Source organism: Syzygium oleosum, unplaced genomic scaffold (assembly GCF_021117445.2).
Source record: "Syzygium oleosum isolate NSW1041296 unplaced genomic scaffold, Sole_v2.1 Sole_v2.40, whole genome shotgun sequence".
Classification (NCBI taxonomy): Eukaryota; Viridiplantae; Streptophyta; class Magnoliopsida; order Myrtales; family Myrtaceae; genus Syzygium; species Syzygium oleosum.
Genome location: NW_026607524.1, coordinates 2543917 through 2615030, shown reverse-complemented (window position 1 = coordinate 2615030; position 71114 = coordinate 2543917). Strand labels below are relative to the sequence as shown.

Here is a 71114-nt window from a genome sequence, read left to right as displayed (position 1 = left end):
CTCCATCTTCAATCTTCTTCAGCTACTCTCTCTCTCTCTCTTCTTGTTCAAGGCAACAGTCAATGGCTCTCTCGGCGACGTCATTCCATTTCTAGATCCCGAAGCTCCTCTCTTCCTCACTCGAGTCCGGGTCTTTCGGGTCGCTCTGGTCACCCCCGATCCCGAATCACGTCCTCGCTCGGGTTGGGATCTCTTCGGCGGCGGCGGCCACTTCTTAACTCGCGGAAGCGTTGGAGCCCCACCGCGTCCTCGAGGAGGTTTCCACCGAGTCGGGCGGTCGTCGGCTCAGTCCGAGTCGACTCAGTCGTCGTCGTCGTCCTCGAAAGGCGACATCGTTGAGTCTCGCGGGGGCGGCGGCGGCGAGTGCAGCCAGCAGACGATCGGAGGCCGAGGGACGGAAGAAGCGGAGAGGGGGCGGCCAGATTCAAGGGCGAGAGAGAGGCGAGGAGCGGGGGTGCTGCTGCTTCGTCTGCAGAGAGGGGGAAAGAGAAAGAGAGTAGTTTGGGTTGAAAGTGGGTTTTTTTCTTAATCCGCTGAAAGCCCATATTTTTTGGCCTTTTTCTTTCTTTAGAACCCATTTTGACCCATATTATAAGTTTAAGCTGACCATTTATATAACCCATTTTCGCAAGTACGAGTTAAAATATGGATTTGTTACCCATTTTGACAGCCCTACCTCTTGGCAGCAGCCATATTGTCTCTAAAAAGGCACAATAGCACATAATTTTATATTAGCACAACATATTAAAAAAGTATTCCGCAGCAATTCCTTGAATTATTTGATATTAACGTTCATACATTACAGAATCGAAAGAAGCTTAATACACTTCAATCATCTCCCACAATACAGAGAACGACACAAATGGTCCATAAACTTTATTCCAACGTGTAATGCCATCCATAGACTTTCAATTTGTTCGATGTGGTCCATGAACTATTCGTAAATGTTCAATTTAATCCCTAAATTATATGAAAATAGTGCAAACAAAAGGATTACATAGAACATTCACCAATAGTTCAATGACCACATTGAATAAATTAATAGTTTAGGGATGAAATTGAAGAAATTTTCTACCAAATGATGTAGGAAAAAAGAACAAAAATTGTTCTCTACCGGTATGAAAGTCTGACGAATCAAACTCTTGACACTTTCAATTGTTCTCTTGACACTTTCAGGATGCTTCAGCGTTTGCAGTGGGAACCAAGTGGCTCATTTCACCAGTCACTGGAACTAAACTTGGTGCTTCTGCACGTACTCGCATGAACCACTCTCTGGGTAGTGTTGATCATACTTTGCCTCCAAACCTGGGAAAAGCTGTTTCATATCGACCATCAGTGGTCCATTTTGTGGCAGTCAGTATATTACAGAGCCTAAATCCCGTCACGCATGCACGCAGCCCAAGAAAGAAAAAATGATGAACCAAATTAATAGACAAGAAATCTTACTGGATTGCTACGAATGGAACATGTGATCCATGTTGTTCAATCATGTTGATATCCAAAGTAAAGGCAGCCTGAAGTACAAGTTAAGATTTGGTTTGATTAAGTATTACAGATACTTCTTTTTCATGTCATCTTGTTGAAGTAGAATGTAGAGGAGTTATCATTATCACGCAGCAAGTATCGTGACAAAGTCACACCATTCATGCAATATACCTAGTGGTTATAAACCAACAATTTCCTTAATGATTTATAAAGCCTGAGCCAATTGTTTAGCAGTGATGGGGAGGCAAACTCAGTTCACATCCAGGCAAAACATGACCACGCTCCAATTGCAGTTTCCAAGCATGAAGTAGAGAGTGGCATGTAAGCTAAAAATATGTTAATCACAGTAAAACTTACTCACTAGGGGCAACTTGAATCAAGTATCCACACTTTGAAATACTTATTTAACATACAAACAATTGGAAAGCGGCAAAGCATGCGTTTTCAGGAGGGTAATTTTTCAGACTTCATTTGTTCTGATCTAAGGACGAGATGAATTACGGTCTTTCACTACCACATATAAACTGCAAGAGCAAAGTCAAGAGAGACACAAAACCCTCCTTATATCACACAAGGCATTCTAGGCAATTGCTTACTTCTGCGTCCAGCTTCTTCCAGTGGCCTCGTGCATGGTTCTGTCATTCTTGTACATGTGCGCCATTTCTGGTACCAGAGGGTCATCTGGATTTGGGCCCTTCAAGAGCGAACAGATCGAGAGCAGTACCTGGAAATCAGAAGTATAAACCTTTGTCCACCTAGCTGTAGAGGTCACAGTACCAGATAGCGATCACAACAAAGCAACATTAACACTTCATAACATATAGAACCAAACAATTTATGACATTGTAGGACGCAGAGCAGCATTTAGGATAGTTACAAAAACATTCGGTACAAGTTTTCTCCAAAGGACTTCCTTGAAAAGAATCATCTACCAATTGCTGGAGACTAGTTTTAAAGTCTTCGACAAAACTTTTGAGGTCTTTAGGGAAAGCCTTGAACAAAGTAGCATGAAACTGGTGTTTGGCCATCATGTAAGGATGCAGTTTCCAGGAACTAAGTTGCAGTTTGATAAAATTGTTTTTCAATGTATATATGGGGTAAGACATACATTCAAAGTACAAGATAACCAAGGCCAGAAATGCATCATCTCAAATGAGCTTTGATGTTTACCACTGGAAACAAAAATGTACAGCTTGTTTTCGAGTCATCGGCAAACAACATCAGTACTTGGATGCCTCAAAAAATGTCCCGAAATTTTGACCCAATGTGCAATGTAGTCCTCAAAAATTCTGGGATCACATTGAACAAATTAAAAGTTCAAGGACTATATTGTAAATTGGACCAAGGTTTATGGACTATTTGTGTCATTTTTGGCTTTTTTTTTTTGGAAATGGTCCTCATATAGAAGAAAACGTACCTTTCTTCACGATTAAGTAATACAAATTCATTTATTTATGTTTTATTGATGTCCACCTTCTTAGCACCACCAGATAATTTTCAACCCATTGATTTTTAGATGTATATAGGTGTTGCCGGTTCTAACATGAAGGGGTTCAACTAAATTAAATAACTAATTAAAATTAATGGTGTCGGCATATAATAATCTAAAGAAGAAAAGGCAAAAAATTGTTCACATGCGAGGGAGGTATTAACTGTGAGCTGATTTATTTGTCTGTCAAGTAAAATGTCAACGAGACAATTGATCGTGCCTCAAAATCATGAAATGTCATTACGTACACTAGAAATATTTTTTAACTATTCCACATGTTAGTATAAGTAGACAAGATGTTAGCAAACCATTGATGGAGCACATAGGGATTGATTCTGCTATCAATTAAATCAGGTGGTTCGTCCCTTGAAAAACTAATAGGGATATAAAGCCATGCTTCTTACAAACAATCTAAGATTATATCAGGAAAAGAAAGTACACAAAAAAAAAATGGAAGCGCAGTAATGGAAAATTTAATGTATTCTCTTATTTTTAGAGCATCTAAAAAGAGAAAATCACTCTTTCAAAAACGAAAATTAGGTCGGTATGAAATCACAAACGACACCGTAGATCACTTTTTTTTTTCTTTATTCAAAACCCTATCAATAGATCTTCAATTATAGCATACCTAGGTCACATTCCTTCGATGGGATTCCTTAATCTCTCTCTTGCTTTTTTGGTCTGAAGAATGGCATTCCTTAATCAATAAGTCAAAACCACCCACCCACACCGCGTAGCCTCATCTTGAACTTTAAACTCCTACAATTACAGTATTAAACAAATCTTGCAGCCCGAAGACAAAGTTATAAGAGAAATCAACGGACACGGTAAGAACAATCAAGCCATTCACACCTTCTTCGATCCGGTTTCCTTCATGTGGTCAATTTCAAAACATATGCTCAACCTATTACATTACATTAATATCCACAAAAGATTGGAATGTCCTCGAGATTTTCCCTATTTCCTGTTTCAACTCATAAAAATCATCTGCCAAATGAAAACTCGTCCACCCAAAATTTCCCCCAACTAGAACCAAAAAGAAATATATATACATCCCCTAATATATTTTATTTTTAGATTAATACCACGAAAAATCCAAAACTAGTATACCTGTGATAAATTTACCCAAAACTAATTTTTTGACCACAAAAAAAACCAAACTGGTACACCTGTGATAAATTTACCCAAAACTAATTTTTTAACCACCAAAAACCCCAAACCGGTACATTTGTGACAAATTTACCTCATGTTAAATTGGATTAATACTATAAAAAAATAAAAAACTAATAAATCTGTCAGAAACAGCGGGGTAAAACCCTAAACTTGTATACCCGTTAACTGTCACGTGTCATCCAACTCAGCGATTTGACGGTAAAATTTAACGAAAATTAATTAAAGGTGAATTTGTTGCGAGTGTACAAATTTAAGATTTTTTTATGGTTAAAAAGTTAGCTTGGGATAAATTTGTTATAAATATATAAATTTGGGGTTTTCGCGGTATTAACCGTTTATTATTTTGGCTTGACATACAAACAACTGCTTCGTCGAAAGAAGATAAGGTTGCGTCGAGTAGAACCACGCCGACCTATCCTGACCATCCATCACGCGTTTAAGGCCCCCCGCGTTGGCACATTGGATGTGAGACTTTGCGTGTGCCAAATCTCCCTATAAATACACCCCTCCCTCTCAAACAATCTCACAATACAACACATACCAATACACTTCACCTGTAGTCCTTACCCTGATTCATTGTCAATTCTAGCATCCCCAAAAAAAAAACAACCACCAACCATGGCCGAAGGACACCGCCACCACCACTCCCACCACCAGAAGGATCCCGCCGTCCCGGAGACTGAGGTCGATTACATAAAGGAGGAGAAGCACCACAAGCACCTCCAGCAACTCGGAGAGCTCGGTGCCGTCACTGCCGGCGCTTTTGCCTTGGTAATAATTATCATCTTCTTCTCAATTCTTGCAATTTTTTCCCCATTTTATATATAGATAAAATTCGCGTCTTCACCTTATATACCTGAACCATTAGCTTGATCACAAGCATTTGATGCGAAGGATCTCGATTAGACTCGCATATTTCAACCGGATATGATGATGGCATGCCATGCGAGAATGGATCATCCTTATAAATGAACAATAGTTTGAGTTCAATCAATTTCCTTCACCGATAATCCATAACAGTGTCTACATGATCAAATACTTCTGCTCAAAGTGAATAAATTAATTTTTTTTGTTGAACTTATACCATGCTCAGAGCCTGTAGAAAAAAAGTATACATAGCAGAGAACTTTTTTTTTCCTCTTTACCTTAACTCATTTTGTTTCATTCACACAATTCCTAATTAATGATGTGCAAATTGCAGTATGAGAAGCATGAGGCCAAGAAGCACCCAGAGCAGGCCCACAGGCACAGGATAGAGGAGGAAATAGCCGCTGCTGCCGCTGTCGGGGCCGGCGGCTTCGCCTTCCATGAGCACCACCAGAAGAAGGAGGCCAAGAAAGAATATGAAGAGTCTCATGGCAAGAAGCACCACCATCACTTCTAAACCATGGAGGATCTCCGCGTCTCTCTCTTTTTGCTATGTGTCTTATTTATGTAATTTTATTTCTCTAACCAAGTACGCTTCAAGCTCAGAGACCGCGCTCAATAGTCACTGTACTTTGCAGAGGGTGGTTCTTGAATCTTGAATCTGCTGCTGTGAATGCTTCCTGAGAGAGTGAGCCTGTGTGTTTGGGCTTTGTCTTGTACCGGTTGTATCTTGGGTGTCTAATAAAATTATCTTCTGATGATCTGATTTCCTGCATCTACCTTTCAACATATTGTTTTAGGTACAACGACCATATTGAATATCGTTAAGCAAGACCAATCAGCTCAGAGTTCCGCTAGAATGGATCCGCACACAGTTAGTTAATGTTAATTCACTAGAAAGGGGTTGGGTGAAATTTAGAGAATCACCTGATCGCAATGTTATATACAATTATAATCCAAAAGTTATGTTAAAAAGCTGTGAATGATTGAGTCTCTAACGCGAGGACACGTACAAATTAGCAAATTTTTCTAATAATAGTCCATCACGATATCTTCATTATGACCCCACTATGCGCATTGACATTTTCCACTAATTTGGTGGGATCATGTGGGCGCGCCTTTGTCAAAAAATGTGGGCGCATGTCATTATCATCATCCATTATTGTGAGATTTGCTAAATCAAACACCAGGTCGTGCGAGACATGATCTCATACTGTTTACATCCGAAATGACTAGACCTTCGACATGGACAAGCACATGAACAACACTGATGCAGCCCATATTAAGGTCAGCACGTATTCAAGCTTGACGACACTCTCATCAATAAGCCTTATATCGAGAGACCTCCTCGACAATTAAAGAATCTCATCGATAAGTGAAAAATCTCATCTTTGATGTTGTCATAAAGAATTTGTTATTACTCATACATTGGAAGCTTGCAACAAGACTCCTTGAGACGGCCACAAGCATTGGAAATATTTTACTTTTGATAACTTCTAGTTTCTATGAGCTTTAATAATTCCTAGTTTCTAGATTTGACTCTAGTCTTTTGCTTTTCTTTTATTTTGCTATAAAATGCCATCAAGTTTATGTAAAATCAGACTAAATTTGATAAATTAAACTTGTTTGAACCTCAAAGAGTTCATTCCCCTTAAAAACCTAGAAGAGTTTTCACTCCATCCTTGAAAAGTCAAGCTTTTAAAGTCTACATCCTTGAAGAGTTGTAGCCATCAATTTAGAAGAATTGATGCCATTTCAACTTCATTGGAGGCCTAGAAGAGCAACCACTAAAGTTCCTATCTTTTTTTTTTTGCATCCAGATCATTCACGATCGTCCACTTCCTTCCAAAATCGACAGCTCTACAGTACTTATATGAGAAAACTCAAAACACAAAAGTTGTAGATCCGGAAGTCTTCATTCTTTTGGCTTTGGAATTGGGTCATTCCAATCTGTATCGACAAAGTTATAACCATTTTCCCAAACTAACGCACAACTGAAATTTCTGCTCGTTTTTGTGACAGAATTTCTGTGTGTGCAAGTCACTCTCCCAATCATATTGTTTCAGTAGTCGACCTTGGGCTGCATCAAACATGCAGACATAAATAATCACGTGATTAATGTATGAGGATTATCATGCACCTGATACCTTGCCGTCGATCATAGGGATTAATATTGATATTTACAATTAGTATTGACACACATCAGTGGCGCATATCGTCAGAAATTGACAATCAATTGTTGATATACGATGGCAAATGGCTAATAACTATCGATATGGGTACCGGTTAGTGAGGGACAGCAAGCCATCAAAACACTTTCGAAGCACAAAGAACATAGGAATGTGGTTACAAAGTCAAGATCACAAGGTATGGAGCAATTGAGGATCGAAGAGCAATCGGCATGTATATTTCGTATATTTTGGATGACAATTACATAGAAGCGGGGTTATGAAGCAATTATCATATAGAGGCAAGATCATGGAACCACAAAATCACGAGGCAGTTACCGATGAGCAGTTACCACTTGGAGCAAGGCCATGGAATGGTTATGGTTTGGAGCAAGATCATGGAACCACCAAGCAAGAGTGGCGTACGCTTTGAAGGAACAAGGCTAAGAGACGTGGGCACAAAACTTTTGAAAGTGGAGGAAAATGGAGGTAATTGTTGAAAACTGATCAAGAATAGTGCAACCACTGAAAACTTTTAGGAAGTGGTTATCGCACAACTATTATAATTACCATTAGTCATCTACTAGGAGGCCCCCGCACTAATCAAACAAATTTACTATCTTTTCAGTACCTTTATCTTCCTGCAAAGTTTATTTCCTTGTTATAGCTTTTAGGTTCGCGTCGTTGATTAAATTTCGATGTGCATCTTTATCCTAAATGCTATGTTGTCGATTAAATTCTGGCATGGCATCCTTTTGTTATTAGGCTGTGTCGTCGATTAAATTATGGCATGATTTGTTTACATCCGGTTACTTCATCAAGTCTTTATCTTTCAGACCTTGTTGTCATTTAAACTACGGCACTGTTTGTGTTTGCACAATCTTGTTCTTATTTAAGTTGTTGGTTCCTTTTGCTTGTGATATCTCCTATCCGAAGTTGGCACAAAACCCTGAATTTCCTTAAATAAAAATCGTAAGACGATTTTTGGTGAATGATATTTCGTCTCGGGATAAATTCTGGCAAAAAATCTTTTCGACATGCTTGGTGGGACCAGTGTAGCTGATTTGAGAAGATACTATGGCACGTAAAATGAATCAAGTTAATTTTGATAATGTTGGTGATAGCAGTTCACCACCACTGCTTGACAATGAAAGGGTATGATGTTCTTAATCATCAAATGCACATGTGGTGGCAAATCAAGCACAAGGTGGGATGTCAACATTCCAAGGCAACTCATCGACAAGCAAATGAGACAATTGGAGCCTAGCTTAGTCATGATGGCTACCATGAAGAGGATTTTTGACAAGCATCATAATAATTCGACTAACTATATGGTGAAGTACATTGTTGATGTAATTAAGCCGCCGATCGTCAATACTCTCCATGAGTTTGCAAGTGGCCAAGGAACTTCGAGTAATTCTATTCAAATGCAAGTTAACCCGGCTAATCCTACACCTTCCAGGCATCTTCCTCCATCCACTGCTACTCAAATTACATTTCATGGTGTAGGGTAGGTTATTCCTCCCCCACCACTACTTAGGATTTTGCAAAGGGCTGAGACCCTCATTATGACCCAGACCTGTGGGACAATGTTTACCAATGGAAATAATTTGCTAAATCATACTCAAGTTAATTTAGGTGGAAACAATAGTGGCAATGTGACAAATCATAGCACGCAACAAAGCATGCCATTACAAAATATGGAGAATGTGCGACCAGTCGGCGTAATGCTACAACCCAATGTAGCACCTATGTTGTAAAGGCCCAATGCTGTCATCAATAACTAAGGTAGACCACCAACCTCGCCTAAAAGGCAGGACGTTCCACAATTATCACAACCAATCCTACAACCATCGCCACAGCAATTACCACAATCAACACCAAAACCATTACCATAGCCATTTCCACAACAGTTACCACAATACTTAGCACAATTGCTGCCGCAACATGTTCCTTGAGCATAACCCGCTGTGGTGCCTGTTGCGATGGTTTGTGAACAAAATCAGCAAAATACTCAACTAAGACTTGAACATATGATGCAACAATATGAGAATTATATGAGATATGTTAGACCTGTGTATACAAAACCATACTCGGACTGGATGGATATAATACCCTATCCAAGAGGTTTCTAGATACTTGAATTCAACCTTTTTTTTTTTTTGGTGAAGATGATCAATCAACATTGGAACACATTAGCTGATTTCCTGCTATGTGTAGCATTGCAACACATGGCAATTGTTGGAAATTAAGATTGTTTCCATTATCGTTGTCTAAAACCGCTCTTACTTGGTATATAGCACTACCGGCTAACTCTGCTCACTCTTGGGAACAAATGGAAGCATGGTTAGTTCTAGAGGTCTATTCTCGATGTAACTATCACAGATCTGGTGATTATGAAACAACAAAATAATGAGTCGGTAGATCACTTCATATCCCAAATTAAGAAAGCAAGAAGTAGATGTCTTTTGCCGCTATAAGAAAAGTCTTTCACCCAAGTAGCCCTTGGCAATCTGAAGTTCTCTATTAGGGAAAGCATGGAAGGGTAGCCATATAACGACCTTTTCCAATTGGCAACCAGGGCAGTCAGGTACGAGAACCTCTTGAAAGAGAAAGAAAGAAAGCCTAGTAAATATGATGTGGCCTTTGTGGAAAGGTATGAGCCTAAAGATAACCTAGATCAAGGAGAGTACGCTGAGATAGCTGTTTTGTCAAGCACTGAGATCAGCCAGAATTAAAGAAAAGATGAAAGAGAACATCAATGTGAAGGAAAAAGACACTCAGTATTACTTGTTTGACGTAGGCAAAATGGACGAGATCTTTGACATGCTTCTAGCTGATGGCCAAATTAAACTAACAGAAGGACAAATCATGCCGAGTAGAGAAGAATTGGCAAACAAGAAATATTGCAAATGGCACCACTCATGGAGCCATAATACTATCGATTGCGTTATCTTTAAAAAGAACTTTCATGAGGCAATTCGACGAGGCAAGATTAAGTTCGCCGATGAGAAAAATAAAGCTCCAATGGAGATAGATGCTAACCCATTCCCTCTCATGACTAGGATGGTATCGATGAAGTTCAAAGGTAGAAAAGCACAACAACCAAACCTTTTGTGCCCGATGTAAATGAGAAATAGGTCAAAACTACCATTCACCACCCAAAGGAAAGGCGCCACAAATGAGAGCCCCTTTGTAGAACACGAGGAATTGTTGTCAATGGAATTATACCAACAATCCTAATACAGTGGGTCAAACAAGTCTTCCTCGGGTATTTTGATCGAATTACCTACCCTAGTGGACAACTCATGAAGTAGAAGTCATTCATGCAGAGGTATGAAGAAGGAGACCCTACTATTGATACATTAGGAGAACCAAGTGGCAAATTTGATTACTATGTCAGTTATGGGTCACCACCCTCATATCCTCAAAATGTTACCCCTACTGGATAGGGAGAGTAGATTGATGGGCTACCTCCTGAAGGCACCGATTTATCTACACCCACCCACCGACAGACATTGAAGACACTTTATGATCCATCAAAGAGCCAATGGTTTGAATTTGGAGAGGCACAAGCACCAAGGGGCGGCATGTGCATGACTCAGAAAAGAAAAATGCAAAGGAAGAAAAACATGTTCAAGCTACAACAAGAAGTTGATTAGGTCCATATTAGTCAGGTTCGCGCAACCCTCATGGCAACTTACAAACCAAAGAAATTAAGGTCTAGGAATTTAGTTTGGAAGAGGAAGCTGAGGAGTTAGCTCAAACCAATGTAGAGCCAAAAGAATCAGGGTCTCGGAAGGAAGAGGAGTCTGAGTCAAGAAGACCTGCAGTTCTATCAAGAGCAATATCACCAGCAAGTTCATGTATGGTTCAAGTTAGGTTACCTTTTGAGTTCATAACATCACCAATAAGAGTGATAGAGAAGCAAGATTCGATAAATGATAAGGAGGAAAAAGCTAAATCCCAATTCGCCGATGAAGAGGTAATGGAGTTCGAAAAACTTACTGCTCACAACTCTGGACACCTCAAAGCTCTTAATATATCGGCCAGGTTTTGGTCGATGGAGGGTCTTCCTTGAATCTCATCCCTTATAAGTTCTTCAAGAAACTTGGGAAGAGAGATGATGAGATCAATCCTTCAAATGTTCAGCTCGCGGACTTCATAGGAGAAATATGTGAAGTCAAAGGTGTTGAGGAAACTAACTTTGAAGTGGCTGATATTCAATGGGAGGAACTTCAGAATGCACAAGAAACAAATCATTCAGAAGCAACATCTGCAGATTTCCCTCTTGAAGGAGATGGAAATGTTGTTAGTCAGATTCCATATGAAGCTCAACGAAAAGGGAAAGAGAAGCAAGTAGAATCTGCTGACATTCAGATTACAAACACTCGTTCTGGACGTAATGTCTCGTCATCTATGTCAGATCATGAAGCTATTACAGATCTCAGGTGGAGGCAAGCAGCAGTACAAAATGAAGTTAGGGCACTCAGAAGTGACCTTAAAGAAGGAATCCAAGAACTGAATGACTTGATGGAAGCCAGAATAAACAATCCGAAAGTTCAAGTCAAAAGCAAATTGCAGCAATTAACAATGCAAATATTGAAGGAAAGATTAATCAGCTCTCATCAAGTGTTGAACAAAGATTGAATCAACTTTCTTGCTTCAGTATTGTACAAGTGTCTTTCTCACTTGCACCTTCTAGACCTTCAGCACCATCAGCCCCTCCAGAAAACTAGATCAACTAATCGAACTCCCTCCAATAGACTAGTTTGACTATTTTTTGCGTTGTCTGGATTACATTCAATTCTTATTTTTGATGTGTTGAGACTTGGTTTGAATATTTTTGGTATGCACTTTGACAATTAGTTTGATGTTGAACTATGATTCGTCTCTAGATGTTGAACTCTTATATTGAATTTTTATTGATTATGTTATTACCGTCTGCTACTAACCCTTTGTGCTGATGTCAAAAAGGGGGAGAAAAATGAGATATAGAATCTGGATGCTACACAGATGGGCTATGAGATATAGAATCTGAATGCTACACAGATGGGCTGTTATGTCAGAACTTAACATTGTTTTATGTGCTTTGAATGTCATATCCTCTGAATATTTTTAAAGCATATGGATAGTTTTATCATCATAAAAAAAGGGGAGAACATTGAGGAAAATCCCTCATTAGTTTTGAAGAATGACAAAATAATCCTTTTCTAACAATCCTGTTCTGACCTCAATTACACTTAAGTTATTTGATGCAGGTAATTATTGAGTCATCAGACTTAGTCGATGAAAAGACTTTGTTATCAGACTCAAAATTCCCCGTCAGATTCGATAAGTGTTATTTTTGGCAAGTTTATGCAGGTCAATCAAATTCATTCAATAATCGATATCTCAAGATATTCTATTTAACAATCATAAGATTATTCCTTAAACACGAAGAACTACACTTATGGAAACTAAGATTTGATTGTATGGGCGATTAAATCACTCAGAGATAATGGTTCTTTTTCTAATGGCTATGCATCTTCTTTTGAGAAGTTTCTCCAACGGATTGATTTGGAGACAAAATCCTCTGAAGACTGTCCAACGGATAGGATGGAAATGGAGGAGTATAAAAGGATTGCAAACGTCGTACAAAGTAAAAAGAACCAAAATCAAGAATTTCAAAGTCTGAATAGAGTTTCGATCTTACACACTTGTAATTACTGTATTCCACGTTATTACTCTGGAGAGAAAATTACTTGAGTGTAAAGTATACGTGATAGTGTAATCTATCATCTGAGAAGCACTGCTCTTGTAATCTCTTGGTGATTTAATAGTGAAACACAGCCAATAGGCTGCCAGCGTGGAGAGTGGACATAGGCTTGAAAAAGCCGAACTACTGTAAAGATCTGTGTGCAGTATTCTCTATCCTTAAACTCTCATTTATTATTGTTGACGTTATACTGCATACATATTTGTGAAACGAGTTCATCAAAACATCTTCATAGTCATCAGACGTAACTATCTGACGATAACTTACATATAAGTTCGTCAAATGCATCCATCTGATATTGTCCGCACGAGTTGTTGATCTTGACCATATTCATTCCGCACGTTTAATTTATCAAATTTGGTAAAATCACCTATTCACCCCCTCTAGGTGATAACACTAGCCGTAACAAAAGGTATGTTCATTGCAGACTTAATTGTTGGGTCAAAGACGTTCTTTTTTTGTTGTTGAAGCTCATGGATCATATAGTTTGCTATTAGAAAGAGATTGGATTTAGGTAATCAGTGTGTACTAAATTGGCAAATTATCAAAACGTTTAGAATGATACAATTGAAGAGTTTAAGACTAAATTGGCAAATCGTCAAAAGATTTAAGACAAAATTGACAAAATTGAAAGGTTTAAGACTGGATTGGTTACCGTATAATAGCTTTAGGACTTTTTGGCTGAATTTGCCAATCAACTGGAATGGGAGATCAAGCACATGAAGATAGACCAAGAGGGACGTTGGTTTGGCCCTTTTTATTTTGACCTAATTGTTCGACCACCGCCACCTCCATCACCATCTCGTCCTGTTCTTACTAGTTTTCCCCCGGGTCATCTCTTCTTTACGCTGGAGCCGGAACCAATCCCACTTGGAGATGAAGCTAGTTCATAGATTGATAGTCCTATGATCTGTTTTGTCTTTTGATGTATATGGTTCAAATTTTCCTCGCTATCCCATAAATGATGTTGTGCTGCAGTTGTCATGTAGATTTGGATTTCTAAGTTGAATGAACGCTGTGTCGAATTTCCTCGACATGCTTGTCCTAAGTAGGATAATCAAATTATACGTTAGATCGCCCTTCAACGAATATAGATCGCTCAACTTGTTTATAAGGCAAGCGTTAAGTTTCATTACGAAGAGAGGAACCAAGCCTAGTAAGTGATGCGACAATTAATGTGCTCCTTGTCGGAAATAATTACTGTTGTGACTTACTAAAAGTTGGCTCCGGTTGGAATCACTTTGATAGATTTAGGGATAATATCATGAAAAACCTCAAATTAATATACCTGGGACAAATTTACTCCAAACTAATTTTTTTACTATCAAAAATCCAAAATTGATACATTTGTGATAAATTTATCCAAAATTAATTTTTTGACCAAAAAAAATCTCAAATTGGTACACTTATGACAAATTTACCTTCCGTTAAATTGGATTAATATCATGAAAAACCACAAACTAGTAAACCTGTGACAAACGGAAGGGTAAAATCCCAAACTGATAAACCCGTCAACTGCCACGTGTCATCCAACTCAGCAATTTGATGGTAAAATTTAATGGTAACTAACGGGGGTAAATTTGTTACTGGTGTACTAGATTGAGATTTTTTGTGGTCAAAAAATTAATTTGAAGTAAATTTATCACATGTATACCAGTTTGTGGTTTTTCAACTATTGGAGTTGGCCATGCCTGAAGTCGTTACGGGACTTTTCGTGAATTGATAGCGCACTTAGACCAAAATGCCAGCCACTAGAAGTCAAAGATCGTTTCGCCGACATTGTCGAAATATTGAAGTCGGATGCATTTTTGTGAAAGCCGGCCATGTCTAGCCTTTTGAATGTAATTACTTTATTTTTATTAAACTATGGTACTTGACCAAAAATAACTATTATATTTTACGGTTAGAAGAACAATAGTTCTAGTCGGGATATATTTATATCGGTATTTACAAAGTGCGCCCATCAAAATTTCGTCTTTAACTCCCTGTTGTACATTTTCTGCCTATATAATAACCTCATAAATTGACCACATGTATAATCATGAATTTTAAATCTTCATTTCGTGAAATGGACAAAAAAAATATTTAATGATACCCTTTATTTAAAAGGATTAATACTGCAAAAAGCCCATAACTAGTACACCCATAAAAAATTTTAAATTGGTACACCTGTGACAAATTTACCCTCCTTTAGTCTCTATTAAATTTTACTGTCGAGTTGACCAATGTACCAGTTTAGGGTTTTATCCTCTATTTGTTATAGGTACACCAGTTTGTGATTTTTTGTGGTATTAATCTAATTTAACGGAAACTAACAGATAGTAAATTTATCACAAATATACCAGTTTGGGATTTTTGATAGTCAAAAAATTAGTTTTGAGTAAATTTGTCACAGATGTACCAGTTTAAAGATTTTATTGGTCAAAAATTAGTTAAAGATAAATTTATCACTGGTGTACCAACTTGGGATTTTTCGTTATTTAACTCTATTTAAAATATTGGTCAATTATGCACGCATGCACATGTACCTGTACAAATATCATACCCCTGTGTCCCTCTCTCCCCATCTCTCTCTCTCTCTCTCAACCTACACAACAAATGTCATGAAGTCAAAGAGATTGTGTATGATCAAGACCACCGGTCCAAAACTTCTTCATCAACCCCTCTCTCTCAGCTCTCTATCATTTTTGGTTAATTACATTTTTGAAGAAATGGCCATGTAGGAGAGATGGACGTGAAACCGCTTTCCACAATCACTCGCTCCCGTTTGAGAAATTTCGCTGCGCTGGAAGCTTCTCTCTCAAGTCTCTCTCAGTTTCTGAACATCACACTTGAGACGCAACCCTCTCCATAGCCTAAAAACTGACCTAAAATGAACCCATTTGATTTGCAGTCGGGTGGCAACGGAGATGCCGGTGTGAAGACTAAATGCTGGAAGCCCACTGGGAAGTCCGCCCTTCCTGCAAGTTGCTAGGACTTGAAGGTTGCCAACTGCAGTGGCAAGAAGAAGTTCCAAGGTGTGAACTAGAACCTGTTAGCGAGATGGACGGCAAGGGTCCGAGATTCGGAGCAATGTGTATGGCAGTGGTTGGGCATGTATGAAACGGCCAAGGACTTCGCAAGGGCGTACGACAAAGCAGCGCGAGAGCTACACGAAACGGACGCGATCACCACATTGGGATCCTACTGCTAGCAGGGTCCATTTCAGCCTTCTTTGCAAGTGGAATTAGCGTCTCATGATACTTACGAGTGATTAATTGAGTGACCATATCATTCAATTCGATTTAATCTTGAATTAGTATTTCTTTGTTCGGTGACTAAGGAGAAACTTTTTTACCTCTAGAGAAAGAATCTTAGTAATGGAATTTTATTGTTATATGTAATCAAGCTATCTGTATTTTCCCCTAGAAATTCAATTCTTGAGTGTTTCTTTTGAAGCGCAGTTCTAACATCTTTAATTTTCTTGAGTCAGTTTCTTTCTCATCGTGGTGATATATGAAATTTTCCTGTTTTGTTCATTTTATATATGTATGCCGATTATTATTTCAAATTTTAATTTTCAAAAAAACATCTCCCAATCTTCTCAGGACTTCACCGCCAATCTTTATTTTATATATGTAATATGTTTGTCTAGGTATGCATATGAATATTGTATTGTCTATCAAGACATACATTCTGATTGCATCTGAGTGTATGAATTCTTTCAATTCCTTAATTGTGACTGTACTAATCCACAGGGCTAGATGTAAAGCATACTGCAGTTTTCTTTAGAGAGCAGCTCTTGTTGCAGCTTCTGACTTCGTTGAAACATGTTGTGAAGACAAAAAAGCATCGGCAATCTTTGCCAAGTTTAATCCTATAAAGGAGATGTTCTACTATCAATGGAATGAATCATCCTCAATTGGGCATTGTCATGTCACGGCTTGTGCACACAATCTTATCCTCCATCATTGTGCGAAATAAAAATCCTAAAGACACTTTTGGTATTGAGGGGAATGATTAGTGATCGATGTATTATGATAAGTGATTGCCAGTTGATGAAACTAAGATAAGAGAAGAAGTGTGATTAACAGCATATTATATGAGCCATGTGGTCTGAATAAAAAACATATCTGCTCACAGAAAAGCATCAGAAAGATGAGATTGACTCTGATTCACTTTCTCTGGATCCAGACTCTGGGATTGCTTCCGGAAAATTGAACTTCTTGTCAACAAAAAAGATGTTAGCAATTTGCCGGACTATGCTTTGGACCATAACTTGCATGATTTACGTTATCATTCGGAAGATACTTTGTCAAAAAGCACTATGTACACTCCCAGAAAACTACGACCTCAGAAGCTAAATTGCTATAACAGCTAAGCTTGACATTGTCAAGTCTAAACTGAATTCAAAGGGAATAGTCACTGGTAATAATTTTGCAAGATTGGCATACAATGCACAAGACAATGGAAAAGGATGTCACGTGTGGGAGCAGATTGGACAGATTTTGACTGTTGAGCAAATGCTGCTCCTTTCTTGAGGTAGCCCGCTTAAAAGCCTCATCCCTCCCTTATCAATACGACAAAATATCCACCAGCTTCTTCTGATCTGTTGTTTGGTTTTGACAATTGTAATTTCCACAAAGAGAGGTCTATGCAGAGCTTACGAAGTGTAAGACAATCTTTAGGATCTTTAGGACCAGGCGACTTTTCATGATGATCAAACAAGGACATGCCAGATACTTGAAATTTAGCAGACAAATAAGCTGCGCAGGCGAAAGCTGGAAAGCTACAAGAAGTTAACTCTGGCGCCTTTGGATATGCTATGCTAGATATGTTGTGTAAAAACTACATAAACTAACCAGCTGAACATCTCTGTATAACAGCATATGGAGTCACATTTGGAAAAGCATCTGGGCTGTTGATTTGGAGAGTTCAGTAGAAACATCTTGATGAAACAGAAACTAAAAACCAGCTTATGCATTCACTGTTGAGGTGAAAGTGCAAAATGTCTTGGCAAAAGTCAAATGTTACTAGGATCATTTAAAATTTGTGCCCGGACAGGATTACAATAGTCAAATGTTGCCAATCTACAGTAATCAACTTTACCCATTCAAAGATATTTCCACAGTGAAAACTCACACATGAAAATTAAAGACAGAGAACCGGACTTCAATAGAAGCGGTCACCAATAATTGAATTTCTGAGGGAAAATAGAGATAGTTTGATGGCATACAATAGAATTCCATCACTAATATCCTTTTCTAGAGATCAAAATTTTGCCTGTTGGTCACCAAACAAAAACAATACTAATTCAAGATCAAGTCTAATTCGCCTTGTGAAGAAGGCTAAAGTGGAACTTGCTAGCACTAGGATCCCAATATATCCCGACCTCATTGCCAGCCGCCAACGCCCTCCGTTTCACGAACTCCTTGATCCAACCCCCCTTGAGGACGTAGGACCCAGACAACGCCCAGAACACAAACACCAGTCGATGCTCAGAGCATGTGTCCACGTCCCTCACGATGACGTCGGCCCCCTTGCCACTTTCGACTTGCCTCACTGTCTCCTCGCTCATCCATTGGAGCAAGTGGCTCGCCACAAAGTCCCGCCCAATCAAGAGCCTCGACAGGTGGCCAAGATCGCTCTGTGTAAGCTTCTTCTTGATCTTATAAGGGTCGTAGAGCAGCACCAATTCTGTGGAAACGCCATTGCGTCTTTCTTCCTCTGTATCACATCCTGAGGCCTCTTTCTTTTCCTTCTGCGTTCTATTGTACTTCGCCTTCTTCTCCACAATTAACGTTTCAGAGTCCGTAGGTGAGGCCACGGATTTTTGCTTCGGTTGAGCGGGATCGATTTGTCGACGAGGGCCGCCGACTTCCTTCGTGTTCTGATCAGGCGTGAGGGGGAAGAATTCGCGAGCCACCACCACTCCTGCTGCAGATGATCGCCGTTCTTCTCCTGATCGTGCAGATCACAAACACACGACCAAGAGTCCGTCAACGGCAGCGAGTGGACCTCGCCTCTCCAGTGGTCGCCGACAGGCTTCTTCTCGTCGTCATGCAGATGCGAAGAGTCCATCAACAGCGGAGAGTGGACGTCGCCGATGGGATTCGATTCGGTGCTGAAGAAATCGACGAGCTTCATGGGTTTTTGGTGGAAGAAACAGAGAAGTGCTTCGAAAGAACAACAGAGGGCAACACGGTTCAGAGAAATTTTGGGAGAGCTAAAGAGAGAAAGACAACAACGTTGGAGAGAATAGAAAGACAGAGACAGAGTAGGAGTTTAGAGAGGGAAATATATAGTTTACCGTTGGAAATGGGATGGGGAGTGTGCGCTTGAAAGTGAGGAATTCTTTCCCAATTTGAACCGGGTTAAGATTAGTGTATGTGGGGACATAAAAAAGGAAATAATTTCAATATTCAAGATTTATTTCCTACGGAAACTATAATATCACAAACTCTTTAATTATATAATAATGAGTTGGAGATAATTCCCGGTTAGATTTCTATGCTAAGAACGAGCTTCTTCTTTTTGTTAAATTATTTTCATTACGTAATAGGACCAACTTTTTTTTTGTCGGATAATAGGACGAACTTTAAAAGGCTGGAACAAAAAAAATTTCTTTTTATTTCTTTAACAAAAGAAAGTTTTCTAAATGTATATGATAATGAGTTTATCACAAACTAGGGTATTTGCCTTGGAAAAAATAACACGGAAATAAAGAAAAGACATGGCGTTGGTATGGGATATTGTACACTCGTTTTTCCTTTGTCTTCTTTTTGTTTTTTATCATTTTGTTCACATTTTTAGAGGGGGACAATTTCCTGTTTTGGTTATATTATATATTCCCTATAATGCTTTTTGTTGAATATGTTATACGGACAATACCATCAACAATCCTAAACTATATTTACTGTGACATCAATAATCAAAAAAAAATTTGGTATCTTAAAAAATCCTAAACTATACCCTCTCTAGTAGTAATATCACAAACTTGTTTGTGTCACTAGAAATCCTAAATTTATACTAGTGTGACAAAAATAAGTTTGGATTTTTGTGATAAATTGAGGGTGCTTTTTTTAGACTTGTACAAGTTTGGGGGTTTTAGTGGCATTAAAAAAAGTTTGGGATATTGTTGTCACAGTGGGTGCAATTTAGGATTTAAGTGGAAATTTCCCTATATTCTATATTCTCCTCCAACTTCTTGTTATTTCTCCAATTATAAACTATATTCTTTTTCTTTCTTTTTTTCAAATTACAACATTTCTCTTTCCAATTTTCGTTCCCCTTTTAAAAATGAGAGATTCTTTTTTGCACTGTGGAAGAATGCTCTCTTTTAGGGAAACCATTATGGATGGAATACCGTGTATTTCTTTTTAGATATACTTTTACTAAGCAAACGATTTCATTTGTTCAAAGTCATTACAAATCTATAGAAAAGAGTCAAACCTCACACCCCCGCCCGCCCAAAAAAAAAAAGTGAGTCAAACCATAGCACTATAAGGCTTCGTTTGCTTCGCGAAAAATGAATGATTGAGAAAATATTTTCCTAAAAATAATCGCTTGTATTCCTTAAAATAATTAATCAATGAAAAACATTTTCATTATTAACAACAATTCATGTCTAGATATTTTCGTTAAGGATGAGATTTTTTGTTTATTTGTCTTTGTAAGGAATAGAAATAATCATTTTTAGAAAAATATTTTCCAAATCATTCATTTTGCGCAAAACAAGTGGAGCCTAAACTCAAGCCAACATTCAGCAAATCACAACAGTAACAATTTCAGACAAGTAGGACATTAATTGCTAAAAGTTATTAATTTATATATATTAATAAAAGCGATAGTCTTTTCTTTAGCATATTTTAATTAATTTATTCCTAGATTGCAACACGTCTGACGCGTTTAAAATTTATATTTTTTTTTTGTCGATTTATCTGGTGAGTTTTTTCTCATGATTTTTTCTCTCTTAAATAATTACATTTCTTGAAAATAAAGATCGAATTTTCCGTCCATAAGAATTTGCCAAATTTATATGTGAGGACAAATAGGTTCACGGGCTTTTTGAACCCTATAGGGACAAATTGTATCGTGGCCTTTGAAACTATTGCACAGAGTAACTTGGTCGCCGTAGCTATGCGTTGAAACTTTTATAACTAGATCCAAACTTTCGTGGCCTTTGAACCTATATGTCGTGACCTCTCCGAGCATGCTAAAATTTAGGTGTCAACATTACCTAAAGTTTATCATAAATCAGTATGGTATATTCAGAATTTGTTTCCATAGCGGACCGCGGATTTTTTGCTATCATGCGACTTTCGCAAGGTCTAGACATTGATTGGGTTTTGCAAGCATATATGATCAAAAGACTCGGCTCTTCATCCCTCGGATAAATTGGACCCCGAATTAGACTCACTTAACCTTGCCATTCAACGCACCCGATAAACTATATAGAAATGTAGATAATAGATTAAACATTTCCGGAATACTATCCTTCCAAAAAAAAATTTTGTATGGGTTGATATTGAAAAAAAGGAAATACCACGAGTTCCATTCTTTTTTATATGTTAAATGCTTTTAGAGTCAATACGAGAGTTTATTCTACTGACAATAATAATCGCAGATATTATGTATTTCAAAAAGTTTTAAGCTATTAAAGAAGAAAGTGGGAATGTTGTGTATACCAAACCATGATGAATCTATTAAGTGATCTCCTATTAATTGGATCCACGAACGTAAGATGTGACGATGTTTTGGCTAATTTAATATGTCTTTATTAAGGCCTTCGGCTTCACTGCATACGCTGTGGAGAGATCTTTTCGTTGTCGCCGGAAAATATTTCTGGCGATTTTGCAGTTAGATCATCAAAAAAATTTAACTTACATGCATGGTTTGTGTAATGAAATCGTTTTATCAGCACTCTGCCAATAAGCTGACGTGTCAATGCTACGTAAGTGAAATACGGCACGTCATGCTAATATGCCATGCCACTTCCGCAGTGCATGAAGCGAGAGCGAGAACCTGTTGGCACCAACGCATGAGAAAGCTGGGCCTCCGCCTCACCCATATTTGGGCCAGAGCCCTCACACATATATACGCAAACTGACTGTTATCATCACCGTTTGAGTTATGTTTAGGTAATACTTATAAGTTGTCGCAGTGTGAGTGAGATTTAATTTGAATTTTAGTAGGCACGAGAGATTTTATGAATTGTTTTAATTTATGATGTGGCTCACTGTTTAGGAATTGATGCACCATCATCATTACTCTTGATAATTACAAGCTTGGCTATATGGAATTTTCTGTTGCAAGTTCGGGATTAAGAGTAATTTAGGGTTTGTTTTACATGATAGATAGATGAGAAGATGTCCCTTTGTTGCTCTCTTCTTCTGATTTTGTTGCGTTGAAGTCCGATTTGTGTTCCCTGCTCAGTTGAGCTTATACATATACGTTCCATCACTAGCTATCGTGGCATTGGTCATGTGATATCCAAAAATCTTAGGGAGATGGACTCACGTAGTAAATAATTATCAAAGTAAAATGGATGGATAAGGCTTAGAGGGGCTAACGTGACATATCGATCGCTCTATATATCGATCTCGGTTCAATTACTTTGAAAGTATTGTGTGGGAAATAGACGATGCTCTTTATTAGCTACATCCTTTGATTATCGCCTCCTCTATTAAATAGATGGTAAGAGTCAATTGAACCGATCGAATTTGTTCCGCGCTTGCCGTGACTCCAGAAGAGACAACATATTTTGGGTCCTCGAAGGGACTTTACTTGAGTGTCATATCAACTCCATAAACAAGTACACATGAGACTTGATGTAAAGTCGTCACTCGAAAGTTCTCATTGTCTACACATGTCGTTCAGGGACACTCCTCCTATCTGATGTGTGATTAGGTCGATTAGAAACTCTACTCCATCCTAGAAATCTACCGACAAGAGTAAATCCTTTGAACCCTCCATCCCGCCTCGTAGGATTGGCTTGGGGTCTAACCTCTCTCGAACAACACTTGTATTGAAGTAGATCTTGCTATGATACCATTTGTTAATAAGCCGACTCGTACCATGTGAATCAATTACCGAGAAAAAGTACTTAGGTGGTGCATATAGTGACCCTCTCGGGTGGGTCTTTAGTTAAGTTTCGATCACCCTTCCCAGCTATCAAATGTTGGACTTAAAAGTCTTTACAGAATTATCAGATTTTTGAATTAGCTGAAAATATGGGAAGCATAATATTTTTTATTTTTTTCCCAAAAAACATTATTTAAATAGTCTGTATCTAGGTTCAATCAAAATACGTACACAAGTGCCACGTAAAATAGTATATTTTGTTAACAAAAATTGGTTATATTTTATATATACTAGTGTGTGCAAGCATTGCATGAATGCAAACAAAAAAACTTGAATTGAAAAGATTTTATAAAATTGTCTTATTGCATCATTTTTAAAATAGTAATCGGTGAAAAGAAATTAGCCACACAATAGTGTATCTATATATATGGAAGAGAAAAATATTTCAAGATTTGAACTTTTCTAGTAAGGTAGTAAGATAGAAAAGAATAAAATTTAAAATTTACAACGCGTGCGGGGTAAAATAGAATTACTCATTTTTGCATTTGTCCATTGATATAATACAAATATAATAATAACTACTTGCGGATATTTTGAGGAAGAAAAAAAGAATTGCGATCCTTGGGTCCTTAATTTGTGTAATAGTGATTATAATAATTAAATAAAGAAATAAATTTCAAAGAAAATAAAAATATATTAAATTTGAGAGAGAGAGAGAGAGAGAGAGAGAGAGAGAGAGATTTTCAAGTGAAACTTTCACCAGAAGAGATCATATCTGTTTCGAATTCAACTGAACTTATTTTTCATGTTTTCAAATTGAAAGTAGTTGAAATTAAAGACCACAATTTAAGAAAAGCATGGCATGTCATATGAAACTTTACAGGATATTTTTCGATGAAGAATCAATTTAATGTACATCCTGTTGAAGCTAGATTGGGAACCACGAGCTTGTTCTGCAACTTCATTGGGAAATTGAACCACATCAAACGGGTTTGGGCGTTTCGGTTTTGTGCCCGAACGACTATTCAAATATTACTATTGAAGGGTTGTTGGATTGTATTGAACAGGTGGCAGTCTATGGAAGAAAAGTGGCAATGGGTGTTACAAATGATAACCATACCATTCCAGAAGCTAATGCATGTCTAACTTTTAATTAGCAGTGGAACCGTTGTATGCCCAATAAAATAACAATCAGGAATGTCTTGTCATGGTCGCCCCGTCGGACAATTTGGTGTATTTGCCGGGTCGATTACTCAAACCCGTCCATCAATATTGTGTGTACCCGTCAGCCTAATAATGACGGTTGATTGGTTGGTCAAAATCACTCTTGTCACATTCATTCATCGAGTCTCCGGACTAATTTATGTAAATATAGAACTGCACATATATAGGCTGCGCATGTATGAAGATCCTTCTCATTGACAGACCAAGAATTAACCTACTGAAAAGAATTTTCATTCATGCATGCTTATAGAGATGGAAGTAGATCGGATTAAATCGGTTTCCAACCCACCGTGATTCGATCTATATACAAAAATATAGAAAAATATTGGCAACTTTATCTTTCTTTTTCGCATACCAACATGATTTTGATGTGGACTGGGGATAAACTTTAGATGGTCAGATTTAGCTTTGGAACGTGCCCTTCTTCCCTCCCTACATGCTTAATACCGCCGGTTCACCATTTATATCGATACCTATCCCTCTATATGAAAATGGGTAGCAGCATATGTTTCATTTCTTAATTTCGTCCTTGTTTTGAAAAAAAAATATGAGAAAAGGGGAAGAAACACTTTGGGTGTGTCTGAAAGCACTTCAGGGAAAAGCTTTTGGGAAAATGCAAAAAACCTTAGAATATAATTAGGCTTACTATGCACATGGTTTCCCACGACCTAATAATTTAGACTTGCAGAGTCATGCTTCTACATCTTGCATACCCCAAGGCTAGATTTATTTTGCACGTGTGGCTCCCTGCTCTTCAATTTCACACGTCTTCTTCCATGCGGTTTCAGCCCGATTTATTGAATGCTCAACTTTGAATTTAGCTTGATTCTTCAAGACCCTTTTCACTCATTTATTTGTTTCCCATCATATTATGCACGATGCGCTTCAATGATATTCTTTCACCCAACCTCAACGGGTTGCACGCTCTTTTGTTCGACCTCATTAAGGAGAGTGTTCAGATATATAAAATACTTCACATCATATCGTATTAACCTATTGAATTTGACTTTATAATATGATATCAAAGTTAGGTTTCATCCTAGATTTATTTGCGCATGATTCCTCAGTCGGCAATATCACGTCTCGTTCTCAATCTACTGTCTTGAATTATTTGAAAATAAAAAGGTATCCACTATCTATCTATGAGGTTATAATGAAGCTTATACATTTACTTTCCTTTCATTTATCAGTATAAACTTTTCGTATTCGACGATAACGCGGTCGATACTGTAGCTTTTTAAGCCAACAACCCGAAAGTTTTCTTCTTTTATTTTTCAAATTGCAAGGGTGAGTTGTGCAATAATTCCTGTTCAATAAGTGTGACAAGACACCCAGGATGACCTACCTGCATGTCCCTAACATCTGATTGAACGGCATGGCAAGACAAACTACTTTTGAAAGAGGACAGAGTTCGTGATGCGTTTGCTCTTTATCACAAGGACTCCAATTGATCTTAAAATAACCACTAAAGTACAAACGAAAAAGTCAGGTAGTTAAAGGAAAAAAAACATTTGTTAAAGTACAATTGAAGGGTCCCCCTTGTTATCCGAAACGCATATTTAAAAGGGTTTTGAATATTCTGTTCCAACGAGGCGTGATAAATCAGCTCAGGAAATTGCAACTCAACTTGCAATTTTAAGGAATATATGTGGTCAGCATAGCAAACACTATAATTTTATTAGTGTCGATCTCAAGAAGATGCTCTAGAATTCCGGGATGTTGCGCCATCTCCTTGTCAGCACTAGCTTATCAAAGTACAGTAGCCAAAAGAAAAAGGTTCCAAAAGTGGTCTCGGAGTGCCTCGATCTAAGTACGAAACTACATAAAATAGTGGGTCGAACACGTTATGCATTCGCGACGAAAAGGTGCAAAAAGATCCGGCACAATTCACGCCATTTCAAGGAATTCGATGATCTGATTAGTTGTTGAGCACTATTGATCAATGTTCGCCTAAATATATATATAGACTCGGGCTCCGTTTATTTCGCGAAAAAGATAAATAACTTGGAAAATATTTTATAAGAAATAGTCGCTCATATCACTCGAAATAATTAGTCGATGAAAAATGTTTTCATTGTTGATGACAATTTATGTCTAAATATTTTCATGTATAATGAGAATATATTTTGTTCGTTTATTTTTGTGAGTAATACATGGGGAAAATTGTCCAAAAAGTCATAAACTTAATACACTTTTGCCAATCTCTTTATTTTATTTTTCTTTCCCTTCTTCCTCTAGTCGGTAGCTAGGCCTCTGCGACTGGCCTGAGGCGAGGGCCAATGAGGTTGACCTCGCCGGTCCTCGCCTCTAGTCGGTCATCGGCCATTGCCAAGTTCTGCGATCGGCTAGAGGAAGAAGAAAAGGAAACAATAAAAGAAAATAAAAAATCTAAAAAATGTTAAAATATTATTAAAAATTCTCCACGTCAGTGCCAACCGCTCCACGTCAGTGCCAACGGCATTACGTCGGACGGTTGATATCCAGATCAGCGATTTCCTACCAAAATTGACCAGATGACTCAATTGGCAAAACGTGAAGATGTCTGAAACTCAATTGACACAATGAAAAAGTTTATAATTAAATTGGTAAAAATACAATAGGTATAGGACTTTTTAGATAATTTTCCCACAATGCAAGCAATCATTTTTAGAAAAAATATTTTCGAAATCCTTCATGTTTTGTTTAAATGTTAGGAGGTCGAACCCACCATGCACAAATCTGGATCCTCTAAAATCCTAAACGAAACATCTCTTTCTCCTCCCACATCACCTGCCACACAACTACAACCACCGTTGCATCGAGCCTCCCTTGTCACTTGCTCTCGGTGGCCATCACACGTCGCACTTGTTATCGTTGCCCTATGGACGAACTGAGTCTCAACTTTTCTTTTGAAAGCTCACGGGTACAGGCATGGAGACTTGGCATCCCAGAGGTCTATGAAACATTCTGGAAGTCTCCTATACATGTTATGTTTAGACCTTTGGCCTGTACAGGTGGCCCTGACCCAAAATAGTTGGCACACAGTTGGTGCAATTTGAATTGTAACCTCCACTCTTTGAGTGGGAAATCCTCTAATGCCTCAACCTACTTCACCAACTCTAGGTTAAAATAGAAAGTGTTGAGGCATGGTAGGTTCGACCTTGTGACCTCTTGTAGGTAAGAGAATGCCTCATCTACTGGAGTAGCCGTTGTTGTTAACTCGGTCTTAACTCAATCTCTCTCTCTCTCTCTCTCTCTCTCTCTCTCTCTCTCTCTCTCTCTCTCTCTCTCTCTCTCTCTCTCTCTCTCTCTCTCTCTCTCTACACGCTTAGCCACCACCATTGCTCGCTCTGTCGTCGCTTGTAGCCCTTCCACCTCCTTGTTAGCTTGCTATCTCTCCATATGAGCCTCTCTGACAAATGGAAAGTGTAGAATCGTCTTAAATATATTGTATTTGTGTCAATTTAGTTCTAAACTTTTTGATGTAATGCTAATTCAGTACTACATATTTTGACGCAGAGCCAATTTAGTCCTTTCAATTAATTTTGGCTGGATATTGCTAACTTGGACGCTGACCGGCTTACGTAACATAGCTGGCGCCAACGTGGACAACTTTTAATAATATTTTAATATTTTTTTGATTGATTGATTTTTCATTTTTTTTCATTTTCTTTCATTTTCCTTTTTTTTCCTTCCTTTCCTTCTTCTCTAGCCGGCCGTGCAACGCTGCCACGTAAGCCGGCCGACATCCACGTTAGCAATATCTGATCAAAATTAGCCGGAAGGACTGAATTAGTACTACGTCAAAAAGTTTATGACTAAATTGACACAAATGCAATAGGTTTAAGACTTTTGTGACACTTTTCCCCTCTGGCAAACAACCCGTAGATTCGTGCAGTGGCGACCACCGCACAAATCACTGATGTAGTGGAGGTTTACTAGGGTGACCTTCAATTTGGATTGCCTTAGGTCACAGCCTCTGGACCTAAAGCGGAGTGGGTCGGGTCAGGGTGGAGTGGTGGCGAGGTCAAGCAGCTAATATGTCAACTTTCCAAGAATGTAAATTCAGATCGCAATCCTTCTCTCAAAATCAACCCAATATTAATTTATGAACACCTTCTTCTGAATTTGAACAAAAGATACATTTTCCTTGATTTATGACGGTAATATCAAACCAATACCATTGTATATATCTTTTTTTACCCTTTTTTTTTTGGATGTAGAGAGCAATAGTAGATTTGCCACTCATTATATACCTGACTTGATCAAACCGATTTGTTACAAGATCTCAGAAGATGTGGACTTCGTACTCTTTTTCTAGGCTATAATGTAGAACACTGAATCGATAGCTTTAGAAAGATAAGAAACACATCTCTTCTCTTCATATAAACTTTCAAAATAAGTACAAATTACAAATTATAAATGATTCCAATAACAAAGAATAAGAGAACATACATACTAGGGCACATGCATCCACGAGGGTTTTGCTGCGTACCTCGCATTTATCTGTACACCTCGCCCTTCGTTTAAATGTTAATTCCTTTCTTAACTCGTGCCTCCCACTGGCATCGAGACGATGGTCTCGTGAGCACTTTAAACATTAATATTTTGTGGGACACGAAATGAGGCACGAAGAAGTGCGAGTTGATACCTTATTCTGCCAGAAACCTACTTGTAAATCTCCAATGATGATCACAATGATGCTTCCCAAGTACTCCTTAACCTTAAAGCATGCGCACTAATCTGATTTCCCTTTGGCTTTGGGGATGATATCGTACCTGTCAACTTATGTTGCTTATCCATTCATGGGGCGCCGCTCAATCGCCACCTTTCCTCTGTAAGTAATAATCCATGCAATTGATTCTTCCACGACAGACCCTCCATTCATCTCCCGCCACGTGCTGATTTCACTTAGTGATGAACACATCAGCAGAAGTTCCCTGTCAATCTCTCTCCCGCCGCCCCCTCCTTCTATCCTGCACCATTCACGGCGGTCGTTGCCAGAACAAATGGCGGCCACCCTATAGCGACGCCATCTCTCTCTCTCTCTCTCTCTCTCTCTCTCTCTCTCTCTCTCTCTCTCTCTCTCTCTCTCTCTCTCTCTCTCTCTCTCTCTCTCTCGTGCCCATGCGGCGTGTTCTGCCACTGCTTTTGTGAAAGACACTGAACGGCGTTGAGGGTCCTCAGTAGTTCAGATCCCAAAGTCGGATTTATATTTCTCTGCTCATTCGTGACTTAACGCAAGCAGAGATGCAGGTGGTGGATGTCATTGTTGTTGTAAGTGACGATGGTAGATATGGTGGCTTCGACAGGTTAAAACGGCAGCGGCTGGTTAAGGGGAGAGAGAGAGAGAGAGAGAGAGAGAGAGAGAGAGAGAGAGAGAGAGGTGGATGTGTTAGGGTTTGGTGGAAATCGAGTGTTACTTTCTGATGTGGCTCAAGTGAGACACAATTGCCATGTGCCAATCATATAATGGAAGGCCAAAAAATTGATTAAGTCTAGGCCTACCCAAATTTCTCCTCTCTCTCTCTCTCTCTCTCTCTCTCTCTCTCTCTCTCTCTCTCTCTCTCTCTCTCTCTCTCTCTCTCTATAATGCCAAAGATTATAAAATTATCATAGAAAATTGATTTACAAAGTGATACGATAGATTTAAATAACAGTGAGAAAGATAACAACTTATACATAAAATTGATTTCTAATTAGAAAGTAATTCTGAATATGTAAATCATGTTAAACCACTTAATAAAAGGTTGCCACGTTATATATGCAGTAATTTTACAACCGATTTTTTGTATAGAGCTAGCATTAATATTTTAGATAAGAGAAATGCACGAAGTCTCAAATGATCACGCATTCATTCAATTTAACTCAGCTACTTTGTCTATGGGTCGCCTATGCCCGAAAACATAAAACCTTTAATTAGCCATGATTTTGTACATTAACGTGTCATTTAATATATCAATCTTATTAAACATTCAGTATTCATCGACATTACATGAGATGCAAACATGACATCAATTATCAGCAAGTTGAGTATTCAAATTGAACTTTACCGGGCTATTGAAATGAATTGTTTAATTAAACCAGTAGCTCAATCTACAATGCCACGGTAATGGTATCGTACATCATGTGATATAAATGTTACACAAAATCAATTTTCCTAGGCGATTGAAATGAATGGTTTAATTAAACAGGCAGCTTCATCTTCTGTGTGCGTGCAATACGTGTTTCTTCGGTTACCTCATCTCAAAATCCTTGGGCTATCACTACACCACCTCTCTATAAATAAGGGTTCTTGGAATAGCATCAGCATAGTTGTCTAAACAAAGAAGAGCTCAAGATGGCATATAAGCCTACATACTTTTCCTTACTTCTCCTGATTTCTTATGTATTTCCTACTTCCAACAAGTGCTTCTGCTTTGCAAGTGAGGAAAACCCTAGTTCACTCGTGCTAGGTCTGAGAAGTTCCCGAACCGAGCTTCCATCACGGAAAGCTTCACCTTATTCGAGAAGAAAGACCCTGGAAATGCAAGACATGGTGGAGCCTCTAAGAGAAGCTCGAGATGGTTACCTCATATCTCTCAACATAGGAACACCCTCCCAAGTCATTCAAGTATATTTAGATACCGGTAGTGATCTCACATGGGTTCCATGCGGGAACTTGTCTTTTGATTGCATGGATTGTGATGATTATAGGAACGACAAACTGAATGCCGCTTTCTCTCCATCTTATTCCTCATCAACACTTAGAGACACTTGCTCTAGCCGGTTTTGCACAGATGTTCATAGCTCAGATAACCCATATGACCCGTGCATCATTGCTGGATGCTCATTATCGACTATCCTCAAGGGCACATGCGCTTGGCCATGCCCCTCCTTTGCCTACACTTACGGTGCGGGCGGGATCGTCGCCGGGATATTGACTAGGGATACTATCAGGGTTCATAGTGCTAACCCTAATGTTGTAAGGGAAATTTCAAATTTTGCGTTTGGGTGTGTCGGGTCCACCTACCATGAACCGATAGGGCTTGCGGGGTTTGGGAGGGGATCTCTTTCTCTTCCTTCTCAATTAGGGTTCCTCCAAAAGGGCTTTTCCCATTGCTTCTTGGCGTTCAAGTATGCAAACAACCCCAACATCTCAAGCCCTCTAGTCATAGGAGATGTGGCCATAGCCCCAAAGGGAGACTTGCAGTTCACCCCAATGATGAATAGTCCAATTTACCCCAATTACTACTACATCGGTCTCGAGGGCATCACGGTGGGGAACACAAGCGTGACCACCGCGCCTAATAATCTGCGAGAGTTCGACTCTCAAGGGAACGGGGGTCTATTGATAGACTCGGGAACCACGTACACCCACTTGCCAGAACCGTTCTATTCACAGCTTCTCTCCATCCTAGAGTTAGCAATAAGTTACCCGAGGGCCAACGAAGTGGAGGCACGAAGCGGATTCGATCTTTGCTACAAGGTTCCATGTCCCAACAACACTAACCCAATGAATGATGACCTCCCTCCAATCACACTCCATTTCTTGAACAATGTGACCTTGTTGCTTCCTCATGGGAATAGCTTCTATGCAATGAGAGCTCCAATCAACTCAAGTGTGGTCAAGTGCTTGTTGTTCCAGAGAATGGATGATGGTGATGGACCAGCTGGGGTTTTTGGGAGCTTCCAACAACAAAATGTGGAGGTTGTGTATGACTTGGAGAATGGAAGGTTGGGTTTTCAGCCAATGGATTGTGCATTGGCTGCTTCTTCACAAGGACTACTTCACAAAGGCTAAAATTCACTCACTCTCTCTCTCCCTCTCCCTCTCTGCCTTTCCGCTTGGTTAGTTAATGGCAGTTCTTGCTGTTGGCTAGGTGTGGGGCTCTTTCTCTTGCATGATTACGAGGATCAAGAATTGAATAATATGTTGTAACATGTCTTTTTTTCGATTTCGTTCTGTTGAACTTTGTTTGTGTGTGAGTTGTGTGGCTTTAATGAAATAAACAAGAAGAATGAGCTGGATATATTCTTGTTGCTTGTGTGCCCAAGAATATATTGAGGTGGAATGGAAGGTACTCTTATGTTTTTATTCGTATTGCTTTTAATCTTGGTGCACTTTTCATATGGGTACCCACATCTAGCAAGGAAGAAAAAGTATTAGCAAAGTAACCTAAAACAGCCACAATAAAGTACCTTTTCCTTGCAAGTTTTAGTAGTCTGAGTCTGATATCTGCACTTGATCCTAGTTTGATTGCAAATTTTTAATTTGTCTCCATTTGGATCACCTAATTTATAGAAATTATGATTTTCGTACCTATCATTGTGCTTTGTTCTGCAACTAAATTAACATTCACCCGCGGTCTCGAATAACAAAAAAACTATAAACTAACAATCAAAATATATTAATACAGCTCGATATAATCATAGTAGTACTACTATCAGAAATTTCAAATTTGTGCTCTTTTAGAATCATAATGTCGCGAGGCAACAGTTTGAAAAGATACGTAGAAATATTTTATAAATGTACTTAGAATGATGGATCTACCGTCTCGTCAAAGTATAGCTTCAATCACATTCAATACACTAATTAGATATTGTTAGTAAGAATCGAGGATAATAATTTCAAGGCAGTAGTTTATGTGAGTATATACATTCCAAGTTAATCCTAGATAGTAATTTAAAATATATATTAAAATGACATATCGGAACTGTCAAGGATTAAGTCATAGGTTAATACCACAAAAAATCCCAAACTGGTACACCTGTGATAAATTTATCCTAAATTAATTTTTTTATCACAAAAAACCCCAAATTAGTACACCTGTGGCAAATTTACCGTCAGTAAAATTGGATTAATTTCACGAAAGATCACAAATTAATAAACTTGTTACAAACGGAGGGACAAAACCCCAAACCGATATACCCGTCAACTGTTACATGTCATCCAACTCAACAAATTGACAGTAAAATTTAAACGAAACTATCATAAGGTAAATTTGTTACAGGTGTACCAGTTTAAGGTTTTTCATGGTATTAACCCTTAAGTCATTACTTACTTATATTTTCTACATGAAAAAAATTTGGATTCAAGTTTTATATTATAAGAAAGTGCACTCTACATTAAACTATGGTTGTCAAAATACATAATTACGTTATGAATTATTCAGATTAATGGTCGTTTATTAAAACATCTCCAGATGTGATCCTCGTTAAATTACATAAAATGTGTATTGATAGTCTAAACTAACCTCGATAAGTTCACGTAAACATGTCGCCACTAATAATCTATTAATCACTAAAGATTACAATCCAATTACCACTCCAAGAAATCGAAGGTCTAAAACAAAAGAACTGATAAGTTGCTAAAACTTGCTAACGTTGCAAGTCATTGAAACACATGGAAGAAATATAAGTAGATGCTCAACTTGACTAGTTAGACCAATTTTTCATCTTCATCTTCATCCTATAAAGAAATATATGTAAGCTGCAGTAACAGTTAGTTTTGAAGCTCTTAAAAGAATTTCATAGAATGTGGTTATAATATGAAAAAAAGAGAGTAGAATTAAGCACTTAAAATAGGATCGTTGAAGCCCAAAACTTACTTAACAACACCACACTAATCTAATGGAAGGATATAAATAACAAGATCTCTCGCTTTCGAGCATCAGTTATATGTACTTGACCTCGAACTAGTAATTTTCTTGCATTATGAAGCGAACTATTTACCTCAGTCATTGAAGGCAAGGCTTAGCGATTCTTCATGATGTCATTCTTTCACTCCTCGAATAGAACCGAAACTTGTTTGGAATCAATGCTTTCGATCTGACTCTGTATTGATTCAATCGTGCCTTGAAGCTCCTCAATCTTTTCGTTCGCTACCTACATGGATTTTGAGGCCTGATCTGCCCGTCTAGTCTCCTCTTGAACTTTCTTTTCTGCAAATTCACATATCTTTCTACCGGAAGTAGCTTTCCAGATTTTTGGACCCCCACCGCTGCCATGAATACATCTTGATTTCTCTCCGGCCCAAGAACTTTCTCAAGCATCTCATCATCATCCATTGCAATATCTCCACTTCCTTGAGCTTTCTCTAGATCATTTAAGTTGATGCCAATAAACATGTCGTCGCCTCTTTTTGAACTATTATCCCACGTCACTTGATAACGAATCCTCAATTCTCTCTATATTCATGTAGTCTTCCTTCACCTATTAGCTTAAACTTTTGAGTTGGGCATTTTAAGATAGTATCAGACCTATTATAGATTGAGGAAGCGCCCATTGAGTTTATAACAAGGTGGTGGTTGTAGTAACATTACGTCCTGCCAAGTGCTATTACGCCACTTCCTTTTGCAAAACCGACACCACCATAACAAGGTGGTGGTTGTAGTAACATTACGTCCTTCTGAGTGCTATTACGCCATTTCCTTTTGCAAAACTGACACCACCATTAGACTCACCACCCTCAAAAGAACAAGACCTTGAAATTTCATCACCATCCGTGCCCCATGCCGTTACGCTCCGCCACATCTCGGATTCACCAACCTTGACACCTTTCGATGCTATTCCAACACTTTCGGTATCCTTTCGTGAATGTGTGTCCACCCTCAGAGTGGTGTAAAAATATTATCTCACATCGCTTAACAATGGGTCATAAATGCTCTTTATATTCATGTGGCTTCCCTCCACTTATTAGCTTAAGTTTTTGGGTTGGACTTTTGAACAGTCTCCTTCATCAAATTCATCTTCACCTAAATTATGGGAAAATTTTCCAAAAAGTTTGAAACCTATTGCACTTTTGCCAATTGAGTCATGAACATTCTCAAGTTTTGAAACTGATTCCATCATGTCAATTTTGCCCAAAAATCGCTGACGTGGACACTGGTTGTCCTATGTGACACGACCAGCATTGACATATAATTTTAATTTTTCTTTTCATTTTTTTATTTTATTTTCTTTCCTTCCCCTCTTTTTCCAAACCCAACCGACCATCGCTGGCCACAAGCAATGGCCTCCATGCCCTCGACTGGCCACAAGCAATGGCCTCCATGCCCTCGACTGGCCACAAGCAATGGCCTCCATGCCCTTGCCCGCCTGCCACAGTCGAGGGTGTCAGGCCCTCCCCCAAATCTAGCAAGGGCATCGCAGCCCTCATCGACCAAGGTTTGGAAAAAGAAGGGAGCGAAACAAATAAGAAAAAAGAAAATAAAAGAAAAGGAAGGGAAAAAAGAAAAAAAAATAATTAAAAATAAAAATAAAATATTATAAAAAAATATCCATGTCAATGCTAACCGTGTCACGTAGGATATCCAGTGTTCATGTCAAAGAATTTTGGCCAAATGGAATCAGTCGGAAAAATGTAAAAAGGTTTAGGACTCCATTGGCAAAATTAAAAGATTTAAGACTGAATTAGGAAAAGTGCAATAGATTTATGACTTTTTGATTAATTTTCCCTATGAACTATTCACATCATAAACATCCCCTTCATGATTGAACCATCGAGTATAATTCTGATCTATCTCAAACTCAAATGAACCTCCTCCCACATTATCACTGAGTTTTTCGAAACTGCATTATTGCATTTGATACAAGGCACAATATCCTACTCCCAATAGTGTTAGAAAATGTAATCTCCAGGAGGAGTCCTACGAATATTGACCCAAATTTTTTCCATTTATCACCCAGAAAAGAAAATCTAGTAATTTAGTTAGTACAAAAGATCTTCAAATATGTTGATGTTAACAATTTCTCAAACACCACCACAACAATTTGAATAAAACCTAATCGTGTCTGCTCACACTACAATTCCAGAAGGAAACAATTGACAAAGAAAGAGTTTTTGCAATGGCAAATAACATTTTGCAGCTTAACAAAATGACAGAGTAACAAAACTAACTCAAATTGATCACAAACGCCCACTAATTCCCATTATTGGACCTATTTCAATGGCCAAAATTTAAAAAAAAAATCCTATTTTTCTCATTCATAGAGAGAGAGAGAGAGAGAGAGAGAGAGAGAGAGAGAGAGAGAGAGAGAGAGAGAGAGAGGTGTCTTTGCATATCAGGAGTAGGCTAAAGTGAGATTACTATTTTGCATGATTTAGAGATGGAAACAGCGACACGTTTTGAGAGAAAGAAAGAAGAGTTGCAAATCTTAAAGGAAGTCTTTTGTGTACTCAAGTAGGAACACTGCACTCTTGCTTGCCCTTTCGCAGGCGGTAGTAGGCAAGGTATCGAGAACGAAAAAAAAAATGCAAAGTATAGTTGAATGGTAACATTTCTCTTTGCCAAGGAGAAGATGTGGGTTCGATTCCTGCTATCTGCCCAAGTTAAAGTAATGTAGTTAATGATCTACCCGTTACCACTATATCACTCTATTAAATAATCACACTGAAAATATTTCCTTGTTTTTTCATACATAACTTCCCATCCCACGTGTCTCGACACTAGTGGATAATTAAGAAAAATTTTAATTTTATTTAAGGCTGGTCACAAACATACACTTTTTGTTAATGTTGATATCTTCCTGATTGTTCATGTGATAGGACAAGGCAATATCCGAATTTATACTTGTGATTCACCATATAGGAAACAAAACATGAGAAAATCTAAAGATGCTTATCTTATATGGTTTGAAAAGTCATGTTTTATTTCACCCCTGATCGGATGTCACGTTTTATCTTTTATGGTCCGGAAGTCATATTTTATTCTATCTTTTGGTTGGTGAATTATAAATATAGACATCGCTCATAATTAAGTTTGTGCATGCGAGTATATCCGTAACCTATCACTCACTAGTCAAAAGCAGGAGAAAATTTCTCCGTCAAAAGGAGGAGGAAGATATAGCCGAGTTCAAAGGACCAATTACCCAAATTATGCAATAGGGTAATCCCGAGCTGATATTAAAAGCTTTGTGGGTAATTACTTAAAAGTGAAACTCTAGCAATTTCCTTGTGACATTATTGGCATATTTGGTGTTATTGTCTAGTACATGTAGATAACTGTATAGGGAAAATTGTTAAAAAAGTTTTAAACCTATTGCACTTTTGCCAATTCAATTATAAACATTTTAATTCCGTTAATTGAGTCTTAAACCTTTTCATATTTTGTCAATTAAGTCTATCCATCCAATTTTAACAGGAAATAGTTGACATGGACCGGCACCGACGTGGACAATTTTTAATATTTTATCGATTTTTTTAATTTTTTTTCTTTTCCTTTTCTTTTATCAAGTTCGGCAAAGATCGCCAGACAACCCTCTCTGGTCACAAGCAAGGGCGAGGGTTGTGACTAGGAGTGTGCAAAAAACCCAGGACCGTCCAGGACCGCCCGGGACCGGACCGGAACCGGTGGTTCCCAAGGGGACCGGTCCGGTTCCCGATTCCAATTTTTTGGAACCGGTGGGTATCGGTCTGGTTCCCGATTCTCAATGTGGAACCGCCCACCCGAACTGGACCGGTAATATAATAATAATATATTTATTTTTTAAAATTTTAATTAAAAAAATCTGACCAAAAAAAATAAAAAAACGTAACTAGACACTCATAACTCTCTGCTCTCTTATCTCTGGACACTCATTTGATGGGTACCCACTTGATTTATGGATGATGTGGTTAATAGAACCGATCATAGTATAGGAATTGTATGGAAAATTATGTTCTTTTCTTTTTGTTCTGTTGATCCGATGTTGGTCCACATATTTTTTTTTTATTTGTCCAGGAAAACTTGGTGGGACCGGTTCCATGGACCCGCCCGAGAACCGGACAGGACCGGCTGTCCGGTTCCCGGGCGGGTCCATGGAACCGATGGGCGATCCTCGGTCCCAAAATTGAGGACCAACACTGTGCGGGTTGGTCCTAGGGTTAGGGGGTGGACCGGCCCAACCCGGACCATGCTCACCCCTAGTTGTGACCCTCGCCCAGACCTTGTAAGAGTCGCGAAGCCCTTGTCCACGGTTGGCTAGGGCTTTTCGGCCCTTGCCAGATTTGGGCAAGGGCCATGACACTCGCCGGACTTGGAAGAAGAAGAAGAAGAAAAAGAAAAGGAAAGAAAGAAAAAATAGAAATTATTAAAAATTATCCACGTCAGAGCCAGCTGGGCCATGCCATGTAGGACAGTTAGCGTCTATGTCAGCAATTTCCGGTTAAATTGGCCGGATGGACTCAATTGACAAAACGTGAAAGGCTTTAGGACTCAATTGATAAAATTGAAAATGTTTATGACAAAATTGACAAAAGTGTAATAAATTTAGGACTTTTTGGACAATTTTCCCTAAATCTATATGAAACATTGAATTTGATGAATTCAGTATCGAACTGTCAAATTTAATGGCACAAATAAATTTAGAGTCCATGCCCCTACTCTACTTAAATAACTTCTCGATTTCCATAATTGAAGCTCTTGTGAGTTTGTGTCTTTGTAGAATTACGAAGTAACCACATGTTTTACAAAGGTCTGGACCGTCGATATAAACGAAAAACGTATTTTCCTTCGGTATACACTGAGCATGGAAAAAAACTTATTTTTACATGCAGGGCTCAAACAATACATACACATATTATCATCTTTAGTGGCTAAGCACATTTCATAGGCCAGCACGAAAAAAAAAAAAAAAGCACACACATATCTGTGTAAAAAATGTAAATCTCTTTATAAAATAAAGCAAACCCGAAAAAAAAATTATTTAATCTCAAATTTTCGCTTCGAATTTCACATGGTACCTACACTAGATATTAAAAAAAAACGATAATTGTGTATTACTAAACAATGGACGAAATAGTAATGTGAACAAATTCTTTTATTTATCAAATATATCTCTCCCATGTAGATTCTAAATTTAAATAAATTTCTTGAAATAACTCAAATTGCATTTTTCCTTTCCTTCATAACTATTATTTCCACAATTTGCACAGGCATAGCTTGTGCTGTTTTTGCTGTTATTAATGAAGAAGAGAAAAGGGAAAAGAAAGAGTAATTTGACTGCTTTAAGGAATTTAATTGAAATAATTACAATTGGAGGAAGATATCTAAGTTTAGAATCTACGAGAGATTTAAACAATCGTTTGATTTTTTTGTGGGTCTTTTTAAACTGTCATTCGTCCATTGTCTAGAAATATATGGTACCAATCAGGGATGATAAAATGCTAGGTATCCACGCCAATGAATTCATATACTAAGTAATATAGTAGACTGTAATTCAGCCCGATAATTGGGTTATATTTAACTTTCAACTACAAAAATTGAGATTTGACCTATATTATTATTATACAAAGTAAGGGTGAATTCCCTAAAAAACCCTGAACTTTAGGTCAAGTCCCAAATTTGCTCCGTACTTTTTTTATCTAAAAAAAACCCCAAACTTTAGATCTAGTTCCAAATTTGGCCCAAACTTTTTTTTTGTTTCAGAAAAAGTCCCAAACTTTAAGTTTAGTCCCAAATCAGCCCCGGATTTTGTTTTGTGTAAAAAAATCAGCAAATTTCAATTTATTTTCAAAAATATACCTCCGCGATCCAGTTCCAACTTGACGTAGCACTTCCATGTCGATAAAAGATCCACATCAACAAAGTAATGTGGCGATAGGTTCAAACTGATATCGCATTTCCACTTTGATAACAAATTCAACCCAATAAAAATTGTTGAAATTCTCCAAAATAAAACCATTCTAGAATATTAAAGTTAGGGACGATAGAAAATCCATCCAAAAAAACTTTTTTAAATTTAAAAAAAAAAGAAACCTAATTTTTAGGTTCAGTCCAAATTTGCTACGAACTTTTCTTTGTCTAAAAAAAAGCCCCATTACCTTATTGATGTGGATTTGTTATTGACGTGGAAGCGCCACGTCAAGTTAGGACTTGATCACGGGGGTATATTTTTGAAAATAAATTGAATTTTGGTGATTTTTTTACACAAAACAAAATTCGAGGCAGAATTGGGACTGGACTTAAAGTTTTGAGTTTTCTCTGAGATTAAAAAAAATTCGAGACAGATTTGGAACTAGATCTAAAGTTTAGGGTGTTTTCTTAAACAAAAAAAAAGTTCAGGGCTGATCTGAGACTTGACATAAAGTTTGTGGTTTTAAGGGAATTAGGCCTAAAAGTAAAGAGTACATGCTATTTTTTTTTTTGGAAAAATACCACAAAAACCCCAAACTGGTACATTTGTGATAAATTTACCCTAAATCATACCCAAAACTGGTATACTTGTAACAAATTTACCCTCTATTAGTTTCTATTAAATTTTACCGTCAAATTTATAAGTTGGATGATACATGATAGTTAATGGGTGTATCAGTTTAGGATTTTACCCACCTGTTTGTTATAGGTTTTGCCAGTTTATGATTTTCCGTGATATTAATCCAATTTAACGGATGGTATATTTGTCACAAGTGTATTAGTTTTGGGGTTTTTGATTGTCAAAAAATTAGTTTAAGGTAAATTTGTTACAGGTGTATCAATTTAGGGATTTTTCGTAATTTGTCACTAGTGTACCAGTTTTGAGTTTTTCGTGGTATTAACCCTTTTTTTTTTGTCAAAAGAGTGCTTGCTACTTTAAAAGGTTCTTATCCATTCTCTTTTCACATTATATCATCATTGGTTACTTATTTTAGAGACATTAAATTCGTTAATAATAAGTAAGTCAATAGTTCTATTAGATGCTCCCATATTTCAAAACTAAAATTTAAATGATTTCTATCCTAAAATAGCATTCCTGAAAAATTCCGAATCTTGAAATATGTTTACCCTTCGGTGTATATTTGTATGATTTTTTGTATGATGTATTTTTATCAATAATTTAGATTATTCAAGTGATTTTCAGAATACGACGATTTCGCCTAATATTTGATATTTGATATGTCAATGTTTTTGCATACACGTATCGCCTGTACACATGTCTTAGTATATACTAATCTAATTGGAATAGTTAATTAAAATCTAGCATTATTACTAAAAAACATATGGTCGGCCAGCATAAAATTTAAAAAATTAAAAATTAAAAACTACAAAAATCGAATCTTATTGATTATTATTATTATTATTATTACAGACACATTACCTGCACGGACGGTGTTCACTGTTTCAAAGCGCTCGCGAAAAGTCAACGGGCGACCATGTCGTCGTCCTCCACGTACCTGTCATCGAGGCCCTCCGCAGCTCACCGGCGGACCCAGCCCCCGAACGCCGGCGGAGCCGCCGCCGCCCTCCACCGCGACGCCGCCGCGGATCCCGCTCCGAACCCACTTCCCCTTTTCCGGTTCGTCTCCTTCGGGCTCATCGTTTTCCTCGGAATCCTCCAGTTCTTGCCGGCGACACACGTTCGACACCCCGCCGATCCTCACAGAAATTGGTTTCCCATCGAAAACTTCCTGAACGAATCCCACTCCTTTTCCCCAGTAAAGCTCCTTTCTTTTTCTCTTTGAATATATGTATGCTTGTTTTTTAGTTGGAATGGACATAGCAATGTTGTTTTTTACTTGCTCTGTTATGATGTCGAGCCATAAGCTGGTTCCATTCAAACAGTGTCTGGCAAGTTTATGACCTGTTCATGACTCTTCAGTGGTTGAATATGGTGTGTTGTTTTCTGGGATTTCTAGTGAATAGTTGGGTTGGATGCTTCCTTTTCCTTTTGTTAAACTTGAGTTTGATGGGTCATTGCATTTTCCTTTAGAGTCTGATTACTGTCCATGAAGTGCTCGTTCTAATGTTCCAAATGTTAAAAAATGAGTTTTAGGTGGCCCAAACGACAAGATCATGACTCTGGAGTTGCCAGTAATAAGTTATCCACAATGTCTCTTCAGAATCCAGGATATATGATCACGCCGAACGTGCTAGACAGATAATGATATAGCATAATGTGTTAATGGCGACAAGTAGAGTAACGACCACACTCGCCTATACATGATAATAGTTATTGATGTTCAAGGTTGTATTTTTAGGGTAAATTGGAGTGTTGACACATGAATTTGGATGGCTGATGCTTAAGTCGTCTGTGCTCTAGTTTTTGGATAGCAGACAAATACAGGTGTATTCCATGGTTATTGCTTGAGATTACTCCTGTTTAAAGATGGTAGTGTCTGTTGTATCCTGTTTTACTCGTCATTCAAACAAATCAAATAAATATCTTGAAACTGCTCCTTTATACACTGACAAGTTCAAAAGCAGTTTCATCATCGATGCAGTATTTGCTTTTGTTTTCATCTGGTATTATATGTATATGAGTCAGAGACAATGGCCTGATTAGCAGGATGGATTTTTGTAGTTCTGATGATTGTTTTTTCAAAGTCTTATTCCATTTGAACTGTTCAAACAAGGCTAACTGATCAGCTTGTGTAGTTGGGCAAGTTTGGGGCTTCTGGTGGAGAAAACACCAAAGTGATCACATCAAACTATGAAGAGGATGGAATGGTGCATGTTGTTTCTTGGATGGAGTGTCTGGACCTTCGGCTGCTTGCAGTCCTCGCCAATTCAACTTTGACTAGCTCAAGGTATGATGTCCTTGTAACTTGGCATCTTATTGGACATTTATGTATACCATCTTTTGTCTTACCTGAAGCAGGCACTGGGGTCTTTGTTCTTTCAGTGCCCGCCTAAATCATCTGAAAATGCTACTTTTACATATCTTGACTAATATATACTTCTCACCACACTACCATGCTTTTAGTTGTTCAAACATATTTAGAATCACAACTAGATATCTACTATCTGGTTTGAATAGTGTGATGCTACTTTGTTGCCCAATGAGACCAGAGGTCAATGACTTCCATGAAACTTCATCGACATGATTCTTTGTAGCTACTCAGCAGATGTATTCCATTTTGGGTTCTGGAATGAAACCATACCGCATGCATATGATTTGTGACATCTAATCCCACTTTACGTCTGTTAAGTCAAGGAAGATTCTAGATATAACAAATTGTCTATGGCAAGTATAACGCCAGAAAGCAATCATATAGCATTTCATTCTTCCTTGTGATTTGCGACTTTGAATGCTGTATTTCGCCCTAAAAGCAACCAACAAATTCTTTTTTGGGCTGATTTTTGTTGAGCTGCTGTTCATTGAACTTCATCAAATGCTTTTAAATTCTACTGTTTTGGGAAACTAAATTTGGTCAGCATTTAAAAGACTTTCTCCTAGTTAAGCATACTGCAGATTTTCTTGCATAGGCAGTAAATTTCTTTGCAACTGCTAGTAGCTCACACCCCTGGATGGATTCTTGATATTCATACTGATTTTATTGGCTACAGAAATCCAGATTTGATGTATTTTCATTTCTTTATTCCCGGTGGAAGTGAAGACAAGCTATCATTTTATAAGTTAAAGGTGTTGTTCCCAAATTCACATCTAGAAATTCACGGGTAAGTCTTTCCTGATAGTTCATTTTCACATTTCAGCTTTTGGCAGCCTATATGCGAACGTTTCTTTCCGTTATTGTAGGCAGGAGAATATCAAGGAACTAATTACAAATGCCATGTTCCCTTTGGAGCCAAATTACGAGGAATTAGCACCATTTGCAATACCAATAATTCTTCAGTCACTAACGAAGTTCATATATTTCTCATCGGACCTCGTAGTGAAGGTTGGCATGTTTGACCTCTGCTCGTTTCGCTGGCTACTTATTTTCCTCACTTTTGATTGTAAAGTTTGGAGCTGTACACTCTATTTGTATTACTGCTTATTTTGTGGACCTACTTTTGAGTATATAACATGAGCTGTTGTGATTATTCACTTGAGGTGTGCGTATCATTAGAGATTTTTCATTTCAGGGAAGAGCTGAGGAACTGATTTCTCTTGACTTGCAAAGTTACGGTATTGCTGCAGCAGAGGACTGCTCGAAGAGATTGACTGACTATGTGAAACCAGAAGTCTTGGATGCCATTCAGAGATCAGCTTCAAGGCCCTGGGTATCTGACACACCATACGAAAAGAATGCTTGCATTCCCAATCTAAGTGTGCTCTTAATTGGCACAAGAAATTTGAGAAAAGACTTTCTTCAGGCAGTTTCATGGTGGACTACAGTACTAAATTGGAACAAAAGGTTGGCTTCACTTCACTCTTTTATTGACATGTCTACTGTGTTTAATTTCTGATGATTTAATAATGTATTTTCTTTTTACATCCTTCTCATAGTCACCTAATTTGAGCATCTCTCCTCCCTCTTAAAAATCTATAATCAGAACTCTTTTTCCCCTTACCTAGTATTCATTTGGGACAATTTCAATGAACCGCTTATTAATTATCAGACTACTGGGTTCCTACTTGACTTGTCACTGATGTCCATGAATTGTGCACAAATGTTCTTTGAATGGTTGTTATATGACATTGCTACTTCAAGAAAATTTCAGTAAGTAGGAATATCGGTGGTCCTAAGTTAGATCAAAGTTCAAAACGTTTAAGCTCAGTGTCACACCATACATTATGTGTACACGTAACGAGATTGGCTCGACCAAATTGATCAACTATGAGCACTGCCGGCTTGACCAGAGCTTGGTTTTTCTCTATACATTAGCATATCTCCTTTTATCCAATCAAGTTACATTTTGCAGTAGTACTGTTCTACACGTCCATGTGTTGTGATCTCACGTGCATTTTGTTGATTTGCAGCGCTGGCGAGGGCAACCCTGCCTTATTTTTAACACTCTACCACAATTACTCTAAGCTTTCCTCTTCTTGGTTGTCAGTCGACTATAAAGCGTTACCTGAAAGCATATTAAAGAAGATGGTCATCCCTTATGATGGTCCCAAGAAACTTTGCTCGGCACTTGGAGCTGGATCCACTCTGCAGTTCGAAAGAGGCGAATTATGGAAACAGTACCTTCCTCCGATGTCGTCTCAAATGCTAGGACCGTAGATTTTTCCCAAAGATATGTAGTTCAGGCCTATTGTTGAAAGTTGGGTTTCCGTGCAAAATTTTTTAAGTACCATTGACATGCCGCTATGTGTATGCTTAGTTTGGCTGATGTAATTTAGAACTTAAGAAGATAATGTTTGTTTTCCAACCCAGGTGATTATAGATGATTAAAAGGGTTGCGGTTCCTTCGAGTTTGCACTTCGTTACTCTTTTAATCACTAACTAGAAGTCCAAATAAGAGGTACTGGGGTTTCTCTGAGTGATTAATCAGGCTTTCTGTAGCTTCGTCTCTCTTTGTAAGATGGCAAGGATAATGTCAATGCTATGGGGATCAAAAGGCCTGATATGAAAATCAGGCGACATGAGCCAGAAGCCTGACATGGAATTGAATTTTCAAACTCTATTTAATTTGAACAAGAAAACATAATTTGTGCGATTGCACAATGAGTAAAAGTTTAGGCTTGTACAATGCCATTGCCTCTGAAAGACAATGATATCCAATATTAAAGACCGTGATAATGTTAAAGGTAATAATAAGATGCGTGACTGCATGCGAAGGCATCTCCATGGGATATGTCCGTTTGAAGTATTACCAGAAGTTTCATACAAAACTCTCATCTCATTACATGTTCATTCATTTAGAAATAAATTGTAGTTCGTCGTATCCTCTGAAAATTCATCATATTACCAGAAGTTTCATACAAAACTCTTATCTTGACCATTAACAGCATCTTATTAACGTAGGTTATGACCATGAATTGCATTCCTCAGCTATCAACTGACTTTCGGCCGACGGCGTGTTCTATAGTAAAAATATTAGAACCCAAAACTGGGAGAGAACAAGCTCTCCGTTGAGCCTCTCAGCAATCTTATGAAAGCAAAAAATAAAAGAAAAGGAAAGCGAAAGAAAAATGAAGATTTCGAGATCGAAAAATATTGGAAAATGCAATCTTATGCATCATCGTTTTCTGTGTGATCCATACTTTAAGCAAAGCGCCTAGATCTGGAGAACACAAGAGAACCCAAGTCATAAAATTATTAAATTTTTGGAAATGCAAAAATAAAAACTGACTTATTGTCTTAAAATTTTTCTGCAATTTAGGGGTTCACACGCCAAGAGAGGATTAAAGTTTTGTAACAAATTAAACTTGAGAGTTGACCTCCAGTACTTGGGAATGGAGCAAAGATTCTTACCAAATAATTGATCTTGAGCTTTGACTTCAATTTTTCAACCGCTCTCATAAAGACCTTTCAAATGGCGACATGTGCATGATTATCATTCCAATCCATTCTTATCCAGGATTTGAATTTTTTTTCCTTTTGGGTGATTGGATGGCCATTTTCTGCAGTTGTTACAGCATAGTCAAATGATGCACTAATTATGGGATCTGCACACTTGTCAATTCTTTATCAGATATTGTCTGAATTCAGACATCCGCAAGTTACGTCCACTTTGATTCTTTATGAATTCACCCCTTCAAGCTAATAGAGCAGGGTTCATCTGAACGCAGGATTATAATATTGCTCCACTTTTCAACTCGTAAAGGGTCATTTTTTAACTTTTTTTTTTCCAAATGCCGAAGTCATTGTTTGTATCAAAAGCCAGATGGGCATTGGCCAAATTGGGCATTGGCCAGCATGTAGTAGATGCATTAGTTTATTGATTCTGAAAGATGTTGACGGATTCTTCGAAGACTTAACGGAATGGTGAAGCTCCTCGGGTTGGCGGTATATTATTTTCATTTTTAAGGAAAGTAAGGCAAAATGGCAGGCCTGCATGATCCAAGAAAAACCCCAAAGCTTCGCATCGGACGTCGCTGTCCAAGAAGACAGACCAAAAAAATGCATCAACCTCCGAGTTTTATATTGCTGTGCAACATTGGAAAATGGGGACAATGCAATGAAAGAGTCGACTTCTTGTATAGCTGTTGCTGATATCTATAGTTGTGACCAGGTGAGTCAACGCCCAGAAGAGGACACAATACAGGTCACGAAGGGTAATTTGTTCTACATATATAGTTGAGATATGTGATGCTACGAAGGCGTGTTGATCCTGGATGGAGGGAACGCAGGATTGTAATTCTTAGGATTTCGTTTGGTTAAGGTCTGATGTAGTTGTAGGAGCTCCATTCACTTTATAGAGGGAAGGCGACTTGAAATTCTAGTTGGCAAGTGAAATGCAGGAGTCAAGCGGAAGAACAAAGAGGAAGATACGATGGAGCAAGCTGTACACATTCTCGTGCTTCCGGCCCCCCAATGCCGATCCAGTTCCCATCAAAAGCCTTATAGGACGGCCGGGATTCTCGCGGGTTGTTTTCTGCAACAAGCCTCATCTGCATAGAATGAAACCTCACAAGTACCCAACCAATTACGTATCCACGACCAAGTACAACGTGTTGACGTTCCTCCCAAGGTCACTCTTCGAGCAGTTTCGAAGAGTGGCCAATCTTTATTTCCTGCTGGCAGCAGTATTGTCCCTCACCTCGTTGGCTCCTTTCACTCCGCCGAGTCTGATTATCCCTCTCGTTTTTGTGGTTGGGATCAGCATGCTCAAGGAGGCTGTAGAAGATTGGCACAGGTTCTTACAGGTATGAGGACATTGAATTTTTTCTCTAGTCATCTTACTATTCCTCATATGTTCGTTGTTCATTCTTTTTCTTTATCGAGTTTTTGGCTATGTAACTTGAACCTTCTGCGGAATGGCCATAATGATCCTGCTAAAAATGACTTCCTAAGAATTTCTTGATTAACATTTTGTATTATGCTCGCGCTCATTCTAAACCATTTCAGTTTTAGAGTACTGCGAATTGGGCTTTGTCAATGTGGTTCTGTCCAAACTCATTTTAGCGCATTTAATCTTGTCTGTCATGAGCCAAAAATTGAAAAGTGCCTTGTAGTCTTGGACTAATGCTGTAGTTACTAAAACTTTTCTTAGGATTTGGAAGTGAACTCCCGTGTCGTGAAGACTCACATAGGGGATGGTGTCTTTGTCGATAAACCATGGCAACAAGTCTCCGTCGGGGATGTTGTTAAAGTACAGAAGGATCAGTATTTTCCCAGTGACCTCCTTTTACTCTCTTCAAGCTATGAGGACGGCATTTGCTATGTTGAGACTATGAATCTCGATGGAGAAACCAATCTGAAAGCTAAGAGATGCATAGAAGCCACTCTCAGTTTAAATGAGGATGACACCATGAGTAAATTCAAAGCTACTATTTACTGTGAGGACCCGAATCCGAATTTGTATTCCTTCGTTGGAAACTTGGAATTTGAGAATGAATCGCACCCTTTGTGCCCTGCACAAGTGCTTCTGAGAGATTCCAAACTCCGGAACACAGAGTACATATATGGAGTCGTCATTTTCACTGGACCTGACACGAAGGCGGTAAGGAACTCCATGAAGTCGCCCTCTAAACGTAGCCGGATTGAGAGGAAGATGGATCGTGTCATCTACATTCTTTTCTCGATGCTTGTTTTAATTTCACTGGTGACGTCTATTGCTTCTGCATTGCTTGTCAGTTCCCAGATGACGAGTTGGTGGTACCTCCGTTTACAAGACGAAGATCTATTCTTTAATCCGTCAAAACCAGTATTGTCGGCAATTATGCAATTCATAAGGGCTCTGGTGCTGTATGGCTATTTGATTCCTATTTCTCTCTATGTGTCCATTGAAGTGGTAAAAGTACTTCAAGCTGTCCTCATTAACAAGGATATACAAATGTTCGATGAAGCGACATGCCAGTCTGTCCGAGCCTGCACTTCGAATTTGAACGAGGAGCTCGGTCAGGTATCAATCATCTTATCAGATAAAACGGGGACTTTGACCTGTAACCAGATGGAATTTAGGAAATGCTCCATTGCAGGAGTCTCGTATGGCGGCGACTTGAATGAAGTGGATCTAGCCGCTTCTCAAAGGATGAATTCTGATATGGCTGCATGCAGGTCTAGTGTCGATGAATCTGATGCAACGAGCCAAAGCATCGAGATCTGTGAATTCCCCGCGGACGACATTGGCACTCAGATGGGTTATATAGGTGCTCCGGAATATTTAGAGAGTCCAAACTTGAAAAACCCGAAAACTTTGGATGTTCACAGAGAATATTCCATTAAGGGCTTTAACTTCAGGGATGACAGGCTGATGGATGGGCGATGGACTCGCAATTCCCACGTGTTCGACATAACAATGTTCTTCAGAGTGATGGCTCTGTGTCACACCGGCATACCCACTACAGACGATCGACCTGACAAGTTGAAGTTTGAGGCAGAGTCGCCGGAGGAAGTCGCTTTCTTGATAACCTCTCAGGAATTCGGCGTACAGTTCTGCAAGAGGACACAATCAGTGATGGTTCTCAAGGAACTCGACCCAGACTCGGGAAGCATCGTGGAAAGGTATCCTCTTGGCTTTCTGATTCCATTCTGGTGTCGTTTATTCGTTTGTTTCCTTGAACATTTGTTTTAGCGGTTGAGGAACATCCTCTCTTAGTAACATTCAGGGAGTACAAGCTTTTGAACCTGTTGGAGTTCAGTAGTTCTCGCAAGCGGATGTCTGTGATTGTGAGCACCGAAGATGGTCAAATCTTTCTTTTGTGCAAAGGAGCGGACAGGTATTCGCTGATTCCTGAAAGAATCAATCAGATCCAATTTTTATTTGTGTTCTTGGGGCATCCTGAATCTCATAGGTCTATCTGATTTGCTTTCCCAGCATCATTTTTGAGAGGCTCGCTGACAATGGGAGGTCATACCAGGAGGCGACAAGTTCACACCTTTCATGTTACGCTGAAGATGGTTTTCGAACTCTGGCCTTTGGTTATCGTACTGTCGAAAGGGCCGAGTACGAACACTGGAACTCAATATTCACGAAAGCCAAGACCACCGTGGGTCCTGAAAGGGATGAATTACTGGAGAGTGCATCTGAAATGATCGAAAAGGACTTGATTCTGTTGGGGGTTGCCGCTGTCGAGGACAAGTTACAAAAAGGGGTTAGTTAATTCTCAATGTCATTTTAACTTTTCATTTTCTATATCTTTGGTTTTACTTTAGGTCCTTCTCTGATTTGATTGGAACCCAACTAGTTACATAAAGCTGGAAAAATAAGAGGTAGATGAAGTGTCAGTTTCTCTGGTTTTCATGCATTGAAGAACTAACATTGCTGAAAAAAACATTGTTCCATCTGTTTCCTTTCAACTGCAGAAATAATACTTCCACTCTTACTCAACAAAAAGAAAGCCATACTCCGGTGTTATTGCAAAACTAAGTCAATAAATCAGTTATTGTAATTGATACATCATCATCGATCATTAAGATGTTTATCAAGCATTTGATATGTATCTCCTCTACAAGTTTTTGGATAAAAAGGGACAGAAACTTATTTTACCTCTACAAAGTAGAACTTCTGGATTTAAAAGACAGTAATTCTTGATTTGCATAGGTTCCAGAATGCATAGATAAACTCGCTCAAGCAGGCTTGAAGATTTGGCTGCTTACCGGTGACAAGAAGGAGACTGCAATCAACATTGGGTGTGTCTCATCATTTGAAACTCGCTAGCTGTAATGATACTTGATCAGTTCATAGTATGGACCAATGTTTATGACCATCTTAATCTTGTAAGCTAATCAGTTCATCTATTTTCTCTTTGCCTCTGCTAGATTCGCGTGTAGCTTGCTTCGACAAGATATCAAACAGTTTCATTTGAGTTCTGTCAAGGACTTGGGACGCAGCAACCAATCGGAGGCGATACTCGTAAGATTTCCGACACATGAATATTTAGTGTTGTTATAATGTTAGTGTAATAGAAATGAGAAAATTCACATGCTTGACAATACTGTGCATCAATAATATTTACTAATCATACAAGAATTTGCAGTACTATCTATTTAAAATTAGTACGAGTCAGTGACTTGGTTCGGTCATTTATCAATTTAAATTCTTTTTCCTTTTTTGGATGATCGAATATATATGTCAAGATCAGAAAAATGAAGACAATAAGCATCAAAAGCAAGAGGGCAAAACATAGGTTTATGAGCGAAGTAGTCACTGCAATCAAAGTACCGGCAGTTGCCTTGTAACAATTTTTTAATTTGTTCTAGAAGATGTTTCAAATGCCTGAGATCCTCCGCTTCTTTGAGGTTGGTGATGACCAGCAGCGTATCATTTTTTCAGGCGGCGAAAAAAGATTTAGTAAGCCAAATCGAAAGCTTTTCTCAAGAAATACACGAAGAGCACGACAAGCACATGCCCTTTGCTCTGGTGGTGGACGGGCAGGCCCTCGAGATTGCTTTGAGAAGCGATGTGAAGGATCAATTCTTACGGTTGGCTGTCGAGTGTGCTTCTGTCATATGCTGCCGCGTGTCACCGAAACAGAAAGCCCTCGTAAGATTTCAGTTTATTTCTAAGTGTTATCGTCAGAAAGAAAATCCTGCTTATCTTGCTTAATAAGTTTTTCTATTCACACCCATAGCACTAAATAAGAGAATAATGACACTAAGTAGGAACTTTCAGATCACCCGATTGGTGAAGGAGTTCACCGGCAAGACTACCCTGGCAATAGGAGACGGCGCAAATGATGTCGGCATGATTCAAGAAGCCGACATCGGAGTTGGGATTAGCGGCATGGAAGGCATGCAGGTGAAGACTAGTGTCACTTCATGTCGCCTTTTTGACTAAGCAAATCTTTTCTGAATTCTAATTCAGACCCCCATTGAAAGCTGAACCATGACATGCTGTTAATTTACTTATTTGTTTATTTATGTTGCAGGCCGTCATGGCTAGCGACTTCTCGTTGCCCCAATTCCGGTTCCTCGAGCGACTCCTGATCGTGCATGGACATTGGTGTTACAAGAGAATCTCTAAGATGGTACTAATTTGTCCAAATTATACTCTCGAGGACACATGTTAGTGAACTTTTATATCTAATGTGTTGCATTTGTGTAACAGATCCTTTACTTCATATACAAGAATATTGTGTTCGGCTTGACGCTATTCTACTACGAGTTCTACACATCGTTCTCCGGCCAGGTACTGTATGACGATTGGTATATGACGGCATTCAACGTCCTGTTGACATCGTTGCCAGTCATATCCTTGGGAGTTCTTGAGCAGGACGTTCCATCAGATGTGTGTCACCAGGTAGAGTCTAAAAAAATCCACGAATCGCTGGTTTACTTCAAGTACTGCAAATAGTATGTCTTCTTCTTTTTCCTTTCTTGATTTATTACGGCTCACATACTTAACAAGCTTTGTCGTCTCTGCAGTTTCCTGCCCTCTATCAACAGGGTCAAAGAGGCATATGCTTCTCTTGGAAGAGAATCATCGGATGGATACTTAATGGCGCAGTTGCTTCCTTGATCATCTTCCTCTTAACCATACACGCACTCTCTTCAGTCGCCTTTTCTGGGAAGGGCAACGCCGCTGACATGGCACACCTCGGCACGATCACATACACATGCGTGATATGGACAGTAAATTGCCAAATTGCCCTCATAATCAGTCACTTCACTTGGATCCAGCACCTGTTCATCTGGGGAAGCATATTGCTGTGGTACATTTTCCTGCTTGTATATGGCGCGCTCCCTCCCTCCTACTCGAAAACGGGATTTCATGTGCTGACTGAGGCCATTGGAGGCTCTCCTAGCTTTTGGATCATCACACTGCTTGTGGTCGTTGCGTCACTGCTTCCATACTTCGTTTACATGGTCCTGCAAAGGACATTTTACCCATTGGACGACCACGTGATCCAAGAGATGAAGCACCGCAAAAAGGACGTCATCGACAAGCAGATGTGGTTGAGAGAGCAGCAAAACTCAAATAGGACGACACAAGTCGGGTTCTCAGCCAGAGTCGACGCAAAAATACATCATCTGAAGGAAGCTATACAGCGGAGGAGAGCATCAATCTACAAGTCATTCACCAACAGCCCTATCTACAGGACACTGCGAAGTAGCCCATTGTTCCAATAGCCGCAGTTATTCAGAATTCTGGGGAGAAACCGTGCTCGAGATTAGACATATTCTTTAATTAGTTTCCTTCGTAACACACACGAAAATACCGATAAAGATTACACTTCTTGTATGTGGTTCTGATAAAAGTTTCGCTTTCCTTTTCACTTGTCTAGACTATTGATTTGGGCAGTGGCTACTGAGGCTCAAGGAATGAACAGCATTGCTATACATGGGGCTCTTGATGTAGTTTACTGTAACTGCTTGCTTCGTTTTATGATTCATGTGGTATAGTCCTGCTGTGGCCTTTTGGTTACTCCGTCTCTTTTGGGCAAATTAGTTCAAAGTCAGGTCGCTGCTCGTGAACTTGATCACTTACTACACCTACTCACGGGAAACAAATTTTTTTTTTTTGGGGTTAAAGTACAACCAAGTTCAGGCCTGGCCAATACCGGCCAGGCCCTTGCCGCGCTCGCCCTTTGTGGACCGTTTCATCTCCGATCGGGGCGGGCCCACTTTCGGGCCTAGCAAAGCCCAGCCTAGTAGTCCGGGCCGGGCCGGGCCGGGCCGAAAATTTCATTGGAGCCCGGCCCGCACGGACCGTGGTTACTCCTGATGCGCAATGAGATTGATTAATTTGGGAGGCATTGTAGCCCGGTCAACTCACCTCGTGCTTCTTAGGCACTAGGCCTATTTGGTAAAACTGAAAATTTTTAGGTTGTGAGAATCTAAGTGTTGATAAGTGTTGAAATTAGAGATAAAGATTGCTAGATGAAAATTTGAAAATCGATAAATATATATTATTAATCTCTTACCAAATATTAAAAATGACCATTATTGGTAGGTTTTTCATCAATATAGTTTGAAGGATTTTAATTACCATCAATTATTATTCTATTGAAAGAATTGGGTAACCATAATATTACTCAACAAATTAAGTGATTTTTTTACTTAATTGAATCATTTAAGTCAAAACTATTTATAATTATCGGACTTAGTTAATTTTATTTAGTGCGGAATGTATTAATTTTCAGTACTAATTGGAGTTATCACACAAGAATCTGATAGCCATACAGCACGCGGCCCAGTGATAACGGAATTGGGAAGCGAGGACGCTACTATCACAAATTGGGCGGATTCGACTCTCATGCTTTGGAAATAGGTAAAGCAAAAGTCTCTATGAGAGAGGTAAAGGAGAGTTAGCGATCAAAATATATATATATATAGAATCTGATAAGTAAGGATGGGGTTACCTCTTGGGTAGAGAAAGTAAACTTCACGTCAACTTCGGCTAGCTATCTCCGGGTAGGCAGGTATAGTAATCTCTTATGCTTGAGATGACAAGAGGGGAAGTCTCGACTTTCTACAGGTCAACTTGTGCTTCGCACAAGTTTGTCAACCAACTAATTGACCTGTACCGCCGGTTTACAAACTTGTGCGAAATGTATTAATTTTTAGTACTAATTGGAGTTATCACACAAGAATCTGGTAGCCACAGCACACGGCCCATTGCTAAAGGAATTGGGAAGTGAGGACGTTAGTATTACAGGTTGGGCCGATTCGACTCCCATACTTTGCAAATAGGTAAAATAAAAGTCTATGAGAGAGAGAGGTAGAGGAGAGTTAGCGATCATACAAAAAAAAATAGAATCTAATAAGTAAGGATGGGGTTACTTAATTCCTTTAATATAATTTAAAAACTTGCTTGTTACCATGTTAAAAGCCCAAAACCTATCGGTAATATTCATCATTCCATATTGGTGTAAGAAGGTAATATTACTCAATACCAAGATTTTGGCTAGGCCTAATTCCAACAAAAAGCATCAATTTTACCTTGAATGACAATTCTAACATAAATTCTTTTTTGTCTCATAAAAAATCACTAACTTTCGCTTAAATCCCAAGTATAGTTGGAACAATTTGAAAATTTATATCACCGGGGCTCAAATTTAGAACTCAAGTAAGAGTTGGTGCTTTTTATTGAGACAAAAAAAGTTCGAGCCAAAATTGTCACTCAAGGTAAAATTGATATTCTTTTTTTTTTTCGGAATTAGCCCATTTCGACTATTATCGACACGACCTTATATTTTTATTTTGGGCACTTCAAATTGAGTACTTACTTTTGGTTTTACAAAAAAAGTGCAAATTAGTATCTTAAGTCGATTCTATTTTAAAATATCAAAAACAAAACTATCTAATCAATTTGTTTAATTTTAGATTATAGTGTTTAACCCTTGCAGTTAATGTTAAGCTCAGCTTCGCGGCAAACGATCACTGCCTTCTCTCTCTCTCTCTCTCTCTCTCTATCTCTCTCTCTGGTGTTCGGTCGGTCGGCCGGTCGGTCCAAGGTGCGTCCATGGATTCCGAGGAAGACATCCTGGGAAGCAACAGCGTCGAGGATGTCGCTTGGCTGTGTTCTCTGTCGGAATCGGAGCTCGTACGTCTTCCGTTTCTCCAATTTGCATCTCCGGTTTTCCAAGATTCCTCGCTGCGTGTCGTCTGTTTCCTGTCGAGATATTTTGTTTCTGTTATTCTCGTTTCTGTTTGCGAAGATTTGACGAGGGATTGCCGTTGGGGGGGTGTTGTTTTTGCCGCAGGATCTTCTGATGAGCTTGAAGGCGCTGGCGCTCCAACGAGCGAGGGTGATCGGCCGGGAGCATCTCGCCGAGAGGTTCGATCTGAAGATGCTCCGAGCCATGGGTACGTGCCCTGTTTCTCCTCTCTTTAAGCGAATTGGGTTTTGTGGTGAGCTACTGGGGGGTGCGAGTATCTTCCTCTGCGACCGAAAAGAGGGAATTTTTTACCCTTTTCTGGATTTTTTTCTCGCCCGTGTAGGGAGTTGATCGGACATGTAAAAGATGATTTTTTTTTTCGGGCTGCGGCACAAATTTTTGCTTCATGCTTTCCTCCCTTGATGTAATGGAATGGGTTGAGGTTAACTTTGGCTGAATCTGGTGTTATGGTTGTAGTTGATAACGTGAATGCACCATGTTATGGTTTCCAAATATAGTTCCTGAGCGTCCAAATTGATGTCCATCTGTAATTTTGGTTCAAGGAAACGATGACAAACGCATTATCTGCGCAAGCTTCTATAGAATTTCCTATTGTTTTACGAAAAGTTCCTAGTCCTCTATGTGCTCATGTTGTGGTGTATAAAGTTTACTGGGTGAAGCTCTGTTACTGTATTGTTAGTTCCTGGAAGGATAACCACTCTTTGTAGCCTTCTGTCATCGTCTTTTATTGGGTTTTTTTCCTTTTGTCAAATCAAGTCAAAAGCTTACTTGAAGAATGCTGCAAAATGTTTATTCGAAGTAGGGGACTGGCTGTCTATTCAATGATTTGTTGGTGCTGGGTTCCTGAGTTTCCCAATCTGTTAGCAATGTTCCTGTTGTCACGTTTCTCAATTCGTCGGCAATATTGATAGATCTTAGTTTTTAATAAGATCTATGAGTAGGGAGTTAGGTAGGGATTTCATTGATTGACAAAGTTGATGACTAGACCATCTATATGTCAGGGAGATTCATGCATCCATTCTTGTCGAGATTGTTTCTTGCTTTCTCATACTTTGGCAGCTAGTTCCGGGTCTCCCTAAGTCCACATGCTATCTTTACTTTTGTATACATGGGTTACTCTAGGTGCTTATGAGTTATGGATGGATGTTGGTTCTAAGTGAGAGTCGGTAATACGCGTGTTAGAACTGAAAACGAGATGCAAAAATGCTGTGCTGAGCAAAGAAAAAAGAGAGAGAGGGAAAAATAGCCTCAGCCATTTTAGGGGGTTTTTATATATATGTATAAAGTCCTTGAAACCTATGCCAACTCTATTGTGTTTTCCAGGTTCAGTAGTGATGCTATCTAATTCCTGTTGGAAACCTTTTTGAGTTGAATAAGGAATGAGTTTTGCTCCTCCTGCGCTTTTTAAAATTTGCGCTTCTCATACATTTGGTTAGGGACCATATGTAGGTGCTTATTGCACATGTTATGTCCTTCTCTGTTGGTCTTTCATTGCTAGGGACATTAAAGTTTACTTAGATGTAGTAGCTGATGTAGTCAGAGAAGCAAAATATAGCAAAAGGAACAAAAACAGGGCTAAAATACCTATTTATACACCCTTGATCTAACATAACTACTTCTAATCTATACCATTGGAGCTCATTAAAAGCCACATGACTGGGACATGAGTGTTTTTTAACCTAATAACATATTTAAAGACTCAATAAAGAACAAAACACTTAAAAATACAAATAAAGTTTATGCTCCTACGTCATTCTCCCTGGGTTGGAGAGAGTCAAGCTTAGTGTTGAAAACATTGACGAACTAAGCTTGTCTCTGGATCGACCTTCTTCATCTCCTCTGCCAAAATCCAAGGAAGGTACCAGATTTACCTAACCATTTCACTGGGAACTTTCCATCCATATTACCATTCCTAGTAAGTATCATTCTTTGATTGGAGAAAACTCGGCCTTGATGTAGCGGATTCCTTCCGATCATCGCTAATATTCGAATCCCATCATCAAAGCAATCGAAGTTTTCTTGCTTCCCGAAAGCTTGCCAATTGATACTTTTACTCAAACCCTCAAATTGATCAGGAATGACAAAATTTATCATCAACATGAACAATAGTCTCTCTTCATCTTTAAATTAGCCAGCATTTCCTTCACATGCTTGCTTATCTTCTTCTTTAATACCTATTGCATATTGATAAGTAACTGAATCAAAACCTTCAGAAAGACTTTTCCCCGTCTCACTTGAACCATCAGTACTTTTGACAATTCCATCTTCTGCCAGTAAATTTACTGCAAACGCTTTGTCTTGATCACCATAGTCAATCCCATACAATTGTTGCATGATTTATGTCATCCTCTCGTGTAACTGTTGTTGTTTCATTTTCAAAATCTTCACGGAAAGGATAGATCTCTTCATCATGATCTAAGGCATGATGCAGTAGCTCTTCCAATCCACTTTTCTCTGGTCTGGCATCATGAAAGGGATTTTCATCAAATATTATTATTATCATCCTTGAAACCACCTTCCGGCATGTCCAGGATCGCAGTGACCTTCTGGATTCTTCATATGGGCTTTCACAGTTTCCTGTCACTGCAAAGTTTGAACAGCCTGCAACAAGTCTTCAATCATACATCACATCTCAGCCATCTCTATTTGTTGAGCTTGATTGCCTCTTCCATGACCTCTTCCCCGTCCGACCATCATGTCGAAACGAAAACCGTAATTGCAAGTTGGAATTGTTGTAGCTCTAATACCAATTAATAAAGGAAAACCGTAACAAGGGGATCTAATACCAATTTGATGAGGTTGGAGAATTGAAAGATAGCAAAAAGAATTAAAACAACTTGAAGATGGAACAGAGAATGGTTATTCTAGGATTTATAAAAATCAATGATGTTTGTTGAATGAGGAAAAACTAATGACAAAGTGAGTAAAAGGCCTACTTGTGCACCCTTGATCTAACATAATAATTTTTAAGCTCGACCATTGCAGCTCATTAAAAGTGACATGACTACTACATTTCTGCTTATTGGCCTAAAAACTTGATATAAGACTTGTTAAAAAGAATACACTTAAAATACTAAAAGAGATCAATAATGTTCCTGCATAAGTTGCTTTCTGTCATCACATGCGATGTTGCTGTTGTAGCCTTGACTTAAATGGGTCATTCATATGTCTCCATTCTGTCAGTCTTCAATAAGTTTTTATGGCTCATATGCATGAAAGTTTGGTTTAATATATGCATTCTGACCTAATTTTTTTTGTTTTTATTTTTTGGGGTGCTTTATAGGGATGATTTTAATGGAGCATCTCAAAGGGAAGGTTAAGGATTTGGAAGGAATCCCTGGTTTGGCTGGTTCTGCCTCACATCTAGATACATCCAATTTATTGAAGTCGAGTCTTGAGAATGGTACGACACTTGAGGACATAAAGGCATGTCTGGATACTCATTTGAAGAAAGGACCATTAAAGAGGTAGGTCGTTGCTTTTATGAATATGTAGTCAGTCCTGTAACTTAGCTTATTTTATTATTTTTATTTTTATTTTATAGTGGATCAACCTATTGTGAATGATCAGAGTTTTTTTTACTTTGCAATGTCCTATTATTTTTCGAATACTTGCATAGTTTCTTTGGCTACTGTTTTAGGGTTGTGGAAGTATGTCTTAGTGTGCCTTAGGGTGAACCACTAAAACTAAGTTGACGAGGATACTGTGATTGAGGTATTGTATTCATTAGCCATTTCATATGATTCGCATGATGTGAAAGTATCAGCTTTTCTTTGCTTTATAATTATAACAAATAATTTGGTGATGGTATCTGTATGCTATTTTGAGTTGTTCAAGCCACACTAACAAAACACACAAAACTGTAGAATGATGTTGGATTTCTTTTGCCCTTTCTGGATTCTCATACCTGTTTTTTGCATTCTAATTCGTTCCCACGATAGTCAGTGGAGTATGCTTTATTCAGGGGGCTTTGTCAAACACGTTAGAGCACAAAACTGACCTCAAATTGAATGTTATAGTAAAGGTGGTATCTCTTACAATGAGCTAGCTGCCATACATCCTATCTGATTTAAGCCATAGATTGGTCTGGAGCACCCATATCCTGCACTTGGAAGGAACTTGACAATACCTAGGAATGAAACCAATTATTTCTTTGGCAACGTCAAGGAGAAGTTGCTCAGTCAGACTTCTGTTATGAAGAAAGCAACTGAGTGCAATATTTCCCTTGATGCTTGACAACATAGTACCCTTGTTATTGGGGAGACATGTTGTCTCTTATGGACTGATTTCCCAGAATTTTTTGGTTTTAGTTGCTTTTACTCTCCTACTAAGCCAGTGCTGTGTTCTGGAAATCGATTGGCTTTTTAACTGGTCAAAGTGGGTCAAAATTGGAATAGAAGGAGATGTATCTGGATTATGGTGGCAAAAGTATGGCTGGCATTGGTTTTTGTCACTACGAGAGATGTGACATTGCATTCAAATTTGACTTCCCAAATCGGCTCTCTGTTATTTGGAAGAGCATTAGTGTGATTTCCAACGGAAAGAAAAAGAATGATCTGATTGGAAGATCACAAAGTAGATTGATTTGATTGACAATAGCAAAAAAAAGGATATGTCAAATCAGTGAAAGAAATAAAGATTCTCATATGCCATCATGTAGCTTGTTGAAATTATCTTCACATTGGCAATATTAATGGTTTTGGTTTTTGACTTCCAAGTGGAGTATTGTTCATGCTAAAATTTTACTTGTGAAGTAATTGGAGTTTGTTATTTGTTGTAGTGAAAGAGGTTTTCGTACAATTACCTGTATCTGATTCTGAGGCTTCTACTGCAACATAAGATTTTTCTAGAACCTGTTCCATGCACCAATGGAAAGAAAATAAATTTTACAAGGGGAATATACAGAAAAGAAAACCTTCTCTTGATATCCGGCAGCTACGTTATGCATGCATGCTAATACGTTGAATTGCTATCGAATCACTTTTCAGTTGAGACTTGTCATCTCAAACTCCTTTTGTGGTTTGTTGGTGTCAGCATCTCATATTCACAAACTATCTTTATTGGAAGTTTATACTTCTTTCCTCTATTTGTTGATGCAAGGCAACGCGAAGAAGTGACGCCAGAGGAGAAAAGGCAGGATGATGAAATGTAGAAGTTTATATGACCTCATCAATTCGAAGGGACGAGTAGAAGATTTTATAAGCCCTAGATGCTTCCTTTGTTGTTTGTATGTATCAATGGTTCTGGCATGCTCATAAAGACTTCCATTCTGCTAGCTCTTTTTCCAAGTTGTTTGCCAATTCTCTCTAATCAACTTGCTTCTCTGAATCGCTTACAGGCACTGATAACATACACAACAATACAGCAAATCTCAGTTGTCATTTGCTCAGCGCATTTCTGAAGCTATGCGGTAAAGAAACTAGTGCGGGCGATTTTCTCATAGCATATACATTGTTATGACTCTAATATATATGTCACATTAATTGATCAAGGGTCCTTTCTGTCATGGATAAAGCGCAACCGTTGAAAGAACCATCAGTCGGTGTACTCATTGGTTAATTCACTCTCGCCTTGTCATATTCTCTCCTTACTGAGATCTCTGAGTGTGGTCGAGCTGTGACATTCGAAGAGGTTGCTGGCATTTACATAAAAACCTATATGTTGTTGACGGAGATGCACCTTTCTATTCATGTGTGTGCTAGCATGTGCTTATTTTTATCTTTGCATGACTCTCTGGTAGCGGTTGACTTTCGATCACGGTAGGACTTCCATCGTGGGGATATTCACTTACAAAGTGAACAGATGCGCACGAACGCGCGCATGAGAATTATATGTATGCGCGAAGGATGATGATTCAGATGGTCAACAGTATTTCCTCTCTGGGCCATGCAGCTATTCCCTAGTTATCACATCACCACATTGTTCTTGTTCTTCTGATTGCCGTTTTATTGCTAAGAATGGGATGTGTGCCTTTCGAGCGTGGGAGTCATCCCACTCCATACAAACTCTGCTATGTTATGAACGAGTCTGTGGCTGTTGAAGAAATTGTCATGTAGATGCATCCTTTGCTCTCTCATTTGAACGTGTGTTATCCAAGACACATTGAAGATGGAAAAACAAAAAATAAGAAAGTCTAATGGTTCTTGGCAGCTTTACTCTGATTTGTGAGTTGGTCTTAATTTTAAGTGTAATCTTTTAGTTTTGTCTGAATGAATTATATAGTGAGTAGCTGGTTTTCCGGTCGAGAGTCCAGTCGAAGCGATCCAAGTGGTATATAGTTAATCAGACGGTTGATATCAAATGGTTATCATTCGCTTACTTCTTCGGGGGATTAGGCTTGAAAATGGAGCATACAAATAGTACCAGAGCAAGATATCAAACAGTAAAATCCAAGTGCTACCTAGAACGACAATTTGCGGCGTCACAGAAGTTGACTCTTAAACCTCCATTGCTATAAATTCGGGGTTTGCAACATCCTGATCTTGCATATTACGAAGTTAACATATGCCCAGATTGAAATATTCGAAATGTATTGCCATTCTCGGCATTGAAATACAGGGAAAAGAGAAAGGGATGATTCTCTCTGGCGATTGCTTTAAGTTAAAATGTTCTGGTTCTATCATCTTTTGAGAAACTAGGAATTACACTTTAAGAAAGCAACAAAGTGAGTAGTTATCTTTTGGCGATTGGTAAATCCCCTGTCTAGTTTTGACCAAACAAAAAAAAAATCCCGTCTAGTACCGAGGTAGCCAAGTGAAGTAGATATCTGACCAAAAAGAAAAAGTGATGTTGAAATCTTGTAGGTAAATGATATAGTAAGTATCATGGTAATTTCCCCATTTTCTCCATATTAGTTTATCGTCCTTTGAATTCCTTAGGAGTTTTATGAAATCAATTACATAGTGTGGTTTAGCTTTAACAGAAACGGTTGGCTTAAATTTCGAGATTCATTTTGATTAAGAAGACATGGGAACTTGTTAAGATTCGGTTCTGCTTATGCCTTGCTAAATGAACTGAAAATCTATTATATTGGATTTCACCTCAACCTCCTGAAATTGGCCCTAGTATTTAAGGATTTGACTTGTGTGTGGATTGGGCGCACGACACAAGTTCTATTTCCCACACCAATTAATGCAAATGGTTCCATATTTAGGCCTTCTGCCATAGCTTAGCAGTTGAGGATCCAACTTATGCATGTGTGGATTATGCGCAAGACAAGGTTCAATTCCCCCACATCATCCATTGCAAATGATATCATATTTCGGGCATCCGTCGGAACTTATGCTCGCATCTCTAACCCAATCCACTTGGGGTATCTTATGAGTTTGGAATTTCCCTATAACTAAAGCAGGCTTCATCTCCATAAAATAGACAAAAAGATGAACATAAATCCTTAGGGCAAAAACAAAAAGATGCAGTTGATGGGTCGACGCCAAGCGTGCAATGGCTCTTGACAAGACAAGACAGAGCTTGGCTGCATTTGATGTAAAAGCCATTTTCAATCATGCCCTGTTTTTGTTTTTCATTCATCCTCCCCTTGGTGACAAGAGAATTATGATCTTCTTGTTGGCCATGCTTGTTTCTTTGTCCTTGCAAGCGCATGCCCTCACACGCCGACCTGGGCCCTCATGTTCCACAAAAATAGAATAATGAAAAGATCATATTTTGCATGAATTCTGCAGCAAATGAGCGTCAGACTCTTTACTGTATTTTAACTTATTATGGGTATTCAAGAGCTAATGGCATAGGCACTTGTTACATCCTAGCTGCTCTATCCACCATCTTCATCTGTTTGCTCCCCCGTTGTCAATGCTGCGTCATCGGATGCTATGGTTGGGGATGCATAACCCTACAAGATCTCAAAACTTCATGCGATAAGACATATAAACATGGTAAAAGATGGGTAGGCCCCTTACCCAACACGACCCTTCGCTCAACCAACTTAAACTGGATACCTGTCTTTCTACCACACACCTGATGACACTCACTAGTATCAATCCTAATACCGCAACTGTCGGAGAGAGCCCCTTTCACCACTGTCGCAGTCCCGAGGTCACGGACGTTACTGGGTTTTCCACAGTCCGACCAATCACACATACTCTCTCTCTCTCTCTCCAACCTCGACATGGACACACCAACACATCTAGCTCGCTGACAAATTAGATGTGGCTGAGGCGAAGGCACCTGTGGAGAAGGTGGCCGTGGCTGGAAGCAAGTGGCGCTGGCGTTCAGATAAGTTCTTGACTGTGATGTGGAGGAGGCAGATGGAGAAGAGAGTGGGTGGTGAGAACTGAGAATGACGGTTGGGTTTATACACGTATCTAAATCTAAACGAAAGATCAACGTAGTGTTTGATACAGGATCAAGCGTGCCCAACGTTTTACCATATACATACACGGAGAAATCAGATCCTTGATTAAGATCGAAATATTTTCGGACCAACCAAAGCAAGTTACAATCTAAACTACTTTTACGAATGAAAATAGACTTTCGCTATATCAGGCAAGGCTCCTTCTACAAGGGTGATAGGCCTAGCTCTTAAGACTACTCTAAATTTCAGATGTGTTTTCAATTTCGTGCGGTCTTCCTTTGTTAGTTTGTATTGTGTTAGCTTGAATATCTAGCACGATACTGGGTAAAGTAAGTTTCTTTTCTTTTCTCCTCCTTTTCTTTCTTGTGGGGATAACAACGTTGCCGGCATCCGAACTTTTGTCCGTTTTACAATCGAGTACCTAAAACATTTTTTTGGTCAATCAAGTGCCTGAACTTTTCAATATTAAAATTGAGGACAGAAACTGCCAATGTGGGAAAAAGTGTCAAAAAAGTTCTAAACCTTTTATATTTGTGTCAATTTAGTCCTAAATCTTTTTTTAGTGCCAATTCAGTCATAAACCTTTTGCATTGGTGCCAATTGAGTCCTAAACATTTTACATTGGTACCAATTCAGTCATAAACCTTTTGCATATGTGCCAATTCAGTCCTCAAACTTTTTTTGATGCCAATTCAGTCCTAAACCTTTTGCATTAGTGCCAATTCAATCCTTCCGGCTAATAGTTATTCACGTGTCGAGGGACTGAATTGGTACCAATGCAAAAGGTTTAGGACTGAATTGACACCAAAAAAAGGTTTAGGACTAAATTGGCACCAATGCAAAAGGTTTAGGACTAAATTGGCACAAATACAAAAGGTTTAGGACTGAATTGGCACCAAAAAAAGGTTTAGGACTCAATTGGCATCAATGCAAAAGGTTTAGGACTAAATTAGCACCAAAAAAAGGTTTAGGACTAAATTGGCACAAATGCAAAAGGTTTAGGACTTTTTTGACACTTTTCTCTGCCAACGTGTATACTAGTGCCATTAAACAGTCATTAACCGACTCCATTAGCATCCGATATGGCCTCTTGAGATGATATCACGTCAATATGGACGGCCAATATTGTCCAAATCAACGCTCTCTCTCCCTCCTCATCACCCAACATTTAAATGGCAATGATATTATTTTGGTTGAGTATAGGAGCCATGTCAGTAATTGTGTTTAGCTTTTGCTAAGTAAGAGAGCCTCGGTAGCAAAATTGCACAATATGGTAATTTATTTAACAGATACCTCACATTGAGCCAAATTTGTAAAGTTGAGATACTTGATCGAGCAAAAAATCTGTTTAGGTATTGGACTATAAAATGGATGAAGTTCATATACTTCTGGTGTCGTTATCCCTTTTTTCTACGAATCACTTGTGGAAAATCTCATGTAGGAAATCGGTACACACAAAGTGAGCCAGAAACTTGGAGAAGTCAAAACTCTCATGCCATTATTGAGGCTTTTTCCATGCCTTGCAACAACCTATGAAGTGTCGCATTATTAAAGTGTTGGTGTTCTTTGTCCACAAGAATCAAAAAGCAAGCGAGGACCAAGACAATGATTAAAGACCCTCCAACTTGTCCCCATACCCTTGTCTTCTCTTCGGAAAATCCCAACATATATACGTAACAACATTGACAAACGGATGGTATTGCACGTGCACGTACAAGCCAAAGTAAATACAAGATCATAGTCCAAACCGCAAGCTTCCGATCAATCCCGACCATTTCTTTCCCATGCGCATAAGCACCCACCCATTATTTATATGAAAGAGATAAGGTTCTTTTTCATAGTATATTACTTTAATTATTTGAAAATATTCCTATTGCTTGTTCCAATAGACGAAAATTATTGGATTTACGTGGCGACAATAAAGTTCATGTCCCCAATGTGTTACGAAAAGTAGGTGTCAAAGGCATGCAAAAGGATCTTATCGTATCCCAACACTATTATATAAAGATGGCTGATTTTCAAACTAATAAAATTGATTATAGGGGTCTTAATCAAGTTTTGATTAGTGGATAATGAGCGTTGGACCAAAAAGCATTTGCTTCAAGATTAAGGCAGGCCTCACCATCAATGATGTTAGCTTCCAAGATCATTGAGTGGGGCACATTGAAGATGCTGGAGAGGGAAACCGTCTCCAATCAAAAGAAGGGTTTCAACTTTTCTGCCCCATTTTCTAATTCGATTCGGTTTAATTTAATTCGACCCGGTTTAATTTAATTTAAGTTTCGATTTGAGATCAGAGTTATCACATCGATGCTTGATCTTGTTGATATCAAGGTCCAGGCAGGATCTAGCAATGGCGATCTTAATCAAGGAATAATTAGCGAAAAGTTGGGATGCAGAAGCAATGATGTCAGGCACCGTTGACTTTCTTGTATTTAAAGCAAAACTTCGATGGTCCCCTGAATCTAATCATGTTTTTAATTCCAATGTTGCGAAAAAATTGGATTCGACTATACTCCAAACTAATATATTCATATGAAAAGATACACACCATCATGAACCTAACAACAATAACGGCTATGTGGAAGCTACACACGGCATTTCTAAACACACGGTTTTTCTAAATACCGTGAGATTCGGTAAATCGTGGAAGATATCTCTATCTAGATGGCGATGTATTGAATCAAATGTACAACATAGTCGCACTAAATATCTTATCTAACGGTTCCCTCACGCTCAAGGTGGTTGTAGAGAAATCAATTGGAGTTTGGAAATTAAACTGTGTGTACATGGCCTCGATGATCAGATTTAGTAAGGATCTCGACAATTTGATCGGCAGAGGAAATATGGAGTAAATAGTGATGTTGTCTAGTGAAGTGAAAATCTTTTTGCAATATGCTTTTGTTCATTCATGAAAAAATCACCATGAGCAATTCACAAAGCACTATAAATATGATGGGAAAACTTCTTATATTGTTTTGGAGATGACAAAATAATCAAAAGATACTAATATGTGTATTATTAGTGTAGGGCCGATTGATAGGTGCACATGCTATATGTATATGGTGTCCTTGCAGGGATCATCAAAAGCTAGGAGTGCTTTACCTCTATCAAGGGTGAACGAGGTATTGGACGTAGGAGGTGTCTCAAAGATAGATGGACCTTAGTAGAAGGTGAACAAGTCGTAGAACAGGAAGTTCATGAAAATTTGGATGGACCATAAAAGGTGAACAGCTTAGTAGAATTAGAGTCGTCAATACGCTTGGAAGGACTAGAAAGGTAGATAGTGAATAGTCACTTTCAGCGAGAAGCATGAGGGGATTGGAAAGACCGCTGGTAGAAACCACTCTTACAATTGACGAAGTGGAAGTAGTGTGACGTGTTTCTACTGCCTAGATAAGAAGACCTGGACCTCTTTTGATTTGATTTGAAATTCAAATTGGAGGTAAATAACCAGATTCAGGGTCTGGAGTCCACAAGAAGTAACCTAGAGATGATTAGAGCAGTATATCTCTCTTTTGTGCAAGCATTTAGAGACTTAGCCTTTGGACAAAAGTAGAAACCTCCATACTGGTAATCTCCTTTTGGTTCAAGGATAGCAGACTGATTGTGCAGCGACTGCAGTCTATTGGCGGCTGAGGAGAGTCTTGCATCCAACGGTTGGATTAAGAATTGGCAGATTATAAGAGGGCTCAAGGATTGCTGAGAAAAGTGGCAGAAAATAGAAAGCTTCTATTCTATCTTGTCTTGAATACTCTCGGGCTCTTTAGTGTGATTGCTGTTAGTATTTTGATTTACATTCTCTGAAAGGTATCCTCAAAAGAAGTTGACATGTGATATCTTCTGAGTCTGAGCCTTATGTGCCAAAAGATAAGTCCTCTGTGCCAATCAATGTGGAGCTTGAGGCGTTACGATATTTTGTTGAACTGTTTCTTTAGCGAATGGAAAATGGTAGGGAGAGGCGACTATTGCTAGCGGTCTCCTCTGGATGTTACCATAAGGGTTTCACACTCTCTACGGAATGTTTAATTTGAATCATAGCTACTCTATATAACCCACGACCCAAAGGTTCAAGCTTTGCGAACGCGTCATGCAGCCTTACCAAAGTATTAGTAGCCAAGAAATCTACCCACACGAGATATGCCATAGTTAGGAAACACAGCACAAGCTGCTCAGAAATCCACTCACTATGTGAATCAAATTCAAGACCTTGTGGAAGACATGTGAACCCTTTGTCAAAAACCTTGGCGTTACAAATTCCTCAAGCATTAAAAGGGTTTTAACAATATGTTCCTAAAGACACATCCAGATAAGACACAAATAAGGTTGACAAATAAAACGAGCTTTATGGCTTGAAGTTAAGCGAGTATTGCATGGAATTTGATTTTCACAGGGCAAAATTGACTAAAACTTTTGGGGAAACTAAAAGATTAATGCTCACTAAATTGTAAGTACATATATGTTATTTGACACAATTTGTTTTTTCGCGACTTGTCTACCTAAAATGGGCTTTCCTCTCGTAGAAAGTAAACATGATAATATATTTTGCGTTTAGAAGAAACTTCCGGACATAAGCATTATAATAGTAAAAGCTGCAAAAACCTTATAGACTACTAACAGAATCACCTTTTAAACCCCTCATGGTCTCTGAACAAAAAAAAAAAAAAACCCTCATGGTTGGCGCAGTTTGTTGGGGCGTTTGAAGATTTTTAGCTCAAGAACCAAAGGTTACTTATTTAAATCTCATCAACTACATGAAAACTATTCTAAATCAAGACTTGCATAGGCCAAAAGCTTAAAATCCAGCCTTGGACTTAACCTGTTTATTGAGCTTGCAAGGTGTCCAAATAGTCGGATCCCAACACTTGTTTAAGCTTTTAATTGCTTATGATCTAGCTTTTCTTGGCTGATGCTTGGAGCAATCGTTGCTTTGAGAAGAAGTCCCAATGCACTCTAAGATGCCGTTTTTCTAGATAAGTGGTCAACGAGAGAGAGATAGCCCTCGCTTTTGTGAGCCAAAACTTACTAATGAATGTGTATTATGGAATTGTTTCAAATTTTAAAGTCAAGGGATGTGTTGAAGTATAGACAAACAAGGGTATGTAGTGTACATATCTAGTAAATTAACCAATTCAATAAAATCAACTCTTTGTTGGAACGTGGATCGAGTTGGCCAAAAAAACTAGTCACATATTGGAAAAACTCTCTCTCTCTCTCTCTCTCTCTCTCTCTCTCTCTCTCTCTCTCTCTCTCTCTCTCTCTCTCTCTCTCTCTCTCTCTCTCTCTCTCTCTCAATTCAATTTCCCATTTGTCGAATCGTGTTTGAATTTCCTTCTCATTCTATGCTAGAAATTTAAAATAGCTTGTTGGAGCTAGATATACATTTTTTTTTAGTCAAATAGATTTAGATTTTTTGTGACTAATTGATTAGTCATAATTTTTTTTATAATTTAGGAGACTTAGCTAATGGAAAGCTCATGAAACATCTTGTCACTCTTATGAATCAATTAAGTCTAAACTTTTAACTTGTGTGGATAGATTTGACTCAGAACAGTTTGCATGTTTTTTTGCAGGATTTGAGCAAGTAACCTTTGTTGTAAAACAACAAGAAAACTAACAAATTGTCTAATTCAATATCAAACGTGAGAGGACGAAATTACCGGAATAATTGATGAAGAGTGATAAGGACATCAGTACATGGTTCGATTCGAATATTGATGTCTCAATGAGGAGAGCCGGCTGCAATGAATCCACTAATCAATCGACGAATTATAGATTATTTTCAATAGCTCAAATACTCATGTGTTTTCCAAGTCCGAGCACACAAGTTCTCACAAGCTCTTATGCTTCTCTCACCAAGTTTTGCTAGAAAACCGTAATAGAAAACACCTCTCGGCTGTGATTATGTTCTATCTCAAAATTGGCCGACCTAGGCTCTTAAAGCATGAATTTTTGCTAAAACGGGAAGAAAACGACACCTCCAAACGTCCAGCCAAGGTAGCCTAATGTCCTAGACCAATATGGCGGAGATCTTCCAGATCATATGTCTGACCAACCAATAGGTGCCTCAATAAGAAGAGCCGGTTGCAAAGAATCCACTAATCAATTGGAGAATTATATAGTTAATAGCTCAAATACTCGTGGGTTTCCCAGGAGTATTTTTAAAACAATCATCTTTTATTTTTTTCCAATGAAAAAAAAATCACCTTTTAATTGCTTAACATCGAGCTTTTCTTGGCTGATGCTTGGAGCAACTGTTGCTTTGAGAAGAAGAAGTACCAATGCACTCTAAAATGCCTTTTTTTCTTGAAAGGTGGTCAAAGAGAGAGATATCCCTCGCTTTTGTGAGCCAAAACTTACAAATGAATGTGTATCATGGAATTGTTTCAAATTTTAAAGTTAAGGGATGTGTTGAAATATAGACAAAACAAGGGCATGTAGTGTACATGTCTAATTGGCCAAAAAAATCAACTAGTTGTCGGAACGTGGATCGAATTGGCCAAAAAAATTAATCAAATATTGGAAGGAAAAAAGAAAGTACCTTTTTCTCTCAATTTAATTTCCCATTTGTCGAATCGTGTTTGAATTTCCTTTTCATACTATGGTAGAGATTTAAAATAGCTTGTTAGAGTTAGATATTTTGTGAGTAATTGCTTAGTCATATGTTTTTATAATTCAGAAGTACGAGCACAGAGACTTGACTATCCAGAGGCTTATAAAACATCTTGTAAGTCCTATGAACCGATTAAGTCCTAACTTTTGACCTGTGTGAACTAATTTGACTCCGAACAGTTTGCATGTTGTTTGTAGGATTTGAGCAAGTGACCTTTGTTGTGACATAATACGAAAACTAACAAACCGTCAAATACAATACCAAACGTGAGAGGACGCAATTATCACAAAAATTAACGAAGAACAATAAGGACATCATACGTGGTTTGGTTCGAATGTCGATACCTCAACAAGGAGAGCTAGCTACAAAGAATCCACTAATCAATCTGGGAGTTATAGAGTTACAGTCAATTGCTCAAATACTCATGTTTCCCAAGTCCGAGTACACAAATTCTCACAAGCTCTTCTACTTCTCTCACCAAATTTTGCTAGAAAACCCTAAGAGGAAACTCGTGTCAATTGTGATTGTGTTCCATCTCAAAATAGGCCAAACTGTGCTCTTAGAACGTAAATTTTCACTAAAACACAAAGAAAACAACGCCTCCGGACGTCCGACCATAGTGGCCTAACATCCTAAACCAATGTGGAGGAGATCTTCCAGATCGGATGTCTGGCCAGCGACATTCAAGCCCGCCATAGCTCCTCAAC

The 71114-nt window shown here is 38.6% G+C and overlaps 6 protein-coding genes and 1 long non-coding RNA gene across 9 annotated transcripts; 6 read left to right on the top strand and 1 right to left on the bottom strand.

Annotated features, from left to right (window-relative positions):
• The first annotated feature begins 4750 nt into the window (after positions 1-4750).
• On the top strand, positions 4751-5775 carry LOC130135993 (abscisic stress-ripening protein 2-like). Its single transcript, XM_056305930.1, has 2 exons — positions 4751-4918; positions 5349-5775. The coding sequence occupies exons 1-2, from the start codon at positions 4766-4768 to the stop codon at positions 5529-5531; spliced, it is 336 nt and encodes a 111-aa protein (XP_056161905.1). The 5' UTR covers positions 4751-4765; the 3' UTR covers positions 5532-5775.
• Positions 5776-18232: 12457 nt separating this feature from the next.
• On the bottom strand, positions 18233-19066 carry LOC115693651 (putative B3 domain-containing protein At1g78640). The gene is made up of 2 exons (XM_030620684.2): positions 18943-19066; positions 18233-18880 (listed from the first exon to the last, which is right to left on the bottom strand). The coding sequence occupies exons 1-2, from the start codon at positions 19064-19066 to the stop codon at positions 18246-18248; spliced, it is 759 nt and encodes a 252-aa protein (XP_030476544.1). The 3' UTR covers positions 18233-18245.
• Positions 19067-30740: 11674 nt separating this feature from the next.
• Positions 30741-31988, top strand: LOC115693650 (probable aspartyl protease At4g16563). Its single transcript, XM_030620683.2, has one exon. The coding sequence runs from the start codon at positions 30741-30743 to the stop codon at positions 31986-31988; it is 1248 nt and encodes a 415-aa protein (XP_030476543.2).
• Positions 31989-41284: 9296 nt separating this feature from the next.
• LOC130135948 (uncharacterized) lies at positions 41285-45220 on the top strand. 2 transcript variants are annotated; one of them, XM_056305851.1, is made up of 6 exons: positions 41285-41579; positions 42520-42671; positions 43432-43542; positions 43622-43763; positions 43951-44222; positions 44789-45220. In XM_056305851.1, exons 1-6 carry the CDS (start codon positions 41298-41300, stop codon positions 45033-45035), a joined length of 1206 nt encoding a protein of 401 aa, XP_056161826.1. In that variant the 5' UTR covers positions 41285-41297; the 3' UTR covers positions 45036-45220. The 2 variants fall into 2 exon arrangements, with proteins under 2 accessions (XP_056161826.1, XP_056161827.1); XM_056305852.1 differs by having other exon boundaries at positions 44866-45094.
• Positions 45221-47212: 1992 nt separating this feature from the next.
• Positions 47213-52991, top strand: LOC115693653 (probable phospholipid-transporting ATPase 4). The gene is made up of 11 exons (XM_056305896.1): positions 47213-47623; positions 47971-49424; positions 49529-49639; positions 49738-50014; positions 50464-50552; positions 50682-50766; positions 51196-51405; positions 51535-51600; positions 51791-51889; positions 51970-52161; positions 52287-52991. Exons 1-11 carry the CDS (start codon positions 47213-47215, stop codon positions 52989-52991), a joined length of 3699 nt encoding a protein of 1232 aa, XP_056161871.1.
• A 2242-nt stretch (positions 52992-55233) lies between these two features.
• On the top strand, positions 55234-61201 carry LOC115693658 (uncharacterized). Of its 2 annotated transcripts, XM_056305856.1 has the most exons (6): positions 55234-55407; positions 55568-55670; positions 58767-58950; positions 60584-60710; positions 60822-60893; positions 60976-61201. In XM_056305856.1, exons 1-4 carry the CDS (start codon positions 55327-55329, stop codon positions 60633-60635), a joined length of 420 nt encoding a protein of 139 aa, XP_056161831.1. In that variant the 5' UTR covers positions 55234-55326; the 3' UTR covers positions 60636-60710; positions 60822-60893; positions 60976-61201. The 2 variants fall into 2 exon arrangements, with proteins under 2 accessions (XP_056161831.1, XP_030476557.2); XM_030620697.2 differs by having other exon boundaries at positions 60822-61201.
• On the top strand, positions 57065-58353 carry LOC130135951 (uncharacterized). The gene is made up of 2 exons (XR_008815086.1): positions 57065-57218; positions 57292-58353. It is a non-coding gene; the product is annotated as an uncharacterized LOC130135951 (long non-coding RNA).
• Positions 61202-71114: the final 9913 nt, after the last annotated feature.

Bases quoted from the DNA above. Each gene is read 5' to 3' on its own strand.
- LOC130135993 (XM_056305930.1), top strand. From the start codon at position 4,766: ATGGCCGAAGGACACCGCCACCACCACTCCCACCACCAGAAGGATCCC. The intron at 4,919-5,348 runs GTAATAATTATC...TGCAAATTGCAG, and splicing joins CTGCCGGCGCTTTTGCCTTG to TATGAGAAGCATGAGGCCAA.
- LOC115693651 (XM_030620684.2), bottom strand. From the start codon at position 19,066: ATGAAGCTCGTCGATTTCTTCAGCACCGAATCGAATCCCATCGGCGAC. The intron at 18,881-18,942 runs GCGAGGTCCACT...CTGCACGATCAG, and splicing joins TGTCGGCGACCACTGGAGAG to GAGAAGAACGGCGATCATCT.
- LOC115693650 (XM_030620683.2), top strand. From the start codon at position 30,741: ATGGTGGAGCCTCTAAGAGAAGCTCGAGATGGTTACCTCATATCTCTC.
- LOC130135948 (XM_056305851.1), top strand. From the start codon at position 41,298: ATGTCGTCGTCCTCCACGTACCTGTCATCGAGGCCCTCCGCAGCTCAC. The intron at 43,543-43,621 runs GTAAGTCTTTCC...CCGTTATTGTAG, and splicing joins TCACATCTAGAAATTCACGG to GCAGGAGAATATCAAGGAAC. The intron at 44,223-44,788 runs GTTGGCTTCACT...GTTGATTTGCAG, and splicing joins GTACTAAATTGGAACAAAAG to CGCTGGCGAGGGCAACCCTG.
- LOC115693653 (XM_056305896.1), top strand. From the start codon at position 47,213: ATGCAGGAGTCAAGCGGAAGAACAAAGAGGAAGATACGATGGAGCAAG. The intron at 50,553-50,681 runs GTGTGTCTCATC...TGCCTCTGCTAG, and splicing joins GAGACTGCAATCAACATTGG to ATTCGCGTGTAGCTTGCTTC. The intron at 52,162-52,286 runs GTAGAGTCTAAA...TCGTCTCTGCAG, and splicing joins CATCAGATGTGTGTCACCAG to TTTCCTGCCCTCTATCAACA.
- LOC115693658 (XM_056305856.1), top strand. From the start codon at position 55,327: ATGGATTCCGAGGAAGACATCCTGGGAAGCAACAGCGTCGAGGATGTC. The intron at 55,408-55,567 runs GTACGTCTTCCG...TTTTTGCCGCAG, and splicing joins CTCTGTCGGAATCGGAGCTC to GATCTTCTGATGAGCTTGAA. The intron at 58,951-60,583 runs GTAGGTCGTTGC...TGTTGATGCAAG, and splicing joins AAGAAAGGACCATTAAAGAG to GCAACGCGAAGAAGTGACGC.